The sequence below is a fragment of the Humulus lupulus genome, chromosome 3 (assembly GCF_963169125.1).
Source record: "Humulus lupulus chromosome 3, drHumLupu1.1, whole genome shotgun sequence".
NCBI lineage: Eukaryota > Viridiplantae > Streptophyta > Magnoliopsida > Rosales > Cannabaceae > Humulus > Humulus lupulus.
This window is the reverse complement of record NC_084795.1, coordinates 283,094,202-283,166,290: the sequence shown is the minus strand read 5'-3', so window position 1 is coordinate 283,166,290 and position 72,089 is coordinate 283,094,202. Positions and strand designations below refer to the sequence as shown.

Below are 72,089 nucleotides of genomic sequence, written 5' to 3'. Positions count from 1 at the left end.
GTATTTTTCCGCACTTGCTATGTAACTCCTTTTATTTTAAATTATGTTTTGTTTTTAAGACAATGGGATCCCATATCCTACTTGATATTTTATGTAAGTAACTCTTATTTCTACAAGTTTTCTAATAAAGTTATGGTATTTTCGCAATTTAAGTTTTATTAAGGGTTTGTATGTATAGTTTCGTTAATGGTCCAAAAGTCTAAAGTAGTTGGGTCATTACAGTCATAGCTACAAAAATAGGCTTTAATTTCGGTTTTTTCACTTATTATTCTTCGGATCTCGCAGAGATATTAACCGAAGTTAATCCAAGCGAAGTTAAAAGTATCTAAAAACCGAAGTTAAAAGTATTTTTTCATAAAAAAAATATATTTATTTTATTTGTATTATTAATTTGATTTTTTTATAAAATATTTTGATAATCATTTTTTAATTCTAATTTACAATTATTTTAATATTAATAAATATATTTGAACATTCCAATAAACTTAAAATAAAATAAAATTCACAAACTATATAGACTTAATGTACATATTTATACACATTCCAACAAAAATAAAAGCTAAGTATCACATAAAAATCTAAAGTGTTCATATAACTAAACATGTGTAGTTCACCTAAGTAATTGTTTGAAATATTAAAATTTCTTAAGTATTAAATATTTTTCAAAAAATTTAGCATAATTTTCCCTATAAATAGGACTACCCAAACTTGTTGATATTCAATTTACAACTAAAATTTGCAACAGTTCACAGAGCAGAGAAGCATAATTATGTCAAGTTTATCAGAAATTGGAGGAATACCTCATACCGAAAAGCAAACCTTAATCTCCAATTACAATAGAACTTATGTTAATCAATTTTCATCTTGAATGCTTGCCTTGAATTTTGACGGTATCCATAAGCCGCCTAGTTCAAAGTAATCTTATCTAGTCAAGATGCATGATAAGGTTACAACAAACTACTGATTTATGGTTATCACCACAGCACACAAATTCCCGATATCCTATTCAAAACCTATCGCCACACCTAAAAAGTTTAAATTATGACTCTATAAATAAATACTACATATTTAAAAACATGTTCAATTAATAAATTCTAAAAAAATGGGCAGAGTTTCCTTTGTTTCTGTAACATATCCAAATTTCATAAGTACCTATTAATTCAACACAAACAAACATAATAATCAATATGCATAATTTCATTCTTATACCACTGTAGTGCACAAATTTTTCAGAACCTACTTCACTAATTTTCAAACTTAATTTCCACTAAATTCAATATGGTTTAACTATAATTCTATAAATATGTACAATAGTAATAAATAAAAATAAAATTCTCACTCACCTTAAAATTAATCTTCAAGCTAGTAACCACCAATGAAAATCTAAATTACCTCCAAAACAATAACTGTCCTGTTTACCGAGTTTTTTGGAAACTAGAATTATAAAAGATAAAAGAGCTTAAGAAGAAAGGATTATAAATAATCACACAAGGGGTTTTACGTGGTTGGGGCATTAAAGAGCCTTAGTCCTCGAGTCTGTTGTATTAGAGCTTTAGGAGCTTTAGTAATGGAGTTTTCTGAGTTCGAGCAGAGTGTATGCTTACAAGAGAAAAATCTGATCCTTTCCACAGTGCACAACTGTTCATATTTATAGGCAGTTGAGTGCTCTGGGTTTGGGCCGGACTAATCCGGGCCCAATAAGGGCCCATTGGGCCGGCCTGAGCGTAACCACGCTATAAGACTGAAAACAGTACGAAACTTCAGTCTGGTTCGCGTGGGCTTCTAAAGAGATCTGGGGAACAAAATCCGTCAGAATAGTGGCAATACGGTTATGAAATAACGGCGTACATTCCGTATGTAACATCTTCTGCAGGTTAGTTATGGGGACAGAATTTAGTATTTCTCGGGGCGATGTCAATATCGGGGACAACTTATCACGCCCAACCTGGTCGTCTGGTCCAAGTTCATTTACTAACATCCATCTTCATTTATCAAGACTCTGGTCCATTTACTAGGATCCATGTTCATCTACTATCGTTCCAGTCCATTTTTAGACTTGGGGGAAACAATATCTTTATCGCACCTCGGACAACACCCTACGAGGGGTCCGGGAAGATGAAACATGCCAACTTCGTAGTCTCGGCTTTCATTCCGGGATAACATTTGGGCTGTCGGGATTCATCCCTTCCTCGTCTATTGGGCCTGATCTGGGCCTTATGTCCCTCCAAGGTGTCCCATGGGCTCAATATGCAGAGCCGCGAATGATGGGAGGAAATGGGGATAACATTTACCCCCAAGCCTTTATCTGTGCTTGCGTAGTGAAGGCTTGCTTCCTTTCCCGGATCAATTCTCGATATCCCAGTTCGTTCCCCAAGAGACAGGTTCGTTTTCGAGGGGGGATCGATTGCTGGAAACTTGTATAAGAAGCCTGTGTGAGCATCCCTGATCAAATCCTAGAGGCCCAGTCCATTTACTAACATCCCAGTCCATTTACCAGGACCCTGGTTGGTTTACCAGAGTCCAGGTTCATTTACTTCAAGGTCGTTTGGGTGACCCTCGACCTTTCAACATCATCATGCCATATGCACGTGTTTCTCCATAATTGGGGCGTCAAGGGTACTCGTGTCTGACAGGTCTGGAGACATTCTCTTGGTTATCGTGTCGCCAACCAAACGTCAGCGTAAATTCTGAAGCGTCCCGTCTGTATGGATGTTCCTTTAATATTTCAGCATTACTAGGGACCATTGGGTGGGATAAATTTTGAAAATTCTTTCCTCTGGATCGTTAGATCTGGATGGCATAGATCGTGACTTGGGGAACCCGCGATTTGATACTCGAATGGGCTAATTAAAGCCTCCGCGTAATCCGAGACTGTCGGATGTAGGAAAACATCCTGAACCATTGGATAAAAAACATGCTTTTGACACTTATAAATACCCCCCAAATTTTCATTTGCAAGTTTTATTCATTCTGAACAATTGAAACCACAAAGAGACTGTTTTATGTCTGAGCTTACCGACGAGATTCTCCGTCATCTTCTTCGTTTTCGTCGTCGCCTCTTTCCGACGCGTCTCATTTTTGTGCCCTCATCTGAAAGCATCACCTCGGCTCGACCAGTAGACGAACTTCTGTGCCGTCTTCGCCTATTCAAGACCGTGATTTTTCCGTCCCTGTCGCCGGAAACACTGCACCCTTCACAATCAGCACTTTACGGTAAGTTTCCTGAACCTTTTATTTCTATTTTCTCGCGCTTATTATTTTACGGTATCACATTTGTGGATATAGGGCTGTTAGAGCCAAGGCCACCATTTAGGGTGGCTGTAGACGTATTAGGCTAGTAGAGCAGACTGTTTGGGTCGTCTTGGATCCTTTCAGGTTTGGGTTGTCCCTAAACAAGCGGTAATAGGCCGACTTGGGAAAACTTTAGAAAAACTTCTCTTATTTGTTCTCGATCAGGATTCTGGGGATCTTTGGTGTTTACGGATCTGATTCGGAGGGGACTCTTCCAAGCAGTTCGTAGGAGAGCCCCCGTGCCTTAACCAACCTTTTTGGGTTTCGGTGCTAACTGCTTGGTTATTTTCTTCTTTTTCTTTTGTTCCCAGATCACCAGTCATGAGCCTTAGCGTTAAGCTCCACCTAGAATAATATGTCCAGTCAGCCCCCTTCATCCTAGAAGGACACAAACCCCCCAGTGGCAACACATGGGAGATGGACGGGGAGAATAATTTATTCTGGAACTACCGGATACTGGACGTTTTGGAGAGGCATTTGGGAGTGGATTCAACTCCTAGAATCTTTTATAACCGCCTAGCCAGGAAGGAGGAAAAGGCCCACACCATCATAGGTGAGTTCGGGGCCTGGAGCATAGGCAACATCAGCGCGAGAGCCACTCTCCCTCTCCATGATTATTTTGCGCGATTCTTGATGTTCGCGGGGATCACGCTTTTCCAGTTCCTGCTCCAAGCTTACAAAATTCTTGCGGGATGGCCCATTTCCTGCGTGAAGATGGAGTTCACAGAGCCCACCCCAGCAGAGGTGTTGTATTTCTATAAGCTGGAGCCACAACTTAATGCTAAGGATAAGACTCGGGAAGAATTCTACAAACTGAAGCCTCGCGGTAATTATCCTACTCCTACTAGCTCCTGGAAGCATCCCCCTGTGTCAGGCATTATTGGTTTATGACATTCAGATTCCTTTTGGATAAGGACCCCATGTTGGTGCTGGACTTCCAGCAAGTGGGTAAGTAGTCTTTTCTCTTAATCATGTTCGTTCTTTTCATTCGTTTTGTTGTCTGCTTTCAACTTACAGTCCTGGATGACAGGACCATATGCCCAGACCCCACTCACCCAGTCAATCCTTGATCGGAAGAGGTACTACGCCACTTTAAGCGCGGAAGATCTGAACGTAGGAGACTACGTAAATATCGCGAACCTGTGAGTGATTGGGATGTTGGCGGCCAACCAGAAAATTGTGGCCCCTGCCTCCGGGGGCTATAATGTGAGAAAGATTCGGCCTTGAGAGAGGAGCTAGCTCTCACCCATATCTAGGAAATGGAGGCTGTGGCCCAGGCGGATGCGGTGAAGAAGAAAAGGGATCAGGCCCAACAAACGGAGAGGGCCGCCTTTGAGGAGCTGGATTGTGATAGTCAGAATCCTGTGATCCGCAGGAGGAAAGACCGGGTAAAAGCAATTCAATCCCACACCGCTTGAGGAAGGTCAATCGTGATGATTCTAAGACTGTGTAGGTATGGGACTACACAGTTGAAGAGAGCTTAAATGGATTGATGGGTACTACCTATGCCAACAAGATGCATCTTCTTTTCGATAGCCCATCACTTGAGAACTCCAAAGTTAAACGTGCTTGACCTGGTGCAATCTTATGATGGGTGACCTCCTGGGAAGTTTTCCCAAGAAGTGTGCGAGTAAGGACAAAGCATGCTGGAAAAAGTCGTGTTGGTTTGTAGGGTCAGTCGTTATTCCAGGAAGCAGCCATAGTGACATGGGGCGTTACAAATGGTATCAGAGCCTTGACCCAACCAAAAGTGTGGCCGACAGGGACATCAGACCCCTAAGGGTGGGTGATTGTGGTAGTCAAAATCCCGTGATCCACAGGAGGAAAGATCGAGTAAAAGCTGTTCAATCCCACACCGCCTGGGGAAGGTCAATCGTGATGATTCTAAGACTGTGTAGGTATGGAAATACACAGTTGAAGATGGCTTAAATGGATTGATGGGTACTACGTTTTCCAACAAGATGCATATTATTTTCGGTAGCCAATCACTTGAGAACTCCAAAGTTAAGCGTGCTTGACCTGGTGCAATCTTATGATGGGTGACAGACAAAGCATGCTGGAAAGACTCATGTTGGTTTGTAGTGCTAGTCGTCACTCCAGGAAGTAGCCATAGTGACGTGGGGCGTTACATGGATGCACTCTTTGGAGAGGCCAAACTGAACACGGGGGCTTCTGAGGCCAGTACGTCGGGACAAGGTAATTATCCTTTATTTTTAACTTATGCTCCCCATTTTGGGGACTCAGTTAGGGATAGGTAGATTTACTGAGGCCACTTGTTCGGGGCCGCTAGAGAAATGGGACCTTCGCCTCCCATTATCTTAGACCCGGGGACCCTTATGTACTCGCCCGAGTTTCTCCAATATGGTAACTTCTTGGACCTGGACGATATGGGGGACCGCATCCATTCCTTCGCTTTAGGAGAGTTGAGTCGAGCTCAAGTTCTAGATAAGGGTTCGTCTCAGAGGACCTTAGACTAGCTTTTGATTACCTTTTATCCTACTTGATAATTTTGCTGACTTTCCTTTTGTTTGTCTTTTTCAGAAGATTCCGACATGTCCAATCCTGTGGCCAAGATGAAGCAGGCCATGGAGGCCCAGGCGGCCAAGGCCAAGCGTCGGCAAATAAAACCGCCAAAGGTCTGCCCCAGAACAATGTGCTGGACTTGGTTCTTGGGGGCTCGATGCCGAAGCTGGATGTTGTCGGGGAAGCTTCAGCCGCGATCCCTCTCACGATGGTACATACTGAAGTCGTCTCGTCTTCTCCTGATTGTCATCAAGTCATTGACTTGGAGTAGGAGCCCATAACGAGTCGGGGGTTGGAGAAAAGGGTTGCGGAATCAGCTGCTGATAGGTCTGCGAACCGGGCCAAAAGGGCTAAGACCAAGGACCTTTCCTTGGCTGAGGAGAACTCTTCCGGGGAAAGCCAGCTTTCCACCCAGGAACTCCTGGAGGCTCCCATGCTTTCCGTCAATCCGGCTCTTCCCGAGGAGGGTGACATGATCCTCCAAGAGGAGAGATCAAAGATGGTATCCCGGGCCTGGGAAGATGGTCGGGACAGAAGGGAGGAGGTCTACTGGGCCTCGATGATCCGGCGCAAGGTGGAGTTCGCCGAGCGTCCGGTTGCTTTCAGTGCCCCTCAGCCGATCGTGGATCGACTCGTTGCTGAGACCGAATTTTCCCCCAAACTGGGGTAGGACACGGCCCCATTTGCTGCAGATCTGATGGAGCCGGTTGGGTCTACCATGTCCAACTTTCAACTGAAATGGTATGCCTCCTTGGTTAGTCGGGATGCCTTGTTCATCTCCCAAGCTATCCGTCACCAGGCCACTATAATGCCCAAAATCCATAATGAGGTTTAATGGTTGGATTAGAAGGCTGGGAGGGCCATAATTGATTTATTATTCCATTAAATGATTATGTGCATGTGTTATGTGAATTATATTATAATATGATGTTAAACACATGCATGTGGGTCCACATTTCATTACAAGGGCATTTTGGTAATTTAGCCAATTGAGGGCGTAATTGTGTATTTTCATGCATGTTGGTGAACTATTGTTGAGGCCACATTATAATGTGGATTTGTTGGAGCCATTCGGCATGAGACGATCTTTGAGTGCAAGTTAGCGGTTTGGTCATAACGAGATTAAGTTCGGGGCTCGGGGTGAGTCTCGGGGTAATTTTGTGATTAGAACATTACCGGGAATTAAAGGGTAATGAGATATGAATTATTGGTGTTTGAGAATATTGGGAATAAGGGAAATTGGAGAGCGTTAATTATGATTAACGAAATAGACGGAAATAGACAATTTTACCCTTGAGAGCCTTTAAAGGATTTTTAATAGCCTAGGGGCAATTGGTTGAAAAATCATTCCAATACATAAATAAAATATAATTATTAATTTTTTTTACTTATATTAAATTTTATTTCATTCTATTCTATTGCTATTCTTTGTTTTTATTTCTCTTAACTATAGGTGTGGAATGATATTATACATGCTTAGCTTATTTTTATTTGGTGAAGAAAAAGAGTACCAATAAAAAGAAATAATTATAGATTTTAAATAAGTAAACGATAGATCGTAGACAAAAAAAATGATAATTCCTTCTAAATAATTAAAATGATTAAATTTTTAAATATTATTATTATTTTAAATTGTAAAAAAAATTACACTTTTATTTCCTTCCTATTATACCAAACAACCCTACTAAAAATATCAAATTTATCATCCTTTATTTTTTTATAGCTCATATTTAATCCAATTAATTTATTTTTTCTATTTTTCTTACCGAAGAAAACCTAAAAGAGTTTTAAGTTAAAAATAAGTACGCAACAAATTCATGCATAGAAATTCAAGTCAGCTCAATAAATGCTTCAAGTGGGGCCATTATAGTAGTTTTGTCTTTTTATTGCACAAAGTTGTTGGAAAACTCATTGCATGATCTTTATTTATTTTCATGCAATTTATATATTATCAAACAAACATGCAAATTCCTAGAACATGCTCCTATGAAATTGATACAAATACAAAGTAAAGTAAAAACTTACATTACGCAGCGGAACTGGAACAACTCCATCCTTCAATCTCTCTAACCCTTGATTCCATTCTGTAGCAGAGTATTATCAAGAGATTGAACAAGATCAGCAACACAGTCTTCCTCACCAAGCCTTTGATCAACCTAGAACTAGTGTGGGCTGGCTCTCAACACATGAGATAGAGATCTAGAAAAGAAGAAGAGATTGTGGCTAAGAAAGGATTAGAGTGTCTAGGTTTTCACTTACCCAAATCAACTGAGACTGACTTGCTACTGAAAACCCTAGATATCATATTCCTTATATAGGCAACTTAATGAGATTTATTTAAATTTAAATTAATTAAAAATAATAAACAAAACTAAAAGCCTTGGGCTGCCATAAATGAACTTGGGCCCAATCTCTTTATTTTGAATTTAAATCCCAACTAGGCCTAAATTCAAAACCTTTTATTTATTTATTTTTTAATTAATTAATTAAATCATTATTCAAATTAACTAATTATAATTTGAAACTTGATTTAATATTATTTATTTATATTTATACCAATTTATCAATATTAATAAATTTACCCAAATATTATCTTTTATTCTCTAAATCTCATTTCTCTGTAAATTTTCCAAAATTGACCTAGTCAACTTTAAAAATCCTAATTGATAATTAAATCAATTAATTGAGACATTCTAGATGATTTACTCAAATGTGATGCGGGGACCATGGATCCATGAAATCAAGCTCCAACAAGTTACCGTGAATTTATTTACGAATAATTTCACTACCTTATTAATTCCTCGTGACTCCACTATAGACTCGGAATTGAACTCTTGAATTCATAGAACGTATTTTCAAAACCATAAATACGTTATCCATTGTTATAACCATTACAATCAGTCAATCCTCTATCGATGACTTACTAACGAGCTGGGTGAAAATTATCGTTGTACCCCTCATCAGTATTTTATCCTTAACTCCCACTAAGTTCCTTATAAATGATATTTCCGTGAACTTAATCACAGAAATGAGATCTCAATCATTTAACCTTTTGAACAAAGCAATTAAGGAAATCATCTTTTCACTTCTCATAAAGAAGTTATAGATTTCGTATCTATGAATAATACTCCCACTCAATTACACTAATAAATCTCCAAGATGTAAGTATGGGCTAGACCGTAGGGTAAGCTGGTAACGAACAAGTCAAAAGATTTAAATAATATAATTAGCAGAATATTATCACTTAGAATTAAGATCGGCTTAATATATGGTCAACGTTGTGACATTGATTAGATTTGATAACAACGATACTTATTTATCAATCAATAATCAATATCGGTCCTAGTCCGATGTAACTAAATACATCCGATCTTATCTACTTGGTCGATGCCTTGGACAAGACATCACACCCTGAATGTGTAAGTAGATCATATCGTAGATTGCCTAATCAGTGAAAATCCAATGCACTAATCTAATCTTAGGACTCGTTCTTTTGAACATATAATTACAACTATAATCCACTGTGACCTAGTCACTATAATTGTAACTATCCATATGTTCGGGATTTTATAAATGTTTGTATTATTTCAATAATCATGTAATAAAACAAGCAAGCAACACGGTTGTCAAACTAAATGATTTCTACTACTTTTATTGATAATATGAAATCATGCTACATGTCCGACATGGTTTTATAAGGGCATAAAACCCAACAAAAGTTCCATTCATTTTTAGATGAAATATACTTATAATGGTGATAAGTTACTAATTGGTCACTTTTTTTTATTAAAAGCTTTATTTTTAGATCATACTATTTCAGTACATTTGGTTACTTCCAAAACTTATTTGTAGACATCTTAATATACAAATTATTTATTTTAGGTTATATTATGGTATCTTATTATTTAAGATACATTTTGGTAATCTTCAATCTTATTTCAGAAACTAATGAGTTGGCATTTATTATATTAAGTTCTCATATAGTTTATTAATAAAAATTAATTTAGTATACTACACAATTACTTTTTGTAAATCCTATAACTGGCATTTTTATAGAAATATCTTTTTTTCTTAAAAGAGTAAATGGTTGATTTAATTGTTTCCTTTTATTATAATTTTCGGAAATATTTGTTTTCCTTTTATTATAATTTTCGGAAATATTTGTTTTCCTTTCTTATATTTTTCGGCCTTAATTGGAAAATATTTGGTTTCCTTTATTCCAATTTTCGGAATCTCTCTTTCCTTTTGTGTAATTGTTGGTCAATAATATGCTTCCTTATTTAGCATATATTGTCTCTTTTTGGTTATAAAGGAAACAAAGGTCATTGCAAATATTCTGTACTTACCCAAAGTTATTATTGGATTATTTGCTGATGTATTTTCGTGCAGCTCAAGGATTACAATCAGGAAACTGGTTTTTAATATCATTAATTATTGTTTCCTTTTTGAGCTTGTTTTGATCCAACACAGGTCTGAGCTGTCCCATCCGATATCGCATCTGTTGGATCAGAATCTTCTAAATAAGGCAACTCTTTGACAATCAAGAATATCTTCTGCGATTCTTGGCTTTATTAGAAGAATTCTTTTTCTGCCTTTGTGAGCACGAAAAAGACTCTATAAATAGGGCTCTAAAGGCAGTGAGTAAAATGAACTCTTTGGGGCATTATTCGTGAGCTTTATTGTAATATTTGAGAGTTCTTCTTTGTATTCAAGATCATAAGTATTCACGTGATCTTGTTGAATTATGTGTGTTTAGTTTTAAGTGGTGAGCTTATATCATGTTCATGAGTGAATACACATTGTAATTTGAACACAGCGTTTGTAGTCTTCGGGAGAAGATCTTTTACAAAGCCTTGCGTCGGGAGGATGCAAGCACTCGCTGACCATTGAAGGGAGTTCAAGTGGTTGAGCGTTTCAATCAAAATCAGATTAGTGAAGAGAAGTACAACAAGTTGCGGCAAATCTCAAGAGGGAGTCTTGTTTTGTTTAAGTCAATGTTTTTGTACTTGTGATTATTTATTAATTGGTTTTATTCTCTGGGCGTGGCCCCAAGGATTAGGTTATCCGAAAGGATTTCTGAACCTTGTAAAAATTCGCTGTGTTCTTTATTGTTTTTGCACTGTCTTTTTATTGTGTTCAGTTTCTGTCGTGACAAGTTTGGTTTATGTCCCGACAGAACTGTAATCTGTGTAAACAGTTAATTACCATTCCGCACTTTAATTAATTTACTTGGTTTAATTAATTTGGTAATTACTAAAAACGGAATTTCACTTTTAAATAAAAACTTTTAATAGACTTTTTTAGTCACTCATGTAATTTACAAATCTTATTATTTAAGATATTTTTACGTTACATTCAAGTCTATTTTAGGAACTAATTAGTCATCATATAGTATAAAAAATTACTCTTATAATTCCAAGTTGCCATGAATAGCTTAATAGATAGTGATATCAATTGGTCATTTTTTCATAACATAAACTTGAAGTTACTCCTAAAAAGTTATTTTTCATACATAACATAAACTAATTAACTAAATTTTGAAATTAGGCTCACTTCTTTTTGTTTATATGTGCAGGAAAATAGCTTTAGTGGCGGGAAAGGTTCTTGGAAGCTTGGGGAATGTGTATTGAGGCGGAATATATTCAAAGAGCCGAGAGTTTCGATTCTAGGATGAAGTCTTTACTTATGGTTTTATGTGTATTTTTCCGCACTTATTTATGTAATCTCTTTTAATTACAATTTTGTTATGTTTTCCTTTTAAAACAATGGGATCTCATATCCTACTTTAACTTTTATGTAAGTTTAACATTTATTTTATAAAGTTATGATCTTTTCACTTGTAAGTTCTATTAAGGATTAGGGTCTATGAGTAGTTTTAATTAATGATTCAAAGTCTAGAATAGTAGGATCATTACATAATTTGACAACCAAAAGTTTATTTTTGTAACTAACATTTACATATATATATATTTATAAATTTATTTAACATGATTGTTACAAAGATTTATAAAATTAAGTTGTGAATTTAGTACATGTTTTTAACAAAAAAAATATTGATAATTAAATAATACTTTAACATGTAAAGATAATACAATCGTCCAAAAAATACTAAAAAAAAAAATGATAAAGACATGTTTCTATTAGATTCATAATATCATACTCTATGTGAGGCTTTGTTTGGATCATTTATTATGTATTATAAGATGGGAAAAATATGAAATTCAAAAGATTCCATTTTTTCATATTTGGATTGAATAAATAAATTAAGAATTTTTTTCTAGAAAAATTAAAATTTAAATGTAATATAATTTTTTAAAATTTACAACAATTATAAATATCTACAAAAAATAAAATATTAAAAAAAAATCTCTAATCAAATTTGTAGAAAATATTTTCCTCTATTTTTTTTCTCATAATTTTTTTTTCTAAAACCCATCGTCCAAATAAGACCTAATACATAAGATAAAAAAACAACAACCAAATAATGAAAATAGAGAAAGAGATTGAACATATAAAAAGGAGACAATTAATCCACTACTAAATCTTCTTATATGTCTAATTTAGTCTTCCGTCAATTAAATATATTAATATGGTTTAGTACCTGCAACACTATCTTTATAACTTAAGTCAAATCAAATCATGAAGCCCACATATTGGAATTTTTCTAACATATTATTGTTGACTCCAATTTTGTAACTTTGTTATGCAAAGGGTTTCCACAAATTCATAAAAAGAAATTGAAGAAAGTTATGTCAAGAAAGCAACCAACTTGTGATCTATATATACGAGCTTCAACATCAAGTGAAGCCCATGACGCCCATTTAATTTCAAAATTTCTAATGAATTATTTCTCTCTACTAAAGATTACAATGCTATGATTGGTGTAACATGCTGGCCGACCTTGAGAGCATGTTACAAACTAGGTTGGTGCTTGGTCAGATGCGCACGCGATAGTGCATGTTGATGCCTAGTTTGTGCGGTAATGGTATTTTTGTAAATAACTTCAATATTGCTCAGAAATGAATGAGACTTGGTAGTTCCCATATTGAAGGGGCAGTGAACGCAATGGTGCAATCGGATTTGAGAGATTAAAAAAATTGACGAGTCGAGAGCTAAATATGTCTCCAAAGAAAAAATTATATATGCTTTTGGTAGAAGGCCAAAAGCTTAAAAGACTCTTTGCTAGACTACTAAAATACTCCTTACTAACAGAAGCGGATATTACAATCTTCGTAGGATCAAACTTTACTTTCTCTATCATTACTTGTTTAAGATTACATCTTTATAACTACAAATTTTTTATAATATTTATAAAATATTCAAGCAGGAAAAACAAACTTTTATTGAAAGTTTAAATCTTCATTTATAGATGGCAAAGATTATTACAAAATATCTTATTATAAAACAAACACAACTTTCAACATCACCGCTTTTCTCTCTTTCTTGCTTTAACTTACTATTCCAAATGTTTATACAAACCTGTATGCATTTCAAGGGATCACAATTTTCGCTATGAATAATCCAGCTATAAATCCACATCCATATCCTATCGCCACAACTTGCCAACCAAATTGAAAAAGATAACTCAACTCTTCTTGCTGTTCATCTTTAACTAGTGGTGGTTTCAATGCTTCAGAGTTTCCACACAAGTTTGGCAATGGAATGCCACATAATCCCATGTTTCCCTCAAAGGAACTACTCTCAAAGGTAGTTAATTGGTTTTGCTGTGGTATAGACCCTGAGAGGTGGTTGTATGAAACATTGAAGTATTGAAGAAAAAAGAGTTGGGCTAGTTCAGAAGGGATTTTCCCCGAAAGCTCATTTTGAGAAAGGTCTAAGGATTCAAGCTTGGCTAGTTTTCCCAATGAAGAGGGTATGTTACCATTGAGACTGTTTTTGGATAAATCAAGGGCATACAATCCCTTTAGGTTTCCAATGACTTCAAGAATTTCTCCATTAAATTTATTGTTGGAGAAGTTTATGATCGCAATAATATTTTGGATCCCATCAAACTGCCTATACATGCCTTTTATTGATAGTATAGTTTGGAAATAAAAAGCTGGCTTACCCATGTAGTCAAGGTATTCTTGGAAATAAAAAATTGGCTTAACCACGTTGTCAAAGTATGCTGAGAAATTGATGGATAGTGATGTCAAATAACCAAAGTTTTCAACACTTGTACTAGTCATGGCATTCCAACTCTGGATGTATTTGAGCGGCAATTTACCAATGAAGTTATTATAAGATATATCAATTACACGTAACTTAGGGAAATGAAGTTTTGTTCGATGCTCCCTTATAACTCCATGGAATTGATTAGCTCGCAGGTTTAGAATTATCAACTCTGGAAGAGTCCCTAACCAATAAGGGAACACATCATTGAGCTTATTGCTTTCGACATTGAGGTGTCCCAGCATCTTACAATTTGTAAGTGATTGCGATAACTTCCCTTCAAAGAAATTATAACTTAAATCAATAAGCTTCAGTTGGTTTCCCTTTGTAAAGTTGGGAATGTTGCCAGAAAAAGAGTTATCTGTAAGACTTAATACAGATAATGACTTGCTAAGCTTACCGAAACAATTGGGAAGTTTACCCCTCAGCTTATTATGGGACAAGTCAAGCATGATAAGAGAACTAAGTTTGCAAATTGTAGGTGAAAGTTTCCCTGATAGGCAGTTTGTAGAAAGAGATAAAATTGTCAATGTTTCTCTGTTTATATTTAGCAACCATTCTGGTATTCCACCACCAATATGGTTACCTTCAAGAGTTAATGACTCCATTCTTTTTTGATGCCTAAGAAATTCAGGAAACTTTCTTAACTTGCAATACATCAAATCTAGTTCTGTCAATTGTGGAAATGTTTCATTTATATGAGGGAGTGACAATTTGAGATCTGATAGCGAAATGGCATTGAGGTTTTTGAGGCCTTTGAACATGTCAAATTCTACAGTGCCTGTCCAATTATTATAAGCTATGAAAAGCAATTCCAAGTTCACGAGTTTCAAGAATATTGACATAGGAAATGGGCCACTAAAATGATTTGAGTGAAGATATAAATAGTTGAGTTGGGTAAGGTTTGACAGATAAGAAGAGATTTGTCCAGAAAATTTATTTTCAGAAAGGTCTAGAAGAAATAGATGCTTCAGCTTACCTATAGAACTTGGAATCGCTCCAGAATACTTGCAACCTCTAACATCGAACCAACTCAAAGAAGCAAGTTTCTCAAAAGGTAGTTCACCAGAAAAGTGAGTGCCTGACAACCTCAATACTTTAAGAGAACTTCTCTCGTTAAGTACTGCAGGCAATCTTCCTCTAAGATCTTTATTAAACCGCACACTGAGAACTTGTAATTTTGGCAGTTGAAAAATATTGACTGGAAATTCACCTTTCAATTCGCAATCCCGCAAGGCTAGGATTGTCAAAGAAGTTAAATTCGCCAACGACTTAGGCAGTGTCGACGATATGTAAACATTACTGAGACAAAGCTCCTCAAGGCATGTCAAGTTTGAAATAAAGCTCTCCAAATTGGGATTCTTCAGTTCCAATAGATTTTCTCCAGAAAATGGATCAACATTAACGCACAAATAAAGAGCAGACAATTTGGAAAGTTCTGAAACTTCTGAGGGAATTTGACCAGAGATGACAGAGTCAAATAGCCAGAGACTGGTGAGCATAGAAAGTCGCTTGACAGCAGTGGGTATTTGAGAGTAATTGAAATGGTTGTCTGAAAGATTGAGCCTCTGGAGGTGAAGCAAGTTGAAGAGGGTGCTGTTTGAGTCGATGGTGCCATAGAGAAAGCTGCTGCTGAGATCAAGTCCGATCACATGGCCCGTCTTCTCATCACACTCAACACCATCCCACAAGCAGCAATTACTTGTCTCAGCTTCGTGTGTCCATGAGGAAACCTTTGGATATGAAGAAGTATTACGACGAGAAGCAAACTTGCTGATAATGAAGCTTTCTTTAAACTGCAACAAGGAAGTCCTTTCGTCATCATGGCAAGATGGCTGCGAGAAAGAGAAACACAACAGTAAATTCAGAAAGACAAGAATATATATGAGATTATAAAGAAAGCTAGAGAAAATGAAGCAAGGCAATGATGATCCCATCATATATATAAATATAATATCTGTAATTGTAATTTTATATGTTTCACACTTCCACAGCTGCGAATTTAGCTCAGCTATATATAGGAAGAAATGCATTTGCCATTATACCTATGGGCTGTCAGAATATGACAATTGGCAAGGAGAAACTTTCACTGATTTTATTTATTGATTTTTTTTTGAAAAAATCTTTTGTTATTGTGTGGATGATAAATTCCCAGTGTTATATGTCACATATGTCCTTTGTCACGTTGATCCAGTCAAGTTGTATACATATGTATATGTGTGTATCCTAATGAGGTGAGTTGCAAAGACAAGTAGTATTGAATGTGATATATCCTAATGAGTTGAGTAGCAGAACAGTTCAACTATGTCTCAACTCTCAAGTGGCTCTTCAAGAATTTTCAACTAATCAATTTGACCACTGCCAGTCCTTATATCCGATATGTCCAATATGAAGAAAAACACTTTTGTTATATGTCAAATATGTCCTTATATCCATTAATTAGAATGAAAAGTATATTAATTCGAGTGAAGTCAAGTCTTGAACAATTTAAAATTTCCACAAAAAAGAACCATGTTATAAATTTTATTATTGCTTTTGTAATAATATTTTAACATTTAATTATGAATAAATTGCATAAATATTACTTCATTCTTTAATTAATAAAAATATTATACCTTCATTAATAAAAGTTAATTTTTAACAAAATAAATAAATATAACTTAAGCAGACATGCAATTATTTATATTTTTAAAATTAAAATTTTATTGTCCATAGTTTTCACCTAATATATATGTATATATACTAGGTAAAAGTAGCATGTAATATACATTTACTTTGTTTTAAAGTTGTAAACATGCTTATTCAAACATTTATTTATTTTTATTATATTATAATTTTAATAAAAATTGGTTCAATTTTTTTTAAATATATATATAATAGAATGAATTAAAATTCTATATAGTATATATAAATGTTTATATCAATAATTTCTACATATATGACATTTAAATATAACATTGACATAGATATATATTTACATGGTTACATGACACATATATAAATTACAATAATATTTAAAAAGAAATTAATAATAGAAATAACATAAGAATAGAAAAAGTCATAGTGTAGAATAGTATACGTGAATTAACTATTTTTAGTTTCTATATTATCTCACAATGTCGTTTGGTGAATTTAATGAAGAAAAAGAGCTTCATCCCTTGATAAAAAATAAACTATCACACAAATTTATAAGATTAAAAAAATGATATGTATGACTTTATTATTTCTAAATAAATATGATTTAAAAATATCATATTTTAATTAATTAATTAATTAATTTTTGTTTAAGTTTATGTTTGTTATAGTTTTTTAATTTCGCAATGATAACAAGAGATTATATATCATATGTTTAATATAATATTAATATTATATGATTATTAAAACATATGGTTTAATTAAATTTGTTATAAAACGTATGGTTTTATATAATTATGTTTAATTAAATTTTAATAAATAAATAAAAACACACTATTAAACGTATGTGTGCCTAATTATGTTAATCTATAAGTTTAATTAAATTTTATTTAAGTTATAAAACGTATGGTTTTATTATTTTTAAATCATTATTATTGTAAAAATTTTCAGATATATCCTATTTTAATTTGTTTAATTATTTACTATTTATTTTAGTTTAATAAATATTTACAATTTACCGTTAAATATAAAAATATTATGTAAAAAATAACAGAAAAAAATAAAAAACTGTTGAAACAAAAAATTTCTATTATCTACGTACTTTTTATATAAAAGATATATATCGATAATTTCGTCCATCAAATCTAAATATTATATAGAAGCGTATGTTTGAATTTACCTGGGCTAGACCTAGAGGTAGATTAACTTTCTTTGAAAGATTTGTTTATGTATAGAATACTGAGAATGAGATTACACATATGAAATAGAAAACATAATCCATTAGTAGATCTTCTTATATTTTTAATTTATTCTTTCACCAAATTAAAAATATTTAATGGTTTAATATCCAAAAGTTCAACTTTGAAGCTTAAGTCAAATCACATCTAGAAGCCCACATATTGGAATTTTTCAAACATATTATTAATAATTTCGATTTCTCAACTTTGTTATGTAAAGAGTTTCCACAAATTCATGAAGACCCCACATTCAATTTTTCCAAACAAGAAAATAAATTGAAGAAAGTTATGTTAAGAAAGTATCTAGCTTTTTAGCTATATATATGTGTGATTTTTTGAACTAAAATCACAAATAATTCACCAAATTAACAATTTAGAAGAAAAACAAAACTATTATGTGTAACAACTGTGTTGTTATATTAAATTTGTTTTCATCAAAAATGGGTTTAGAAATCTATTTGAACCATTCACTACTACAAAATATACTTTATAGGTCACTATATTAGGACACACATTTATATGCGAGCCCTTAACAATGTTTGTTGACTTATTAGGATACTCATTAAGAGTCCCTAAATTATACATTTTAGGACACACAATGCATATCATAATTACTCATGTGAGTCCTAAAAGTGTATGGATAAATTTGAGTCAATAAAGACTTTTAAGGGCACACTTGAAGTGTCCTAAAAATTTTAAGAGCCCTCAAAGTGGGCCCTAAAATATGTTATTAACTAAATTACTCCCCATTCACTTACCCTTTTTATATTTGGGGGTTAGGGTTCCATATTCTTATCAAAGTATCTGAATAAATTTGAGTCAATAAAGATTTTTAAAGTCACATTTTGAAAGTGTGTCCTAAATTTTTTATAAGGGCCCTCAAAGGGGAAGCAAGGCCTCGAGGATCTCATCATATATATATATAAATATTTGTAATTGTTATTTTATATGTTTCACACTTTCAGATGAGTGAAGAACTAAAACTTAAGCTATGTTATATATCTTTGGCTTCTTTGAAAGATACAAAGGGCGAGAGTAGATACCTCCAAAAACCTGCTTTGTTTGTTATTTTGTTTAACTCTAGACCTTCTTATTTTGAGGGGGAGTTAAGTCTTAGTTTATTTATATATTTGTTATAAGTTAATGTAATGACCCACTACTCTAGACTATTTGGACCATTAATGAAACTATACATAAAACTTACATTTTTACGAAAATACCATAATTTTATTGAGTAACTTGTAAAATCAGAGTTACTTACAATTAAATAGAATACTAAGAAGGATTTTGGGATCCCATTGTCTTTAAAACAAAACATGATTTAAATGAAAAGACATTACATAAATAATACGGAAAATACATGTAAAACCATAAAAAACATAAACAAGACTACATCCTCGAATCGAATAACGCTCGGCTCCTTGACTCCATCCACCATCGATACACATCCTCTAAGCGTCACGAATCTTTCCGTCTCTAAAGCTTATTTCCTGCACATAAACAGAAAGGAATGAGCCTAATGCCCAGCAAGGAAAAATCTAACACATAGTCATACACATCAATTTCATAATAACGTAAAGACATATCATAACACATAATACACTTATTATAATGGCCATTATTACTTGGGGTCCCATAGACTAAACAAGCTTATGCCCATGAGATTAGTGGGGTCCTACCAGCTAAATAGGCTTATGCCCACAATCTTTTTGGGGTCTTGTTAGTCAAATAGGGCATAAGCCCAAGCCTACAAACAAACACATTTATAACATATTCATAACATATCATAACATAACACATAAGATAACATAAACATATAGATTCTAGCCTATTTTCCTTACCAAAGTTACCGGGATATAATGGACTGAGTTGGGACTTTTGGAACACTCCTAAAACCATAATGAACAAGAGTGAGTTGAAAGAAGGAAAGAGATGAAAATGTATAGGAAGACTAAACCATTGAGAATTATGCTTACCACAACTTATGTGCTTAAGAACTTGGATTCCCTAACCAAAATAGAGATTAAGGTTAGAGATTGAGTAGAAGACTATGAGAAAGAAAATAACATAATACAGAGATGAACTAGAGTTTTGGTTACCTCAAAGACTTGCAAGATTAATCTAACCACAACCGAAATACTAAAGAATCTCACTTCCCAAAGTGTTTGATAAGCTTATGATTTTCCCAAACCAGGTGTTTAAACTCTCACACTCACTTAACACTAGCAGCTTCTGAACTTAGAGTAAAAGGTGAAGAAATGGCTGGGTACTAGGTCCTATTTATAGAGTTTGGGAATGAAAGTATCTTGATTTTACTTGAATAAAAATAATGGCTTTTTAGGTGAAAATCATTTGAATAATCGTTCAGCAGAGGCTGAAGACTCGTTCAAAAGATGCTGGACTGTTGAAGGAGTTTGAATGGCTGAAAGGAAATGAATTCAAAAGAGTTTGAATTCATGCTGGAGGAGGCGATATATCGCCCCCTGTAGGCGATATATCGCCTGGGCCAGTATGCCCGAGGCGACCGTGCATCGTTTCGTGTTTTCCGTATCTACGTGCTGCGATATATCGGCACACGCTGAATATTTAAACACGAAATTACACATTTTTAGCTAAGTTTGAATGGAGTAAACAGCCTTGACTAAGCCCTCAACGTACTCAAAGCTGCTGACTGACCCTATAACATTCAAACTTTACTCCTTATTAAATTTATTCCTCAAAAATACTTAATCCTTAATCACCATTCATAACATGTGCTTAAAATCCTATTGGTTGATGTCTAAACCTTATAATATAATAAATATAATTCTTAATATCAGTCACATTAATCAAATCTTAGGTTATACTTAATATTCTTAAACTATAGGTTAAACTTAGAAAATCTACAAGTACTACTATGAGTGTCCAAATAATTCCCGGTCTGAACCAAAAATCCACAATAACAAAGATAATACTAAACATACTATAATACTACTAAATAACTAGCTAAGTAAAGTTCTTGGACTCTACAGTTAATGCATGTTTGTAGGGGGAGTTTTTTCTCTTTACTTGTCACTAACATTTGTGTTGCCGGTTTTTTAATTAATTTTGTCTATCAAACTGCCAAAGGGGGAGATTGTAAAATCCTACTAATAAATGCTAAAAAATTTAACTCACAAATCTTAAAATAAATTAATACAATTATAAAAATATAAACATTGAGAAAAATAAGACTTCTATTATCATTTTAATTTATTAATAATTGACAAATTAAAATTTATTATGATTATTAATGTCAAAATATTGGGTTTTTTATCGTGTCGTGCTTTAGAGCTAGTTTGTTCGTGCTTTCGTGTCGTGCCTTCGGGCTTACCGTGCCGTGTTGTGCTCAAGACCATGTCGTGCCGTGCCGTGCCATGCCAATTTTCAATTCGTGTCGTGCCTGGCCCAGGCCCATATTTTTTCGTGTCGTGTCATGCTCGTGCTTCCCGGGCTCGTGCCGTGCTAGAAAGCTCGTCCCGTATTTACAACTCTACTTAAGTTCATGACTTATTAGTTACTTATCTGGTTTAAGTTTGTGACTTACTAGTTACTTATCTGGTTTAAGTTCGTGACTTATGAGTTACTTATCTGGTTTAAGTTTCGTGACTTATTAGTTACTTATCTGGTTTAAGTTCGTGACTTATTAGTTACTTATCTAGTTTAAGTTCGTGACTTATTAGTTACTTATCTAGTTGGAGTTCGTGACTTATTAGTTACTTATCTGATTTAAGTTCGTGACATATTAGTTACTTATCTAGTTGGAGTCGTGACTTATTAGTTACTTATCTGATTGAGCTGAAAGCCCCAACATGATTATTAAAATCATCTATTGATATTGTATATATGCAGTAATAAATTTTCTAGTTGAGCCTTGACTCACGAGTGCTATGTGGTGCAGGTAAAGGGAAAGAAAAGGTCACCCAGGCTTGAGTGGAGAGCTTAGGCGGTGATGTGTACATATGCGACCGCTTGACCACCACGGCTAAGGTGTTTCTCAGAAGAACTAGGGGTTAACCCTATTTTTGCCGCTTAGGTCGGCAGATTGTAACTCTTACACTGTAATGACCATTTTGGATTGTAAATAACTTTGTAAACGTTTTTATGAGCCCATGTACAGATTTATGTTTTAAATAAAACATATCCATTCCTTTTGATCAAGATTTTTTTCACCTTAACCTATTAATGACGTCTAGATGCACGTTTGTAATCAAATGACTTGTTTAGCGAGTTAAGCACTGTTTAAAGTCCACAATAACAGTCTTGGAGTAACCAGGGTGTTACAACATCTTTATAACTACAAAAATTTTATAATATTTATAAAATATTCAAGCAGGAAAAACAAACTCTTATTGAAAGTTTAAATCTTTATTTATAGATAGCAAAGATTATTACAAAACATCTTATTATAAAACACAACTTTCAACATCACTACTTTTGTCTCCTTCTTGCTTTAACTTAATTACCATACCAAACATTTACACAAAGTAGTATGCATTTCGAGGGATCACAATTTTCTCTATGAATAATCCAGCTAAAAATCCACATCCATATCCTATCACCACAACTTTCCAACCAAATTGAAAAAGATAACTCCACTCTTCTTGTTGTTCATCTTCAATTAGTGGTGGTTTCAATGCTTCAGAGTTTCCACACAAGTTTGGCAATGGAATGCCACATAATCCCATGTTTCCCTCAAAGGAACTACTCTCAAAGGTACTTAATTGGTTTTGATGTGGTATAGACCCTGAGAGGTGGTTGTATGAAACATTGAAGTATTGAAGAAAAAAGAGTTGGGCTAGTTCAGAAGGGATTTGCCCCGAAAGCTCATTTTGAGAAAGGTCTAAGGATTCAAGCTTGGCTAGTTTTCCTAGTGAAGAAGGTATGCTACCATTGAGACTATTTTTGGATAAATGAAGGGCATACAATCCCTTTAGGTTTCCAATGACTTCAAGAATTTCTCCATTAAATTTATTGTTGGAGAAGTTTATGATTGCAATAATATTTTGGATCCCATCAAACTGCCTATACATGCCTTTTATTGATAGTATAGTTTGGAAATAATAAACTGGCTTATCCACGGGGTTAATGTTTGTTGATAAATTGATGGATAATGATGTCAAATAACCAAAGTTTTCAACACTTGTACTAGTCATGGCATTCCAACTCTGGATGTATTTGAGCGGTAATTTACCAATGAAGTTATTATAAGATATATCAATTATACGTAACTTAGGGAAATGAAGTTTTGTTCGAGGCTCCCTTATAACTCCATGGAATTGATTAGCTCGCATGTTTAGAATTATCAGCTTTGGAAGAGTCCCTAACCAATAAGGGAACACATCATTGAACTTATTGCTTTCGACATTGAGTTGTCCAAGCATCTTACAATTTGTAAGTGATTGCGATAACTTCCCTTCAAAGAGATTATAACTTAAATCAATAAGCTTCAGCTGGTTTCCCTCGGTAAATTTTGGAATATTGCCAGAAAAAGAGTTGTTTGTGAGACTTAATAAAGATAATGATTTACTAAACCTACCGAAACAATTGGGAAGTTTACCCCTCAACTTATTATGGGACAAGTCAAGCTTGATAAGATAACTAAGTTTGCAAATTGTAGGTGAAAGTTCCCCTTTCAGGGAATTTGTAGAAAGAGAAAAAGTTCTCAATGTTTTTTTGTTTATATTTAGCAACCACTCTGGTATTTGACCACCAATATGGTTATCATGAAGATATAATGTCTCTATTCTTTTTTGATGCCTAAGAAATTCAGGAAACTTTTTTAAATTGCAATACCCCAAATCTAGTTCTCTCAATTGTGGAAATGTTTCATTTATACGAGGTAGTGAGAGTCTAAGATGCGATAGCGAAAGGATATTGAGATTTTTGAGGTCTTTGAACATGTCAAATTCTAAGGTGCCTGTCCAATTATTATGAGCTATGGAAAGTGATTCTAAGTTCACGAATTTCGAGAATATTGGCATAGGAAATGGGCCACTAAAATGATTAAATTGAAGGTATAAATGGATGAGTTGGGTGAGGTTTGACAAATGCGAAGAGATTTGTCCAGAAAAATTATTGTAAGAAAGGTCTAGAAAAGTGAGTTGTTTCAACTTACCTATGGAATTGGGAATCACTCCAGAAAAGTTGCAACCTCCAACTTCCAACCTATTCAACGAAGCAAGTTTCTCAAAAGGTAGTTCACTAGAAAAGCGAGTGTGTGACAACAACAGCATTTTAAGAGAACTTCTCTCGTTAAGTACCACAGGCAATCTTCCACTAAGATCTTTATTAAACCGAACACTGAGATCTTGTAATTTTGGCAGTTGAAAAATATCGACTGGAAATTCACCTTTCAGTTCGCAATCCCTCAAGTATAGGATTGTCAAAGAAGTTAAATTCGCCAACGACTTAGGCAGTGTCGACGATATGTAAACTTGACTGAGACAAAGCTCCTCAAGGCTTGTCAAGTTTGAAATAAAGCTCTCCAAATTGGGATTCTTCAGTTCCAATAGATTTTCTCCAGAAAATGGATCAAGATTACTGCACAAATAAAGAGCAGACAATTTGGAAAGTTCTGAAACTTCTAAGGGAATTTGACCAGAGAAGACAGAGTCAACTAGCGAGAGACTGGTGAGCATAGAAAGCCGCTTGACAGCAGTGGGTATTTGAGAGTAATTGAAATGGTTGTCTGAAAGATTGAGCCTTTGGAGGTGAAGCAAGTTGAAGAGGGTGCTGTTTGAGTCGATGGTGCCATAGAGAAAGCTGCTGCTGAGATCAAGTCCGATCACATGGCCCGTCTTCTCATCACACTCAACACCATCCCACAAGCAGCAATTTCTTGTCTCATCTTCGTGTGTCCATGAGGAAACCTTTGGATATGAAGAAGTATTAAGACGAAAAGCAGACTTTCTGATAATGAAGCTTTCTTTAAACTGCAACAAAGAAGTCCTTTCGTCATCATGGCAAGATGGCTGCGAGAAAGAGAAACACAACAGTAAATTCAGAAAGACAAGAATATATATAAGATTATAAAGAAAGCTAGAGAAAATGAAGCAAGGCATTGATGATCCCATCATATATATAAATATAATATCTGTAAGTGTTATTTTATATGTTTCACACTTTCAGAGCGAGACTTTAGCTCAGCTATATATAGGGAGAAATGCTTTTGCCATTATACCTATGGGCTCAGAATATGACAATTTGAAAGGAGAAACTATCCCTGATTTTTTTTTTTAAAAAAAAAAAATGCTTTCGTTATTGTGTGGATGATAAATTCCCAGTGTTATATGTCACATATGTCCTTTGTCACGCTGATCCACTCAAGTTGCATATGTATCCTAATGAGGTGAGAAGCAAAGACAAGTAGTCTTGAATGTGAAATATCCTAATGAGTTGAACTATGTCTCAACTCTCAAGTGGCTCTTCAAGAATTTTAAACTCATCAATTTGACCACTGCCATGTGTTATACTATTTTAATATAGTGATTGTAAAATGAGGAATATTTTCTTTTAATTAAAGTTAAAGAACATTAATTATATTGTATGCTACAAAATAATTAAAACCGCATCATTTAGATTTTTTTATTTTTACTTATTTTTTGAAAAAAATGATCTTATTATGTCTAATGTAATAAGTCAAATATGTCTTTATGTCCATTAATTAGAATGAAAAGTATATTAATTCCGGTCAAGTCGTCTGCCGTATCAGTAGGGAAGTCAAGTCTTGAACAATTTAAAATTTCCATAAAAAAGAACCATGTTATATACTTTATTAATGCTATTTTAATAATATTTTAACATTTATTTATGAATAAATTGCATAAATATTACTTCATACTTTAATTAATAAAAGTTAGTTTTTGACAAAATAAATAAATAAATAAATATAACTTAAGCAAACATGCAATTATTTTATTTTCATAGTTTTCACCTTGCTTTTGTTTTAAAATTGTAACCATGCTTATTCAAACATTTATTATATATTTTCTAATTATCATATAAATTATAAATAAATAAACAATATCATAGAAATAAATAAAAAATGTTTAATATAATATATGAGATAAATGTATAAAAAAATTTAGGGCAAACACTATCTATAATTTTAATAAAAATTGGTTCAATTTTATTTTAAGTATATATAATGAAATATATAAATATTTATATTAATAATTTCTACATAAATGACATCTAAACACAACATTGACATAAATATATATATATATATATATTTACATGGTTACTTGACACATATATAAATTACAATAATATTTAAAATAAATTAATAATAGAAATAACATAAGAATAAAAAAACTCATAGTGTAGAATAATATACATGCATCAACTATTTTTAGTTTCTAATGTATCTCACAATGTCCTTTGGTAAATTTGATGAAGAAAAAGAGCTTCAATAATTTGATAAAAAACAAACTATCACACAAATTTATGAGATTAAAAAAAATGATATATATGACTTTATTATTTTTAAATAAATATGATTTAATTTTTTAAATTATCATAAAATATCTTTAAAATATCATATTTAAATTAACTAATTAATTAATTTTTGTTTCAGTTTATGTTTGTTCTAGTTTTTTAATCTCGTAGTGATAACAAGAGATTATATGTTATATGCTTAATATAATATTAATATATATGATTATTAAAACATATAGTTTACTTAAATTTGTTATAAAACATATAATTTTATATAATAATGTTTAATTAAATTTTAATAAATAAATAAAGACACACTATTAAACGTATTTGTGTTTAATTATGTTTTTTTTCTAAGTTTAATTAAAATTTACTTAAGTTATAAAACGTATGGTTTTATTATTTTTAAATAATTATTATTGTAAAATATCTCAAAAATATCATATTTTAATTTGTTTAATTATCTATTTAAGTTTAATAAATATTTACATTTTATCGTTAAATATGAGAATATACTGTTAAATATAAAAATATTATATTAAAGATAACGGAAAAAAATAAAAATCCGTTAAAACAAAAAATTTATGTTATCTACACAGTTTTTAAATATAATATATATATCGATAATATTGTCCATCAAATTCAAATATTATATAGAAGCGTATGTCTTAATTTACACGGGCCATACCTATAGGTAGATTAGCTTTCTTTAAAAGATTTGTTTATTTATAGAATATGGAGAATGAGATTACACATGAAATGGAAACCATAATCCATTGCTATATCTTCTTATATTTTTTTATTTATTCTTCCACCAAATTAAAAATATTTAATGGTTTAATATTCAAAGGTCCAACTTGGAAGCTTAAGTCAAATCACATTATGAAGCCCACATATTGAAAATTTTCAGACATATTATTAATGATTCCAATTTCTCAACTTTGTTATGTAAAGAATTTCCACAAATTCATAAAACCCCCCACATTCAATTTTTCCAAACAAGAAAAAAAATTGAAGAAAGTTATGACATGAAAGCAACCAGCTTTTCAGCTATATATATATATATATAAAAAAAAAAATCATTATGTCTAATAATTGTGTTGTCATATTCAATTTATTTTCATAAAAAACAAACTTAGAAGTCTATTTGAACCATTCACTACTACAAAATGCATTTTATAGGTCACCATATTAGGACACACATTTATATGCGAGCCCTTAAAAATATTTGTGGACTTATTATAACACTTATTAAGAGTCTTTAAAGTATACATTTTAGGACGCACAATGAATGTCATAATTACTCATGCGAGTCCTAAAAGTATATGAATAAATTTGAGTCAATAAAGATTTTTAAAGGCACACTTTGAGTGTCCTAAAAATTTTATAAGGGGAGTGGAAGCAAGGCCTCGAGGATCCCATCATATATCTCTTTTATATAATAAGTATGTAGATAACAGAAATTATTTGTTTTAACGGTTTTTTATTTTTTTCCATTAATTTTAGCGAAATATTCTTATATTTAATAGTAGATTGTAAACCTGAGTTAAATTTAAATAAATAATTAATTAAACAAATTAAAACAAGATATATTTTAGATATTTTACAATAATAATTATTTAAAAATAATAAACTATATATTTTATAACTTAAATAAAATTTAATTGAACTTAAACTTAATATTATATTAAACATATAATATATAATATTTTGTTATCACTGTCAAATTCAAAAACTAGAAAAAACATAATCTTAAATAAAAATAAATAAAGTAACAATTTAAAATATGATATTTTTAAGATATTTTATGATTATTTAAATAATTAAATCATATTTATTTCAAATTAATAAAGGCATACATATCATTTGTTTATCTCATAAATTTGTGTGATAATTTAATTTTTATCAAGTGATTGAGCTTTTTTTTTTTACCAAATTCACCAAAGGATATTGCGAGATACATTAGAAACTAAAAATAGTTGATGCATGTATACTGACTTTTTCTATTATTATTTTATTTCTTTTATTTTAAATATTATTGTAATTTATATATATGTCATGTAAATATATATCTATGTTAATATTGTGTTTAGATGTTATATATAGAGATTATTAATATAAATATTTATATATATTATAGAACTATAATTCATTATATTATATATATATTTTAAAAACTGTGAATCAATTTTTATCAAGATAATATAATAGACAATGCTTACCATTTTAAAAATATACAAACGTACACTGACTAATATATATATAAATATCTGTAATTGTTATTTGATATGCTTCATCTATAGGAAGAAAAGCTTTTGTCATTATACTATGGACTGTGATGAGAATATAACAATTTGAATGTCATCTACCGTATGGGTAGGGAAGTCAAGTCTTGAACAATTTAAAATTTCCACAAAGTTGTTGGAAGTTGATAATCTTTCATACTCTGATTATTCTTTATTAAAGTGAAGAAGAGAGATGTTAATTAATAGACGTAATTAACCAGCAAGCGTTGTGCTTAAGAAATTTATTACATCTGATAAGATGATCTGAATATTGATCAAAACTTCTCACACTCGTTGTTTTTGGACTTCTATGAGAAATAAGTTTTTTCAAAATAAGTTAAAGTACATGAATATGAGAAAGTTACTATAAAGAAGAATTTCAGTATTATCTACACTACAATGGAAAACTACATAACTAATTCTTGTACATTTACAATGGAAAACTACATATAACTAATTAACGGTAGCATGTTTCTAGGCAAACATGGTGAACATAAAATCTGATTAGCCACCAACTCGGGATATGATTAAATTTGAAATTTGTCGCTTGAGTTTTCTATTATTGGAGCATGGTGTCTCACATAGAATAAATGTAAGAATATTGAGTCATTAATAAGAAGATGAGTAATTCCACTAATCACACCAATTGATTTTTAGATATAACTTCATGATTCTTGTCATAGTATCATGAATCAAATCCGCATAGTGCAAAAAGACATTTGAAATCCAAAAAAATAAACGAGCTCAAAAAAAGTCACTTGTGATCAGGTGATTCAAGATTGGTGAGCGAAAATTTGGCACCATTTTGATGGGGATATTGGAGTATGGTGTCCTACATAAAATAAGTGTAAGAATATTGAGTCATTAATAAGAACAATAGTAACTCCACTATTCACCAATTGATTTTTAAATAGAATCTCATGATTCTTGTTACCTATCAATTAGTTACTAATAAGATTAATTATATTTAAGAATTTTCTTTTTAATTTCTGGTAATTAAGTAATTTTATTTCTGACTTTTTTTTGAAAAAAAAATTATACAAGAAAAAGTATTGCTAATTAATACTAAAACAATAAAAGAGAAAAATGAATATGTCATTGGGAAGAACCAAAACAGAGAAAGGAAACAAAAAAAAAAGTGAGGATTTCTAGTGAAGCTTGTTATGTAAAGGTTTTCTAATTATATGCATTGAGCCAAATAAATTGAATAAATAATGCTTGAGCATGTATGATCATATTATTATCCAAAATACTAAAAAAAAAGAACAGTCCTAAACAAGTTTCTTTAAGATTCACATTGAATAATCCTTATTCATATATTTTGTAAAAAAAAAATCTAATACATATTAACTAAATTCAATGTTGATTCAAAGAGAAAATAATAATGAATTTCGAAATGCTTCTAAATTTATGGCTAAATTAAGATTAGCGAATAATGATCTTCTAGATCAATATATTAATTTCGTATAAGCTAAATGTACAATTCTATTGAATGAGTATAATTAATGTGCTCAATGATTTTTTTAGTGTTATTTATAATTATTTGAATCTAAAACTTATATTAAAAAAAATCGAGAGACCCAAAATTTTATATATTCTACATTTTATTACATATGTGAGCTCACATATTTGAATTTTTTTTTTATGATTCCAGCTTTGTTATGTAAAGGGTTTCTACAAATTCATGAAATTCCCATATTCAATTTCCCAAACAAGTGTGTCAACCAACACTTCAGCCATGAGCAACAAGTGAAGGTTGTGAAGCCCATAAACGTTCAAGATTTCTAGTGAACTTTTTCTCTCTACCAACGATTTAGTACTATGATTGGCACCTATTAGAGAATAGAATCCTACATGGAAAGTATGTAAGATCATCATACCATTTATAAGAGCATGAGAAATTCCACTCATCACCAATTGATTTTGGGATGGAACCTCATGTTTTTTACCTTGCACCACATCCTACTTCTAGACTACTTTCCAAATTCTAATATGGTATCATCAGCCAAAGAAAACTCTAACGAGTAAAAAATGATCCAAATAAAAAACCGGTCCAAAAGAAGAGAGTCAAAAAGAGTCATTGTGATTCGAGGATAGTGAGCCGAAAAAGAGCCAAATGAGTCAAAGAACCACTTACGATCGAGTCGTCCAAGATTAGTGAGCGAAAATAGCCACTATCTTGAGGGGGATGTTAGAGAATAGAATCCTACATGGAAAGTATGTGTGATCATCATACCATTTATAAGAGCATGAGTTACTCCACTCATCACCAATTGGTTTTGAGATGGAACCTCATGTTTCTTACCATGCACCACATCCTACTTCTAGACCACTTTCCAAATTCTAACATGATATCATGAGCAAAAAAAAATTCTAACGTGTAAAACACGATCCAAATCCAAAACCGGTCCAAAATAAGATAGCCAAAAAGAGTCATTGTGATTCGGGGATAGTGAGTCGAAAAGAGCCAAAAGAGCCACTTACGATTGAGCCATCCAAGATTGGTGAGCAAAAATAGCCACTATCTTAAGGGGATGTTAGATAATAAAATCTCAAATGGAAAGTATGTGAGATCATCATACCATTTATAAGAGCATGAGTTACTCTACTCATCACCAATTGGTTTTGAGATGGAACATCATGCTTCTTACCATACACCATATCTTACTTCAAGACCACTTTCCAAATTCTAACAACACCTCTTATGATGTTAATATCTGCATTTGGAGCTTTTCTCTTGATGTTGTCATTGCACTCAACAGGGATAACCTTGTCTTAATCTCCATGAAGCACACAAATCTTCACCTTGACCTCACTCAAAACTCTCAAATACCTTTCCATTAACTTATTTCCTCCATATAAGACATTGTGCATGGAATGCCAAGCCGAGTGGTGTGTGTCTAGCCAAGTTCATAATCATGAAATGTAGGTCCCTGGAAAGAAAAGAGCTATAACCAAACCAAGAATAATTTTAAGTTTATTATGTTTTTTTTTTGGTGAGTATTAGACTTAGTCATATATATATATATATATATATATGTGTGTGTGTGTGTGTCTTACTCTCTCCTTAGAAGTAGCTTCAATAGTTTCTCCCATGCCTTGTGGAATAGACATACAAGTAAGAAAATAGTTCGACCAATGTGCTCGTGCCATGAAATAACAATAATGGTGGCCATATTTTCCTTTTAGCAAGCTCTTCAAGCACCCTTCTGGATCCAAATTCTGAAGGAAAGATAGGCTGATATTCGAAAACACCATATAGATTAAAACCAATTCTCGATGTTGTTTACTTCCCTAGTCAAATCCACTAACAATGATGAAAGTTACACACACGGATTATAACAATCTCACTTGTATTCTCAGTACAAAAAATCAACTCTCAGCAGGCTTGACCCTAAGCACAGGCTAACCATACCTCTACCTGGGAACTCTACCTGGGAACTCTAGTTAAAAAAGTCTCAAACTTTAGAAAAATTATAATTTTTTTCCCTATATAAAAGGCCTCTAAATTACTTAGAAAAATACCATTTTATATATGATTATTTAAAAATATCATATTTTGTATTTAGTCCCTAAAACATCAGGTCGACCCTACTCTCAATAGTCATACAAAACAGAGATATTCGCTCCTCCAGATCACTCCTCTCTTAGCCTGTAACACCTCAGAGAACCAATAAGCCAACTAACATAACTGACATTGTAGGAATTGGTTCAGTCAGCTATGCTGACCTGTTCATTTCAGTTACTAACAGCTTCACTGTTTTACTCTTCTTAGTAATGTTAGTTAAGTATAGTTGTCTATATATAGACATTACATTGTACAGGTTATTTTAATGTCAATTTACATTGTATTAGCTCTGTAATCTTGTAAGAAAACTGATATAGAAGGCTTTCAAGATTGTAATGTAGACTTATATTTAGCAATAAAGAAAGTGGCTATTTCATTCAAATTCTCTTCTTCTTCTCACCTCTGCTCTTTAATTTTCTCTGTCTAAAGTTCTATCAGATTGAGCTAATAATAACTGTGACAGTTCAGCTGCCATAGAGGGTTTTGTGGACTCTGACTATGCTGGCTACCTTGATACCAGGAAGTCACTCACAGGGTATATATTTACTGCATTTGGTACAGCTATCAGCTGGAAAGCAATCCTGCAAAAGGTAGTGGCTCTATCCACTACAGAGGCAGAGTATATTGCACTAACAGATGTTGTAAAGGAAGCACTTTGGCTGAGAGGAATAGCTCGAGAGCTCAAGCTTCAAGACCATATTATCACAGTTCCTTGTAATTACCAGAGTGCGATACACTTGTCCAAAAATCAAGTCTATCATGAGAGAACTAAACATGTGGACATCAAGCTACATTTTGTTAGAGAAATCATCTCAGAAGGAGTTGTATCTGTTCAGAAAGTTGCTACTGATGATAACCCATCTGACATGATCACTAAAGTGTTACCAAGCAGGAAGTTCTTTTACTGTTTGGACTTGATTCAACTTAAGTGATCCCTTGTCCACTGTTTTGTCAAAAATAGCAGCCACATTGTTGAATTTTTTCTAATGTCATAGCTACTAAACCAAGGTGGAGATTTGTAGGAATTGGTTCAGTCAGCTATGCTGACCTGTTCATTTCAGTTACTAACAGCTTAACTGTTTTACTCTTCTTAGTAATGTTAGTTAAGTATAGTTGTCTATAAATTGATATTACATTGTAGAGGTTATTTTAATGTCAATTTACATTGTATTAGCTTTGTAATCTTGTAAACAAACTGATATAGAAGGCTTTCAAGATTGTAATGTGGATTGATATTCAGCAATAAAGAAAGTGGCTATTTCATTCAAATTCTCTTCTTCTTCTCACCTCTGTTCTTTAATTTTCTCTGTCTAAAGTTCTATCAGATTGATCTTAAGCTATTTGATCAACTGTATTTGATTAAGGATTCACAACAGACATGAACCAAAATATTAATTGTAATAACAATTCTCTACCAAAAGAAAGCAAGATTTTGTTGGCTAAAGAAGTTTGTGCAAGTAATCATACTAAATAATATGTATGACACTAAACTTACAGGAGCTACAATGCTATTGCAATGTTGCACCCCGTGGAGTATGCAACCAAGTGGAAAGAATCCAGCTGAAATGGACTGATCACTGATTTCTCTATCATTTCCATGTGATCCTTTATAGTATAGAAACAAACAACCCAATTATGCAACAACAAACAACCTATAGCTACGGTTTACTGGTTTGGTTTTGGATACATGTTGAAACATTGTTTCTGTCCACCATGAAGAAGAAGAAAGAAAGCCATGCAAGAATACCACATTCTCTACTACTGTCTTTCCACCACTTTCCTCATGGATGGCTGTCAAATAAGAAAGTCAAACAAAATCAATTTTACATCATGTTTGTCAAACCCTGCAATCTACTTTGCATTAATTTGAACTATCTGACCTTACAATATTCAAGAACTAGAAAATTGTAGTAATTTCTATGTAGGTATCTAGCAAAAACTTGAACCTCACATCTTGAAGAACAAACTACATGTCTGATTACTGCTACTAATTCTTCTAATCATCTCAAATCTTTCTTTCTTGAAACTAGTTTCTGAGTCTAACCCTACAATATTGGAGAACTAGAAAGTTGTAGCAATTGCAATGCAGGTATGTAGAATGGACTCGAACCTTACATGTCATAAAACAAACCTTGTGTCTGATCATTTGAGCTACCACTTTTGGGTCTATCTCATGTAGTTTACGCTTTAGGGATGTTTGGTACAAGGTTTGAGTTTGTGGGAAATGTGAAACTAGGTATTTAAAGGGGTTAAGATTACCTCGAATCAAACTAAACTAAAAAATGAGATCACTTGGAAACACAAACCCCCATGTCATTCAAAATAAATTTAAGACATTCACATTTCCCAAAACCCCATACTAAACACCCCAATAAGACCAATAGTTTGGAGTTAAGAAGTGGTATGATTAAAATGTGAATAGTTTTAAGTTGAATTTTAATATATACTAAAAATGCAAGTTTAGAATAAAAGAATATAACTTTCCAAGCCAACAAAACAAACAATCGGATAAAAATAGGAACTTTTGTAGATTAAAAGTTACCTTGTTGAGAAGGCTGTCTAATTCAAACATAAAGATTATGGTCACCACCACCATTAACATTACTTATCCATGAAAGACAGGACTCACATCCACAATGAGACCACCTGGAACTGAAACCCATTTGTCTACTATCACTTTTCTCTGAACCATTCTTCCATTTTCTCGAGAATCTAAGAAAACCCATTTTCCGAAAAATGTTTTCCCTCTCAAACAGAGTCTCAGAGAGCTCACCACCATCTTCCATGGCATTGCCCCTCCCCTGCTTTTGATCCTCTCTGCTTAGGCAGTAGCACATTGTGATCTGCCCTTTGAACAACTCATCAATGCATCTGTGAACTAAACAGAGGACAGTGTCAAGAAAATCTAGGACTAGAAAGACCAGAAAACTGAAAGCAGAGACTAGTTTCTTTGTGGCCATTTTCCTGAGAAAATTGCTGGAGGCATGGAGGGAAAATTCCAAAATGCGAAGTTGGAGGGGTAAAGAAGAATGAAAAGGAGTGCTGAAAATCATGTGATGGAAAATAGACTAACGTTAATGGAGATTCTTCACTATACTAAGTTACAAAGAAAAACGTGTTTATAATATCTCATTTTCTGCAGTGTTTAGATGTCCTTTTTTAAAATGAAAGGATATGAAAGGTGAGTTTTAAATGGCAAGGTAAAACAGATGTGACAGTTTTATTAAACAAAACAAATTTATTTTAGAGAGGACTAAAGCTACTTTTTAAAAAAAATTAATATCACGTCAATTAGTATAATATTCTGGTGCACGTATCATATTCATATCTTAATGAGAATTTTTCAAAAATATAACATTTATACTATCAATATGCAAAAATATGTCATTTTTCTTTCCATTCTTCTTCTTCTCCTTTTTTCATTTATATATTTTTTTCATATTTTTTCAGTTTTCTTTCTTTCTTTTTTTTTTCTTTTTATTTTTATTTTTTCTTCAGTTTTGTATTAATTATTTTCTCCTTCTATTTTTTTTCTTTTTTTCACACATATAAGCTTTTTTTTCTTCTTCTATTTTTTCTTTTCATTTTTTCTACCAATTTTTTCATTCATATTTTTTTCTTTTCATTTTTTTATTATTTTTCTTCTTCTTCTTCTTTTTCTTTTAATTTTATTTATTCATATGTTTTTTTTTTCCGTTATCATTTCTTTTATTTTTTTCATTTTTATATTTATTCTTTTCTCATTCCATTTTTTTTCATTTTTTTCACACATATATTTTAACATTAAATAATTATTTTACTATTTTTTTTATTTATTATTGTAATTTTTTTATAGTTTTTTCCACTATGTGTAAAAAAAATTTAAATTAATTTTTTCAGTATTTTCTTTTTACTGTAACACTTATAGGGATGCCAAAATTTGGAAAGAAAACTAATAAAAATATGAAAACTTGAATGAGTAACTGGTTACCTTCACGTTCTGGTGTGTGTATATTTATTGGTTATTTATGGTAACTAGTTACCTATGTTACTAAAATCATAGTTACTTTTTCTTCCTTTTTAAATGAAGTGTTCTTCCTCTTTTTCCTTCAAATTTGATATTTCTTTTCATATTCAATATGAGTAACTCGTCACCCCTCTTATGGTAACTAGTTACCCCTCTTATGGAAGAAAGTTAATCCTCTCAGGAGAACTGGTTACCCTTCCTGATACATGTTATTTAACCTAGCTCTAGGATTTTTTTTACATAACTGTCAAAAATCGATCAAGTAACTGGTTACCTTATCCAGGATTTGAAAAAAGAAACGTACAATCTAAAAAAAGAGAGAAAAAATGTTTATGACAAATAAAAAATAATTTTAAAAACAATTCATAATACAAATTTTTTTTTGCAAAACAACCAAAAAAATTTAATATAAAATTAATAATAAAAAAACAATATAAAAAAACAAATAAGCTAAAAAAATAATAATCAAATTACAAACATACCCTTCCAAATTAATAAAACTTGATTAAGAGTAAAATTATGGCATAAACCAACTTTTATATAAAAATATGAGAAAATAAACCCATATAGGTAAAAAATCTTAAAAAAAACAACCATAGATTAACTTTTTTTGAAAAAAAAAACTATATTTTTGCACACTATTAAAAATCTCATATAAAATATAATTCCCTCTATCTTAATTTACAAAATAACATTTCTTTGTGGTTATTTGACACCAAATAGTTCGTCCACAGGTGAGAATAATGAGCCCAAGCCCACTGAGTCCATTTGGTCCTCTTCATCTTGGACTGGGCCCTAGTCCATCTAGCCATGTTTACAACACGTTAGTTATAAATAACAAAATCATTTTCTAATCTATAGTATTAGAAAAAAGTAGCTTTTAGTGTATTTTCATTTATTTTTTTAATTTTATCTAAATTTTAGAGTTAGATTTTGTTGGTTATTTTCATCAGTGTGAAATACTTTGCATGTCTAGTGGTAGATTTGAATTTTACGAATCCACTAAAATGAATTTTATTAGGTTTGATTAGATATTTTTCTTGGGTTTAAGTGAAATTCACCTAAAAATGTCATCTTTAAATACTCTAGAATGTGAAGCACTCCAAATATATAAATATATGTTAAAATAAAATTTTAAACTAATACTTTACTTAGGCAAATGACTTCATTTTTCTTTAAGTTAAAATGATAAATTGATGTTATTAAAAAAAAACATTAATATGTGAAGTCTTTTATATCATTATTAGAGTTTATGATAAAAGATGCAATAATATTACCAATAAAACTACAGCATTTTAGTGTTTTAAATTAATAAAGAAAAAAATGTCAATAAACATTTTTTATTCATAATTTACTTTCTATTATATTTTAATTTCGTTATTTTTTTTCAAAAATAAAAAATTATCTAAATTTCAGATTTGTTAAATTTACTTTTGTCTTTTAGTGTTGATAATAAAAACAAAAAATGAAAAAAAAAAATGTCATTGGGAAGAACCAAAATAGAGAAAGAAAGAAGAAAGTGAGGACTTCTGGTGAACTTTGTTGATTCCAATTTTTGACCTTTATTAAGTAAAGGATTTCCAAAATTTCATGAAAACCCTAATTTCAATTTACTTTTCAACTATGAGAAGCAAGTGATGCCCATACAAGTTCAAGATTTCTTGTGAACTCTTTCTCTCTACCAAAGATTACAGTCCTATGATTGGCACCTCTTATGATGTTAATCTCTGCATTTAGAGCCATTCTCTTGATGTTGTCACTACACTCAACAGGAGCAGTCCTGTCATGGTCTCCATGAACCACACAAATCTTCACTTTGGCATCACTCAAAACTCTCAAGTACCTTTCCATTGACTTGTTTCCTCCACATAACACATTGTGCATGGAATGCCAAGCCGAGTGGTGTGTGTGTCTAGCCAAGTCCATAATCATAAAATGTAGGTTCCTGAAAATGGGAAAAAAAATCATAATCAAATAACCAAGAATAGGGTTTATACATTTTCGGAGCCTGTGTTTTGTCTCATTTTCTGTTTAGACTCTCTGTTTTGATAAATTATTTTTTGTATCATGTGTTTTGTAAAATTTTTCAAATAGAAGTCTAAACCCGATTTTAGTCAAAGTTTTCTTAATTGAAATCACAAATAATTTACCAAACTAACAATTCAGAATAAAAATAAAATCATTCTGCTTAAAAACTGTGGTCTATTTGAACTATTTTATAAAATATAGGGTCTAAAAATAAATTTTTTAAAACATAAGGTCCAAACAGATAATCATAAAAAATTCATAGTCTAAAAAAGTATAAACCCGAACAAGAATAATACGAAGTTTGGTGATCTTACTTTTTTCTTAGAAGCAGCTTCAATAGTTTCTCCCATGCCTTGTGGAATCGGCATACAAGAAAGCAAACAGTTCGACCAATGTGCTCGTACCATGACATAACAGCTGACCCAAACAACAATGGTGGCCATATTTTCCTCTTAGCAAGCTCTTCAAGCACCCTTTTCGCTCCAAATTCTGAAGGAAAAACAGGCTGATGAAAACACTAAAACGATTAAAAATGGTTTGGAGTAGTCTCGAAAGGAAACTCAATGTTGTGTACACCCTAGTCAAATCCACTAACAATGATGAATCGAGAAACCATGTTTGTTGAGTCCCTAAAAACCTCATCAAGAAAGCCAACTAACATAACTGACAAGAACCAAACTTACAGGAGCTACAAGAGTGATTGACTTTATGGACTTGGAATGCTTTGCAGCCAGTGCTATTGCAATGTTGCACCCCATGGAGTGTGCAACCAAGTGGAAAGAATCCAACTGAAATGGGCTAATCACTGATTTCTCTATCATTTCCAAGTGATCTTTTAGAGTATAGAAACAGTCTCTTGGCTTTGGACTCATTCCGAAACCCAATAGGTCAACAGCAAAGAGCCTATAGCTACGGTTTACTGGTTTGGATAGATTTTGAAACACTGATTCTGTCCATAGTGAAGAAGAAGAAAGAAAGCCATGCAAGAATATCACATTCTCAACTACTGTCTTTTCACAACTTTTCTCATCGATGGTTTCTGTCAAACAAGAAAGACAAACAACATTAATTTTACATCTTGGGAACTAGAGCATTTTCAAAAGTTCTACTTGATATTCAATTCGATCTAACTCTATAGTTTAAAGCCAACAGTTTGAAGTTAAAACGTGAATAGTTTAAAGTTGACCTTAATTAGCAAACCAAACAAATTCAAACCAACAATATGGGGTCAAAATAGGAACTTTTCTAAAGCAAAAATTACCTTGTTGAGAAGGCTGTCTAATGCGAACATGAAGATTATGATCACCACCATTACTCATCCATGAAAGACAAGACTCGCATCCACAATCAGACCACCTGGAACCACCCATTTGGAAATTGACACTTTCCTCTGAACTGTTCTTCCATTTTCTCGAGAATCCAAGAAAACCAGTTTCCCGGAAAACGTTTTTCCTCCCAAACAGAGTCTCGGAGAGCTCACCTTCGACTGTGGCATTTTCCTGTGTTTGTTCCCTGTTTCGGCAGTAACACATTGAGACCTGACCTTCCAAAAACTCATCAATGCCTCTGTAAACAAAACAGAGAACAGTGTCGAGAAAATCAAGGACGAGAAAGACCAGAAAACTGAAGGCAGAGACTAGTTTTGTGGTGGGGTTCAGCGGCCATTTTCCCGAGAAAATTGGAGGCAGCATGGAGAGAAAGCTGGAGAGAATGTGATGTGAGAAAATGGGTTGTTCGTAGATAAGAAGATTAATGGCTAGGATTGTTGAGGTTTGAAGATCATGTGATGGAAAATGGAGTAACGTTGAAGAATCTCGATCGAGATTCTTCTTTCTACTAACTTCCAAAGAATAACGTGTTATAATTCAATATAATATAAATAGCAAGAATAAAAAAGTATTATTTTTTTTTGCTCAACAGAAAAAGGAAAAAGTCAAAATAGTGTTTTCTTGTATTTTCATTTTATCATTAAAAAAATAAATAAATAAAAGCGTTTGACTATATCTTCAGTTTCAGAAAGGTGATTTTTAAAGGGAAATTTGATAAATCATGCTTACATTAGCTTAATATTTAAAATTTGAACCAAAGTTAACCACCATATGATACAAATGCTCATCTTTCATTTAATACCAAAAATACCCTCATACATTTCCTCTCTATTCTCCCTCTTCCTCTCTACCTTTCATTTAATAGCTTAATAATTAAAATTTGAACAAAAGTTAACCACCATTTAGAATGTTGTTTAGATGTTGGATCTGTAGTTTGTTGGTATTTTTTGCTGTTTTTTTTAGTGAAAATCGTGTTCTGTGAAAACCTGCATTTTTTTTTGTTCCTTGAGTTTTTTTCGAAATGCCCGATAGTGTCCGATAGAGGCCCGATTCGGGCACGATAGTTATTGAGTTTCAAGGTTAGGGATAAAGGTCCGATGACAACCCGATGGTTGCCCGATAGTCAAGGTTAGGGATGGTGGTACGACGGTATTACGATAGTGGGTACGATAGTGTGCAATACTGTAGTTATTTCCATAATGGGTACGATGATGGTACGATATTAGCACGATAGGTGTACGATAGAATTTGTTAAGTAGTTACTATAACATCGTAATTTTAGAATTTGTAGTGGGACGATATAGGTACGATGGTAGTACGATAATAGTTAGTTTCAAATTGTTAACTTACTTTGTCAATGGTACGATGATGGTACGACAGTGGGACGCTAGTGGGTACGATGGTGTATAATACTGTAGTTTTTGCCATAAATGTACGATGATGGTACGACATTAGCACGATAGGGCAACTATCGGGTAACCAAAACTATCGAGCAACCATCGGGTTTCCATCGGACCTTCATCCCTAACCTTGAAACTCAACAACTATCGTGCCCGAATCGGGCCTCTATCGGACACTATCGGGCATTTCGAAAAAAACTCAAGGAACCCAAAAAAAAACGCAGATTTTCACAGAATACGATTTTCACCCAAAAAACTACAAAAAAATACCAACAAACTACAAATCCAACATCGAAACAGCATTCTAAATAGTGGTTAACTTTGGTTCAAATTTTAATTATTAAGCTATTAAATGAAAGGTAGAGAGAAAGATGGAGAATAGAGAGGAAAGGTATGGGGGTATTTTTGGTATTAAATGAAAGATGAGCATTTGTTTCATATGGTAGTTAACTTTGGTTCAAATTTTAAATATTAAGCTAATGTAAGCATGATTTATCAAATTTCCCTTTTTAAATGGCAAAGCATGTAAAGCACTCCAAATAATTGTATTTTTTAAAATAATTTCTTAAACTAATACTTTCATAGGCAAGTGACTTTATTTTTTATTTTAATCTATATATCATATCATTATTAAATTTAGATATTATAAATTGAATTGAAATGTAATAAAATATCATTATTATAATAATATTTAATACTAAACTAAATATTTATTAATTATATTATAAAATATTATTATAATAATATATAACATATAACATTTAATCTTAAGTTATATAAAATTGTGCTAGATTAAATATTTAGTAATTATATTAATATAAATTCAAATATTACTATAATAATATTTAATACAAAACTAAATATTTGTTAATTATATTAATATAAATTTACATGTTATAAAATATTATTATTACAATAATATATAATACATAATAAATACATTATATATAAGTGTCGTGTGTGTACAAATAATATTGATTGTATAGCAAGAGATGGAGTTTTGACTGCAGGATATCATTTCTTTGATAGGAAACCTATCATCATGAAACGATGGGATCCGGATTCTAAATTCACCAAGGAAACAGTGTTGACAGTCCCAATCTGGGCTCAATTGAGAAATCTAGAGCTTAAGTATTGGGGGGAGCGAACTATGGCCAAAATTGTAAGCACAATTGGGAAGATGGTGCACCAAGATAGAGCAACAGGGAATCGAGAGAAATTACAGTTTGCTAGGGTGCTTATTGAAATGAACTTGAATAAAGATCTGCCTGCTCAAATTAAATTTGAAGATGAAAAAGGGGATTATGTGTATGTTGAGGTATACTATGAATGGAAACCTGAGTTATGCTCTCAGTGCCAAGGGATTGGTCATGTTAAAGAAGATTGTAGGAAAAGGGTGAATAAAACAGGGGCATCTCAGATTTGGCAACCGAAAACTGCCAATCTGCATAAATCAGATCCAATAAGGAAGGATGAGAAAATAACCCAGGGGAAAATCGAAAGGAAGGAGGACACAAATGGTTTTTACCAAGTTAGAGTGAAGAAAGTGCAGGTTGAAAAAGACAAAGAAGTTAATGTGAGCAATTCTTTTAAGTGTTAGATCAGCTATCTGCAGCAGAAAAGCATGTAGGAGAAGTGTTACAGGAGATGAGGTCCAATATTAATGGAGGGGGAGATCCTCCATTAATCAATGGATATATTGTTTGTTTGGAATGTTAGGGGACTCAACAAAACCAGCAAGCAAAATGATGTCATGAGAATGATATCCAATAAATGAATTGGTTTTGTAAGTCTAGGGTTAAGGTTTCTAAAATGGGGACTTTATACCTTAATATGTTTCAAGGTTGGTGTTTCACTTGCAACTTAGTTAACCACCCTAATGGTCGAATTATTGTAGCATGGAATCTGAATAGTTTTACTGTTGATATTCGGGGAAGCTCAAGTCAATGAATGCATTTCCTGGTTACTGTTAATAATGGGGATTATTTTGCAGTTACTGTAGTTTATGCTTTAAATGACATGAATGGAAGAGAGAGACTTTGGACGGAAATGAAGAACATAGGTAGTGCAACTATCTGTCCTTGGATGATAATGGGGGATTGCAATTCAGTTTTATCCCCTTCAGATCGCTTACATTACCGTGGAAATGGATCTAAAATGATTCCATTTCAAAGTTGTGTGGAGCAGTGCGGTTTGGTAGATGTGAAGTTTTCAGGGAATTTCTTTACTTGGAATAACAAGCAAGAAGGCCGAGCCCGAGTCTATGCCAAGCTTGACAGAGTAATGGTTAATGATCAGTGGTTGGAGAAGTTTCCTAATGTTGAGGCTATATTCTTTCCAGAAGGGGATTTTGATCATAGCTCGTTTTTGGTGAATTTATCTTCAGAGTTGGAGACCCGAAAACCATTCAGGTATTTCAATTTCTGGAGTAGATATACATATTTTTTTGAGAAGGTGACAATGAGTTAGAATGAGGACGTTAAAGGGACTCCTATGTACTGTTTCATTAGCAAGTTAAAACGGCTTAGGGGAGTTTTAGCTAAGATTAATAAGGAAGGGAAAGGAGATGTGTTTGTTCAGGATGCTGAGAAATATCACAAGATGATGGAGATTCAGGAAAGAATTAAAGAAGCTCCTGGTAATACTCAGTTGATGAATGAGGAAATCAATTGTAGAATTGAGTACCAACATGCTCATAAAAATATGATTCAATTTTTGAAATAGAAGGCGAAAATGGAATGGTTAAAACATGGGGATGAAAATACGAAAGTTTTTCATAGTTGTATCTGAAGTAGGAGGATTCATAACTCTCTTCATTTTATATGGGATATGAAGGACAAGTGGTTTGACACTCAAGAAGGCATTACTCAGGCTTTTCAAGATTACTATGCTGATTTGTTGGGTTCTGTTTCAGCTGGGAGGAAATCAGTTTTAGATAAGGTGGTGCAGCCAGGAAAGTTAGTTACTGCTCAACAGACAGAGTTTTAACAGCAGGCTTACACCAAAGATGATGTTAAAGCTGCTCTTTTTTCCATTCCAGATGAGAAGGCACCAGGGCCTGATGGGTACAGTAGTGCCTTTTTTAAGCACACTTGGGATATAACGGGTTAGGATGTTGTTAAGGCTGTACTTTCTTTTCTTCATTCGGGTAAGCTTCTTAAGGAAATCAATACACTAATTTAACACTTATTCCTAAATCTAGGTGCCCAAAGAATGTCAGTGAATATAGACCAATTGCCTGCTGTAATGTGGTTTATAAAATTGCTACCAAACTTATCTATTCAAGACTTAGAGAGATATTACCTTCAATTATCTCTGAAAATCAGAGTGGGTTTGTTCAAGGCAGAAACATAGCCCATAATATCATGATATGCCAAGATTTGGTGAGGGGTTATGGAAGGAAAAGTACTAGCTCGTCTTGTATGATTAAAGTTGACCTTCAGAAAGCTTATGACACCTTGGATTGGAGTTTTTTTTGCAAGAAATGATGATGGCTCTTAAATTTCCTTTACAGTTTATCAAGTTGGTGATGGTTTGTGTTACTACTCCCAGATTTTCCTTCATGATCAATGGGGCTCAAATAGGTTGTTTGAAATCTCGGAGAGGTTTAAGACAAGGGGATCCTTTGTCTCATTTTCTAGTTGTTATTGGTATGGAGTATTTGTCAAGAATAATGATTTCAGTTGGCCAACATAAGGATTTCAAGTATCACCCAAGGTGCGAATATCTGAAACTCAATCATCTTTGCTTTGCAGATGACTTGCTTCTGTTTAGTGAAGGAACTTTTAAAGCTATCTATGTTTTACTTAGAGGTTTCCAGCTGTTTACTGATAGTTCTAGTTTGCAAGCTAACAAAAAGAAGTCAGCCATTTTTGGTGTTGGGTTGCAAGAAGGGGACTGGAATAGGCTTACTGGCATGACGTGGTTTGTTCGCAGCAATCTTCCTTTTAAATACTTAGGAATGGCCATTAGCAATACTAGGATATCTAAAGCTGATTGTGAATGTTTGGTTGATAAAATGGTGAAAAGGATTAGGAGCTGGAGTTCGAGGAATCTGTCTTTTGCAGGGAGATGTATTCTTATAAATTATGTCCTCCTATCTATCAACATTTTCTGGTCTCAATTGGTTATTCTGCCTCGAGTGGTGATTACAAGAATCAACCAAATTTGTAGAGTTTTTTTATGGAAAGGTACAGATTATATGGAAGAGCCGGGAAGAGTATCGTGGATTGAGATTGGGAAATCTAAACAAAAGGGAGGACTCAGTTTTACAGATATTAGCATATGGAACATCTGTGCTCTTGGGAGATATGTTTGGGCTATAGCAAAGAAGGAAGATAATCTTTGGGTGAAGTGGGTACATTCGGTGTACATTAAAGAGACAGACTGGTGGGATTACACGGCTCCTCTAAATAGTAGTTGGTACTGGAAAAGAGTGGTCAAAACGAAGAATGAGTTAAAGGAAATTTTTCTTCACAGTACAAATAGTTGGCCAATCTACAACATTGCTCAAATGTATAAGCTGCTGAAGGACAAAACAGATACAAGATGGAAATTTTCCTTCATTTGTGACAGACTTGGGATTCCTAAACATAAATTTGAGACATGATTGGTGTTAAAAAAAAGGCTGCCGACTAGAGATAGACTTCTCAGGTTTGGTTTTGTGCAGGATCCTTGTTGTGTTATTTGTGGCCAGATGGAAGAGTCTCATAAGCATTTATTTTTTAAATGTGAGTTTAGTAAACATTGTCTGACTCATGTTCTGAGATGGTTAAATATTGGATCCAATAGATATGAGATAGGTGGACTTTTGAACTGGATTAAAAGAAATGGTCAGACTAAGTGTCGAAGGAAAGTATATTGTTGTGCTCTTGTTGCTAGTGTTTACCACATATGGAAAGTTAGAAATGAAGCACTTTCGACCCGTTTGGTGCCAATGGTTAGCACTGTTGTGAGGAAAATTAAATCTAATGTTTGTATCAGGTTTTTTTGTCTAAAAGAAGGAAAGTTAAATAATGAGGATTTAGATTAGGGTGGGACAGTTATATTTGTAATTAATTGATTGATGTTTGTAGTTGTTCAGTGCATAATAAAATTCTTTCTCTGATTTATCAAAAAAAGACAGTAATAACATCATCAGAGAAAAATGATAATAACAATTAAAAACGACAACAAACAACATCGCAAGAGAAAAACGACAGTATTTATTGACAATGACATTAATTATAAAAAACAACACCACACGATAAAAGCGACACTACTTCATTAAAACGACAATAAACAAAGAAAACAACATTTATTTTAGAAAATTGATTGAAAATTATTTTATTTTAATTCATTGTTTGCTGTGTCGTTTAATTTGCCTCAAATATTATCGTTTTCTTTAATCGTTGTCGTTTTGCTAAAGTCTTCCCATGGAGTTTTGTGAAAAGTAGACTACTCACTCAGTATACATATTATATTTATTAGAAAAGGGAATAAAATGCATGTGTAATTAATATATTATTTAATTATCAGTTTATTTATTATCTATTCAATTGATTAATTAGCAAGTATATTTAGAAGATAGAGTTAGCTAAATATATGTGAGAAGGAATTTAATTACTTTTTCTAATACTTATACTATTACAAGAAATAGGTACACAAAAAGAAAGATAAAACAAAAACAAAGTTAACAATCAAAATGACAAAAATAAATATAAAAAAAAATAAGTTCGTTAAAATAAGGATTTTCTTCTGTTTATTCGTTTATATATATTTATATATATAATATATATATCTAGAGAGAGAGATTCACAAGCCCGTGCATAGTTTTCTGAAAAGCAATCTAGTACATAGGAAAATATGACAAAAGGTGGGTTCTATTTGGCATATTATTGTATCTGTATTTTTTTTTATTAGTGGGTTTTATATATAGGAAAATATGACAAAAATGCTCAAATGTTTAACAAAACTTGTAATTTAGTACCTTTCTTACTTTCCAAAAATATGGGAAAAAATAAATTACTTTCTATATTTATGGGCATAAAAGTTATGCTACAAAATATGATAATTCTAGCAAAAAAAAAAAATTTAAATATGGGAATCCCACAAAATACTATGAACAAAATACCATAAAAAAATACACACATTCTCTCTCTTATTTTCTTCTTTCTCTCCATCTTTCACGTATTCTTCACTTGCTCTCTCAATTTTTCTCACAACAATGGCAGTCGACCATTTTCTCTTACAACAATAGAAGCTCTCTCACACCGGCAAATGAACGATGTATCTCCGATCACTGTCGATGTCATCTCTGATTCGTATTCTTCTTCGTTTTCACGTTCTTCTTCATCATCATCATCATCATCATCATCATCATCATCATCTTCTTCTTCTTCTTCTTCTTCTTCTTCTTCTTCTTCTTTACGTTCTTCTACGTCTTCTTTGTTGCTTCAGGTCTATTTTTTCTTTTCTTTTCAGATCTGGGTTTCTTTTACAAATCTGGTTTTTTTTTCTAAATCTGTCTAAGTAACCAGTTACTGTCACGATTCTCTTTTGTTTTCAGATCTGAGTTTTTTGTAAACTTAGCTGTAACCAGTTACCTTATTTAATTTCATTCTTCATGGTTGTTTTTAAATCTGATTTTGTTTTTTATATATGATTTTTTTTATAAAACTACCTAAGTAACCAGTTACTGTCACGATTTTATTTTATTTTGAGATCTGAGTTTTTTTGTGGACCTAGGTGTAACCATTACCTTATTTAATCTCCTTCTTCATGTGTTATTTTTAAATCTGATTTTATTTTTCAGATTTGGTTTTCTTTATAAAACTACCTAAGTAACCAGTTACCTCCTTCGATCTTCTTCTTCTTCTTGGTTATTTTCATATCTAATTTTGTTTTTCAGATGTAGTTGTTTTTTATTTTATTTTAAAGATTTGGCTAAGTAACTAGTTACCAATTAATTGTTATTTTAATAGGGGTAACCAGTTACTACCTTCTTCTTCTACTACTACTTCTCAGATTAATTTTTTATTTTCTAAGTTTTTTTTTTCTAGGTTTGGCTCAATATCTAGTTATCAATCAGTTATTTTAATAGGGGTCACTGGCTACCTTCTTCTTCTTCTTCTTCTTCTTCTTCTTCTTCTTCTTCTTCTTCTTCTTTACTGGCTGTAGTCTGATCTATTTTTTTCTTCTTCCAAATCTGCCAGTAACCAGTTACAATTCACTCGAGTACTTGTCATGACATTTAAAATTGATAGTAGTAACCGGTTATTGGCACATTACTAACAAATCTAAATTTATTTTTATAGTTGTAATCAGTTATTATTTAAAATTAAATTAAATGACATATACATCTCCAACAATAATCCAAAACATACATATGTATAATGACATAACCCAGACATCATCATCATCACCACAATTAGTGAAAGTCATTCTCATCACCTCATCCATATATATATATATAAATGAGTACTATTTTATAATCTTATATATATACATATGTATATACATATAAAAATAATAATAGCAATAATATATGTATATATAATGGAAAAAATTATATGGTTTTATGTATAGGATTAATTGTATATATATGTGTATATATATTATTAACTTAAATATGATTAGAAAAATATAGTAATAAAAATATCCCGTAGTTAAAAAAAATCAATATTGAAATTTTATATCAAGTATATGGTATATTTTAATAAAATAACAAAAATATGGGAAAAATTCAATAAAAATATAAATATTAAATTATGTCATACCAAACTTAAGGGAAAAAAAAAAGCCATACTTATCAAAATTTTACAAAAAAATCACATATTTCATGTAATTTCTTCTAAAATTTTTCATGTTTACATCAGTACCAACTCTAACATAACCGTATATTGCTGACTGGATATACAAATAGTATATTATTATAATTGGTTCACCTATATATTTTTTAAAATAAATTTAAATTGATTTTTTTTAATATTTAAATTAAAACAATATTAAAAAAAATTAAAAATAAAGTAAAATTACTTTCCTCTCACCCACTCTCTCTCCCTCTTCATTCTAATATTATACATTTTAATCTTTGGGTTCACCCGAGTTTCGTTTGGACCTTAGATTTTAGTAAGTAAAACTTTTATGAGGGAAAATAAAAAAGAAAAAATGAAGGAAAATATTTTCCACTAATTTGATTGGAGATTTTTTTTGAAATATTTTTTTTAGATATTTATAATTATTGTAAATTTAAAAAAATTATACTACATTTAAATTTTAATTTTTCTAGAAAAAGAATTCTTAATTTATTGATTCAATCAAAACATGAGAAAATTGAATCATTTGGATTTTATTTTTTCCTTTTTAAAATTCAAGGTCCAAACAAGCCCTAAAATAATTTGTTCATAAAAATCGAGAGGCCCTTGAAAAATCTTAAGATGAAGAGTAGAAGGTGGGATCACGTTGTTAGAGGAAGAACGTTAAGGGTGGATCTGGGTGACGAGGATGGGTTGGGACTGCCGTGATGGCGGGGCTTTGAAGCCAGGAAGCTTGAAGGTAGCTCGGTCGTAAGCTTTGGCAGGATCAATGGTGATACCGTAAGGGTGCGGGAGTTGGTAGCTTCGGCCATGGAAGAAAAGGGTGGTTGATGATGGTTTGGAGTTTGGGATGTGGGAGAAGAGAGAAAGCTCCATTGTTGTCATAGATGGGAGGGAGAGTCATAGGTTGTCGAGCAAGAAAAAAGAAGATCGGATAAGGAGAGACAAAGTGAAAAGGGAGAGAAAAAAAATTATAAAAAATAATTGGTTTTCAATTTTTTTTCGTTTGGTTATTTTATATTTTTTATTAATTAAAATATATATTTTTATGATAAAATTATTTTAAATATTTTTTTATAAAAATTATGAGATGGACCAATCATAATACAACACATGTACACCTAGTAGGCACCGTTAGAGCAAGTATCGACGGAAACACGCACAACCTGACATTGAGTACTTTTCTAGAAAAAAAAAATTAGATACTAAATTACAAATTTTGTTAAATATTGGGTACTTTTGTCAATTTTTTCCCTTTTATATATACGGAAAGATTTTTTTAATTCAACCTCTTTTATTTCGAGTGTAGTTCAAGTATATGTAGAATATTATATTGACAATTGATAATGAGTTTACTGGGTTGGAGTTTTTGATTGATGTTTGTAATTGATTCTTTGTATCAATAATATTAGTCTTTTGTTAAAGAAAAATGAATTTGATTTATAAAAAAACTATATATATAAATCCCCAAGAAATTTATTATTACCTCCGACTATTGATCAAAACTTCTCACGGAAAAATATGATTCCCTTCTCCCAAACTAAACTATGGTCATTGTATAGAATCTCGTCCCTCAATCTTATTATAGCAACTATTGAAAATGTGTCCATTATATTGTATTCTGTTCATTTTTTTTTAAGTAGCCAATAAACTCAACTTTTGCTAACTTTAGTTAGTTTAATTAATAAACTCTCTTACTATACTATGCATGTGGACATATCATTTAAAAAATGAACCAAATGTAACAAAAATAACATATTTTCAATTAATTTTATAGTTCTGTTTCACTCACTGTATTTGGACTTGTATATATATATGACAATTTTTTTTATATGGGTTTCACTTTAAACTCTACCGATAGGGCTTTCAGTGTTTCTCGATCCGTGAACAGTTTTTTGTGCGAATTTTTTTTATGACTGTGTATATTGTACCTATTTAGAGCATCTGCAAATTTTCAGAAAATTTCGAATAGTTTACAGTACCAAAAATTATGTTTAAATATGTTGTTTTCTACGCGCATAAAAAAAATTAGTCGCGCGTGCAACAACATGTTTAAACCTAGTTTTCGGTACTGTAAACTATTTAGAATTTTTTGAAAATTTGCAGGATGCTCTAAATAGGTACAATATACACGGGCATAAAAAAAATCGCACCGAAAACTGTTCACGAGTTGTAAATAATGAGAGCCCTACCTGTAGGGCTTAAAGTAATTTCCCTGGAAAAGAATTCCACTATATATATATATATGATGGTGTGTATATGTTGTGAACGAGTTGTAGAGAGCTAATTAGGGACCAAATTTCTCTTAATATAACCAAGCTCTAATCAAGCTCAATGGCTATTATACATGCCTAATGAACCGATTTTAATTAAAAAGTAGAATAATTAATAAGTTTGGTTAGTCTTTTTTTTTTTAATTATTTCTTACTTTTTTCAACAAATACGTTAAAGTTATCCACGATGATTATTTGTTTGTATATGTAAATAGTAATCGAAATTATCGCCCCAAACATGTGCAATTATTCGATAAGCGTTTTTATTTTTTAATTTATTTTATACAAAGAGAATTTTTGCAATTTTAAATTTTAATAAGCTAGCTGAGCTAATTTCTTGTTTATAAAATAATAACAATTTTGTTGAACATTTCTTTCGTAACAAGTACAACTGGGGGAGTCTCGTATGTATATATATTTTTTTAGAATAATGCTAACACACGACACATACGTAATGTGGAAAAAAATATATAATGCACTCTTTCTTTTTTTTAAATTAATAATGCACACTTATTGCTACACATTATTAATATATATATATATTTTACAATAATCCAAAAATATGAGTCCAACTATATATTATTTTTGACTTCTTGTCTGTTTAATATAGGACAAATCCACGTTATAACGAGTGGAGGACGTTAACACCAACTTATTTATTTATATTATTTTTTTTAAATGTTTCATAAAATATCCTTATAAATTTATCCTTTATTTTTAATTTTTAGTTCTACACACGCCTTACTTCATATCCATATTATATATATGTATATATATATATATAAATTTATAAATAATAGACAAGCTTTGAAAGGCTGGTAACACATCACAATTTCAATTCAAATTTTGTTCTTATTATAATTATATGGATAAAAATATAGGTTGGACATATGAGTGATTAATGTACTATAATGTCCCTTTTCATAATTGGATTAACTGGTTTACTTAATTTTACGCTAGTTTAAAGATTTGAGAATTAAAATAAATATTAGAGTCGTAATTATTTTGATATATTTGATAATTACGTAATTTCTTGCCTAGAACAGGAATTCGTGTTTTTTTTCCCTTTTTTTCTAGATAAAAAATGAGAAAATGAATGCAGACTTTTGAAAATTTTATTAATTGCTCAATGGTTACATGAATAGAAAAGGTCTTCTACTATTTATACAAGATAATGACAGCAAGGCATAAAGAATATTGTAGAATATACAGCTGTAAGAATTCTAGGAAAACAGATTCTTTGTAACAAACTTGTACGACCACTACACAGCACCAAGGTGGTCCTTCTCATTCTCCAATTCTGTTACAGAAGAATTGTCCTCCTCTTCTTCCAATTCGGTTACAGAGGAATTTTCCTCCTCTTCTTCTAATTCTGTTACAGGGGAATTGTTGATTTTAACACGCCCCCTCAAGCTATGCTGTGGAGAAGGGGAAACAACTAGCTTGTTTTTAAGATAATGGTACTGCTGTATACTCAGAGACTTGGTGAGAATGTCTGCGATTTTTTCTTTTGTTGGAATGTATCTCACCTTTATTTCTTTGTTCAGGACCTTGTCACGAATGAAGTGCACATCGATTTCAATGTGCTTTGTTCTTGAGTGAAAAACAGGATTGGAAGCAAGTTGTCGTGCTCCAGCATTGTCACACCACATGATTGCAGGATTTTCACACTTAATCCCGACTTCTTTGAGTAACGATTGAAGCCATATCACTTCTGTACACGCTTGAGCTAGTGCTTTGTATTCCGCTTCAGTACTGGAACGTGCCACTGCCTTTTGTTTTCGAGAACTCCAACTGACCAAATTATCTCCAAAATAGATGCAATAACCTGTTGTAGACTTCCTGTCATCCAGTGAACTAGCCCAATCAGAGTCACAGAATCCTTCAATGGATAAATTTGCAGCTGGCGCAAAGATGATACCTTCTCCAATTGAGCCAGCAAGATACCGTAATATTTTCTTACAAGCACTCCAATGATTTTGAGTTGGTGCTTGAAGAAATTGGCTCAATTTGTTGACTGAATAGGCAATATCGGGTCAGCTTAGTGTAAGATATTGCAGTCCCTTTATGATACTTCGGTAAAGAGTTTGATGTTCAAAAGGAGCACTGTCTTGTAAACTTAATTTGTTGGTCTGATTCATGGGAGTAAGACACGGCTTGGCAGCAAGCATATTCATTTTCTGCAATAAATCTGTAGTGTATTTGGCTTGAGATAGATGTAATCCATGATGCCCCCGTGTTATCTCAAAGCCAAGAAAATATGTGACGGAACCAAGAAACTTGAGAGCAAAGAGGGACTGAAGCTTAGAGATAATAGCAGTGACTTGAGTGGCATTGTTCCCTGTGAGAAGTATGTCATCGACATACACTAAAACAAAAAGGAGAGCATCACCGTGATTGTAGAAGAAGAGAGATGAATCAGCCACATAATTTTGAAAACCAAGAGCAAGAAGAGACCCTTTTAACTTATCAAACCAAGCACGTGGTGCTTGTTTCAAGCCGTATATTGCCTTTTGCAGTTTGCACACAGCATTTGGATGTTGAGAGTCGACAAAGCCAGCGGGTTGTTCCATATATACTTCCTCTTGAAGAGTGCCATTGAGAAAGGCGTTGTTTATATCTATTTGTTGTATATCCCAGCGGAGTGTGACTGCCAAAGAAAGAATAACACGAATAGTAGTTGGTTTAACAACTGGACTAAAAGTTTCAAAGAAATCGATACCAGGTTGTTGTTGAAATCCTTTGGCAACAAGACGTGCTTTGAATCGATGAATCGAACCATCTGAGTTATATTTGATTCGATAAACCCACTTGTTGTCAACAATGTGCATATGTGGCTGCCGTGGGACAAGGATCCATGTGTTATTTTTTATGAGAGCTTTATTTTCTTCATTCATGGCAGAGAGCCATTGTGGTGATTTCAAAGCTTGATCAAGAGATTCAGGAAGATTTTCATGACCTGTATTAAGTAAGGCAGTGGCGGTGTAGCTTTTGGGCTTGAAAATTCCAGCTTTGGATCGAGTGACCATTTGATGAGTGGAATGGTGAGTTGGCCGAGAGACATGTATGGGAGTTGGAGAAGAATGATGTTTAGGTGAAGTGTTTGATTTTTGTGGGGATATATCAATGGGCAGGTTGATTTCAATGGGAACAGTGGAATAAGAGGATTGAGTGTTTAGAGTCTTACTTTGATTGCTGGATGAAGCTGACTTTGTTGTAGCAGGAGAAGAAGCTAGATCAGGGAGCACAGAGTAATGATCTCTTTCAGTTTCAACAATTTCTTCATGATGTTCCTGCACTAAGGAAGAGACAAGAGGCAACCATTGACTATATGAAACTTGACTGGGACAAGTATTGACTTCAGAATTTTTGAAGTGTGATGTACTAAAACCTGATGCAAAGGGAAAATCAAATTCATTAAATGTAACACTTTGTACAATATATATACAACCTAAAGAATGCAAGCATTTATAGCCTTTATGGTTTGGACTGTAACCAAGGAAGACACATTTAGTGGAGCGAAAATCTAGCTTGTGTTTGTTGTAGGCACGGAGATGTGGAAATGCAGCACAACCAAAGACCTTGAGGAAGCTTAGATTCGACTTAACTTTGAATAGAGTTTCAACAGGGGATTTGTGGTTCAAGGTTGGAGTGGAAAGATGATTTATGAGAAATGTGGCTGTACTAAAGGATTCCCACCAGTAATGTAGAGGCATAGATGCTTGGACTAAAAGTGTGAGACCCAGTTCAACGATGTGGCGATGCTTGCGCTCAGATTTTCCATTTTGTGGGTGTGTATGAGGACAGGGATGTCTAAAATGAATTCCTAAAGAAGCAAGAAAAGGTGCAAGACTCCTATACTCACCACCCCAATCTGAGTGAAGGGTTTTGATTTGGTAGTCAAATTTTCTTTCAACGAACTTTTGAAAATTAATGAAGGTTTCTTTAACATCAGACTTAAGTTTCAGTGGGTAAATCCAAGTAAAATTACTAAATTCATCTATGAAGTGAACATAATACCGATACCCATCTTTGGACAAAGTAGGAGAGGGTCCCCATTCGTCTAAGTGTATAATTTCAAGAGGTTTCTTGGCTGTTTTAATGGAAGATTTTTACTGCTTATGCTTGGATTTACCTATATGACAGGCATCACAGAAAGTTAATGGACTTTGGAAAGAAACGTTTGTATTACTCAACATTTGTTTCATTACAGGTATGCTTGGGTGACCAAGCCTCATGTGCCACAAATTAAGATTACTATTGTTAGAAGACTGAACAAACATGGACTGAGCAGTATGCTCAATTGATTTAGACCGACTCATAAATTGGGACTCTGAGTTGAGACTCTTCTTGGAATTTAAACTGGTAGAAAAACAGAAATTGGTAGTGCTTGACTTGAAACATGATGAGAATGGTTTAAGCTGATAGAGGCCATTACTGAGTGTTCGCCGAGCTAGCTCCTTCCTCGTAGCAAGGTCATTAACAACAAAACAATCAGAGTAAAACTTAACAAACACAGAATTATCTTTGGTTAGCTGAGATATTGAAATCAAATTTTTGGTCATATGAGGAACACAAAAAACATTTTTTAACACAAGAGAGGATGAAGTTTCAGGAATGCTTAGAACATTGTTTCCAATCTCAGTGATAGTTAAGGGCTGCCCATTACCAATAAGCAGTTGAGTGGTACCTTTGTGCTCATGTTTGTTCTGCAGATTGTGAGTGTCAGGGGTAATATGATTTGTGGCTCCACTGTCTACATACCAGGAGTTATCATGACTATTCTCAGTTGAGTTCGTTGAAAAATATGCTTGCTGACCTTGCCCAGAATTCTGTTGCTGAGTCGAAGTGCTATTGGGATTGTGTTGATTAAAACCAGGGGCTGCACCTTGAAAATTAATATCAAAGCGATGGTAGCACTTTGCAACAACATGACCCACACGATGACACAACTGACAAACAGGACGATTTCCTCTGCCCCCGCGTCCACCACGGCCACGACCACGCAAGGAGAAGCTGCGATTCGGAGACCCATTGGGATGCGAAGGGCCACCAACAGTTGCAGACCGTCGAAACTGTGCAGCAAGATTAGCACTGGGAGAGATTACATCACCACTCATGGGAGTGTTAAGTTGCTCCAATCTCATTTCTTGACTCTACAATAAAAACTGGACTTCTTGAAGGGTTAAAGGGTTTGGCCGAGAGGTAAGAGTAATGACTACAGGGTCATAGTCATGACCCAAACCACCTAGAATATATAAGATCAACTCCTCATCAGAAATAAGTTGTCCTGCAGCAGAGAGATTTTCAGCTAAGCTTGTCATTTTTAACATATAGTCATGAACAGATAAGTTTCCTTTCTTAAGAGATTGGAGTTGATAGCGAATTTGGAGGGTGCGAGCCTTTGACTGAGTAGTAAAGAGGAGTTCAAGGGTATGCCAAACCTCATAAGAAGTGGTACAACTGACTATGTGACCAAACATTGTCTCTGAAATGGAGTTGAGCAGCCAGCTTAGGATAGATTGATATGTACGTCGCCAGAGAGCATAGCCAACATTGAGTTGGTGAGTTTCACCCGGAACCGTGCCTCCAACGGTGTTGTCAATGAACTGAGGTGGGCATTTCTTGGTGCCGAGAATGAAGCCTTCCAAATCGTGAGCACGAAGAGCTGGTAATACTTGAGACTTCCAAAAAGAGTAATTACTTCGATCCAACTTCAAGGTAAGAGGTGCCAAACTTTGAAATATAGAGGCAGGTGGAACAACGACTGTAGAACTGGGTGGAACCGGAGCAGCAGTAGCTGAGACTGGTGGAGTATTTTGAGGGCCACTAGTGGTGGATGATGAATCGTCAGGAGAGGCCATTGACAGATGTCATACGGCTCTGATACCAAGATAAAAAAGGAGAAAATGAATGCAGACTTTTGAAAATTTTATTAATTGCTCAACGGTTACATGAATAGGAAAGGTCTTCTATTATTTATACAAGATAATGACAGCAAGGCATAAAGAATATTGTAGAATATACAGCTGTAAGAATTCTAGGAAAAGCAGATTCTTTGTAACAAACTTGTATGACCACTACACGGCACTAAGGTGGTCCTTCTCATTCTCCACGCCTATATATTAAGATTAATTTCGACGAGCAAGAATTGAAAAAAGAACAAGAACAAAACGAGACCATCAAGCAACCAGAGAAGTGTATTTCTGAAATTAGGATTATGATTGGGTGTATTTCTGTTACAGGGGAATTGCTGATTTTAACATTTCTTAATTAGAAAAGCACCACTCATACGACGATACATTATACAATTTATTATATATATATATAGCAGGTGTTGTATATATAATATGTACTATATCTTTTGTGTTATAGTTTAAAAGTGTTAAATTTTAGAAAAATACAATTTAAAGTGACATATTTTGTGAATTTGAAGGAAAATGTCAGCATATTCCTCTTGAAATTATTTATTTTAGAAAATATACGTACTTACCAATGAATATATATTACTATTCAAATTAAGGATTATTTATATATATATATACACAAGATATATATTAAAGTGCTTTCACACCATATTCTAACATTTTAAATAAATAAAAATAACAAAAAGTGATATTTAAAGGATTAATAGTGTGATATTTTTGGTTTTCTTATTCTTCGTTGTCATCTTCAATTATACATTATTAATTTTCTTTTTCAAAAAGTGCATGCTATTTTTTAATGTATAATTTCATTCTCATATGAGTAAACAAATAAAAAAAAAATCAAATTACAGATATATATCAATTATAGCGAAATAAAATTATTAAATCGATCGACTAGACTAATTCAGAAAAATAAATTATTAAATTACAGATATATGAGTTGACTTTTCCACTTGATCTATTATTAGATCCTATATGTAGATATCTTGATTTTAGAACTTCATATATGGAAGGAAATCCCACAAAATCTATTAAATTATATAAATCTACAAGTAGAACAAAATCTCTATAGAAATATAACTATCGGAACAAAATATTTAAAAGAAAATTATTAGAAGATAGAAAAAAGAGTCAATACAATTTTGGATTCCTGTATTTTAATTTAATTCCGCAATAGATATTCTCTGTTTTAAAAAATACATTTTTGGACACTATATTTTTGTCAAATAATTAAAAATGATCCCACAAATCTGAATTCAGTCAAATCTTTTTGTCCTTAACCATTATTTACGGAGTCAATCAACTTAAAAATTTGTGAATTTGTAACATACATCAATTTTTATGATGTAATATTTGATAATATTTTAACTGGATTCAGATGGATTTTTTTTAACTATTTTACAAAATACACTGCTCAAAAATGTATTTTTTTTAAAAAATGGTATATCGTAAAATTAACGTAAAACATAGGTACCTAAAATGGTATGAATCCTAAAAAAAAAAATATAAGAAAGATAAATTTAAACTAAAACAATGATAGATAGGGGAGGTGCTAGGGTTTGAGAGAGAGAGAGAGTGAGATTAATTAGATGGTGGGTACTTAATATTTACATATACATGTTTATATGTTAAAAAAAATAAATTCGGATCGAACTATTAATTAGTACCTAATTTCGTTTATACCGAAGTTATATTAATGCACCATAATTTTCAAAACAAGGACAAAAATATATAAATCAAATAAACTATATTATTATCTTAAAAAAAAAATTTATTCTTTTATTTATTTATGTTTGGGCTCGGTGTCCTTTTTATTTAAAAAAAAATTGTAATGTTGTAAATCAATTTTTTATCAATTGGTCCCTAACCTTTTTAAATTTTTCTAGTTTGGTCACAAAGGTCATTTTTTTTTATCATTTTGATCCCTAAACATTTTCAAATTGTATTAGCTAGCTCCTCAAATACTTTTTTGTTTTGTTAAAATTTATGTATAAGAGTATATCGGTCTTCACATATTTGGAACACCTAATTTATGCCTAAAGATTAATTCATAAAACTTTTAAAACTATAATTTGCTATTTTTTCCCTCTAACTAATAAATGGGGTAAAATTTTTATTTTTGAATTTTTTAAAAACAAAAATTGAAATTCATTTTTATTTTTTTATTTTCAAAAAATAAAAAAATATGTTTGATAACTATTTTTATTATTTATTTTGAAAAATAAAATAAAAAATGTGTTTGGTAATTTTTATTAACCTAACAGCAATTACTTGAAACTATGATGCTTGAAGAGAAATACACATGGCTGCTTGAAGAAATCGGGAAGAAGAAAGAAAAATAAAATGTTTAAAAAAAATTTGAAAGTTTAAAAAGTATGTTTTCAAAATTTAATTAATTCTATTGTGAATTATAAAAAACAAAAAATGAAAATATTTTTACCGAACACGATTTGTACTTTTATTATACAAAATCTATTCAAATAAATAAAAATAACAAGGTTTGATTTTGAAAATTTAACCATCATTTTTTGTCAAAATTATGTGATCTAAATATCTTAAGGGTGATCCACCCTTATTTTATGTTTTTTATATACATTTTAAAATAAAAAAAGAAACAAAAATAGTATTTGGGGAATCAATTACAATGTAGAAAAATTGAGAACCTAAAAATGATATTAAAAAAATAGGCTTTTTTGGGATCATGGCCCAAGTGTTTCAAATATATCAAATGGGGTCTCAACTTGGATTATTTTTTTTTTTTTTTGAAAAATATCAGATCAACTTGCAGCAAAATACCAAAAAATAAAAAAAATATCATAAATTTATATCAATCTCGTGAATCAGTAGGCGTTAAAAGTTGGTTGCGTTATTATCTTCTTAAGCCCTCTTAATATGGGATATTGTTAATAATCAGACAATTAAGGCCACAAATCAATGTATTATTATATATAAATTAACCAAATTAAACAAAATTAATATAATTATCCCTACTAAACCTATCACCAAAATAATGGTATACCTCTACACTCCACTCATTTTTTTCCCCTACTTTCTTCTTGTGATTGAAAAAAAAAACATCTATATATCTTCATTTGTTTTGACTCAGATTTTTTTTTTCAATAATTCAATGATTACTTTTTCAAGTATATCCAAACACCGAATATGTAATTAAACAATAATTAAGCACGATCACATGCATGAATTTATCACAAAATTCTTCTTCATAAAACCACGTTCGAATGTGGCTCTATCTATAATAACATAGCTAGCTAGCCATTGTTGAATGATTTTTTCTTTGACTTTTTCACGTGACTACTTCGATTGATCTCTTTCTTTATCCTAAAAACCTTTCCCTATATATAAATCAAAACATTCAAAGCCAAACAATTAAACCCTAGCTAAAACTACTACTATACTACTACTACTACTACATAAAATCATGACCAAGATGATGATCCTTATGAGCTTTCTTCTTCTTCTTCTTAGTCCTTGTGTTTTTGCTCAGCTAAGTATTAATTTCTACAGAGTGAGCTGCCCTAATGCTGAGCAGATTGTAAAACAAGTTGTCAGAGAAGAATTTGCAAAAGACTCTTCCATTACTGCTGGACTACTTCGTATGCACTTCCATGATTGCTTTGTTAGAGTAAGATCACTCTCTCTGTCTCAATAAATTTTTATATATTTTATTTTATTAATTTTTAATAAAATAGATAATTCACCGTTGTCGTTTTGTATGTTAGTCTTATTAGTTTTGTTGTCGTTGGCTCGATCACCATTTGATTTTGATTGGGATAATGATATGTCGTTTTGGCTTATCGGAGAGCTATTGTATATGTCGGTCTTATTTCACTAGCTATATTAGGGTATAAAAAAATGTTCAATATATATAAAAATTATTATTATTATTATTATTATTATTATTATTATTATAAGTATCGATCTGTATGAATTTACTGGTCATTGTCAGTAGGGCATACTTGGTGGGCTCTATTATATTAATTGATAATTCGTCCTTACTTATAATTTGGAACTATTGTCTGGCATGTAGTGTTTTTGGACACACGCTAATATAAAATATACAATTTTTTTAAATATATATGATATATATAAAGGGTAATATTAGTATATTTCCTCTTTCTGCCAGGGAAAAGAAAATTATAATCATATAGATAAAAAAAGAGAGAAAAGAAATCAAATTAGGAACACTAACACTATTCGTTTAACTATATAGAAATTAATGTATATATATTATTGAAAATTAGTTTGAAAACCATACACATGTAATTTTTCTGTCTTACAGATATAATTAATTTTTAGATTATTATTGTATGAGAAATGTTAAATGCATTCTATGCTACTCTTTTAAATTAATGACTAACATGTGGATTCCATTAATGATTTAAAAAAATGTTAAAATATATAAAAATTGAATAATATCCACATATCATGCGTGGATGAAGGAGAATGTAAAAGAAAGTGCAATAGAAAGTTTCCTTAGCACATATGTTTCTTACAAATCAAATCGTATAATTACTGAGTGATGGATCGAATAGTTTTGAACGAAATAGAATTTGTCTAGTCATGGAACAAAATTCTAGTTCATAAATAGTTAATACATTTCTCATACTTTTTTTGGTCATTATAATAAATAGGGTTGTGATGCATCCATATTAATCAACTCCACATCGAGCAAGTCCTCAGAAAAAACTGCAGGACCAAATTTGACGGTGCGAGGGTATGAGATCATCGACGAGGCTAAGAGAAGGCTCGAAGCTGCATGCCCTTCAAAAGTCTCATGTGCAGACATTATAACCCTAGCCACTCGGGACTCAGTCGCCCTCGCCGGTGGACCAAACTACGTCGTTCCGACCGGTAGAAGGGACGGACTTGTCTCAAACCCTAACGAAGTCAACTTGCCCGGTCCAGGCCAGTCTGTCACCTCAGCCTTCCAGTCTTTCAAAGCCAAAAAGATGACTCTAAATGAAATGGTGGTTCTTCTCGGTGCACACACAGTTGGATTTGCTCATTGCGGTTTCTTCTCAAACCGGCTTTCGAATTTTCAAGGGACAGGTAAACCTGATCCCACCATGGATTCTGCGTTGGTTACCAAGCTAACACAAGACTGTGCATCTGGGAGTAATCCAAAGACATTTTTGGATCAAAACACTAGTAATGTTTTCGATAATGAGTTCTATCGTCAGATACGTTTGAATAGAGGAGTTCTGAAGATAGATCAGGAGCTTGCTTCAGATGCTACCTCCTCTGGTCTTGTTTCCAATTTGGCTTCGAATCCATTCCAATTCTCTCAGAGTTTCGCGAGTGCCATGGTTAAGATGGGAAGAATCGAAGTTCTTGTGGGGAAAGCTGGTGAGATTAGGAAGAGTTGTGGAGCTTTCAACTCGGCCTAAAATCAAGAACATTAATTCTTCAAGCAATGGAAAAAATTGAGTAAGTCTTCAACAAAGACTACTATATACTCCATAAGAGAATGGTTATTCCAAGTTGTTGTAAACATCATTAAATAATATGATTAATTAATAAATGAGTGATGATTCTATTGCTATTAATAAATGAGTGATGATTAATTAAATTTTTATTAATCTTAAAACTACCCATTAAAGAAATTGAAAAAAAATAACTCTTCTTTCCACTCATATTATTCATTAGTACAAAAAAGAATTATTATTTAATTTTGTGACGGAATGTTAGTTTTAGTTACAACAAAAAAAACTTTTAGGGTAGTTCGCCGGTAATTAGTGAAAATACCCACCACTAATAAATTTGAAATTGCGCACATTTTCTTTTCCCGAGTATTGTATTAGCAGCGGTGTACCTGTAACGCCCCAACTCCTGGGACCGTTACGGTATGCCTTGTAAATAGTGCTAAACTCACTAATCGAGTCATTTGGCCAAAATCGTGAACTAAGTATGATTAGCGGTTTAGGGATTAAAAACCTTGGCTAAGATGTAACGTTTCACTAGAACGTTTAATACATACATTGGGATCCCGAAAATATAATTTCAGAGTTTATTACAGAAATTATTTACAACAGGCCGTTCTAGGCGGCAAAACAGGGTTCAACCCTAGTTCCACTTTAAACCTCGGCCGTGGTGGACGAGCAGCTGCATATGTACACATCATCATCTAAGCACTTCAACTCAAGGATGGACCAGCTTCCTCTTGCCTTTACCTGCACCACGTAGCACCCGTGAGCCAAAGCCCAGCAAGAAAACACAATATAGCATGATATAATATCAACAACGATTATAATAACCGTTCAGGACTATCAGTCCAAGCAAATAGGTGACAATAGCCAAAAGTCACAATAATGAGCATAGCTCCCCTCTAGCCATGTGACGATAGGGTCACCAGGGCTTAATTGATAAGTGAATCTTTCATAAGTTTGATCAGGACAGGTGCATGGTGAATGGTCACCAACATAACCTTCCTCCCGACTTTAGAGTCATGCTATGGACAGCGTCCCCTAGCCATGTGACAAACAGTCACCGAGGTCAAATACCTTGGCTATAAACATCTGATCATAGACCAGGCAAGCGCTTATAAGTTCTTCGACCTTAGGGTCGGTCCCGCATTAATGCCATGGAGCTATTCAATGCGTGTTCATCGACCTTAGGGTCGGTCTAGCATTAATGCCATAGAGCCATTCAATGCGTGATCATCGACCTTAGGGTCAGTCTAGCATTAATGCCATAGATCCATTCAATGCGTGATTCTCGACCTTAGGGTCGGTCTCTGACTAGTCAGTGTCATACACAAGTAAGTCATGCCACCAATCATATATCACATGTTCCATATCCATAAACAAGGTATTCAGCATGCTTACTAAACATGTATTAGTACAATTAGGACCATGCATAAACACAGAGGCACAAGCTCTGAACAATATCATACCCAGTATACAAAGCATATCCTAATCACATGTTTCTCATGCATCATATGCAATATATCCAACAATCCAACATGCACCAATAACAGCCATGCATGTCACGTTCAATAGTCAACCAACATGCATCAAGAATAGCCATGCATGTCACACTTAATAATCAACCGACATGCATCAAGGATAGCCATGCATGTCATACGTAATAATCAACCAACATGCATCAATAATAGTCATGCATGTCATACTCAATAATCAACCAACATGCATCAATAATAGCCATTCATGTCACATATACACAGGGTGCAGTTTTCTTACCTCAGATTCGAGCTAGAATGATTTAAAGAACAACTCTTGAGAACGATCAACTTTTAGTCCTTTAGCGGTCACCTATTCATAACCAAATATAAGATATCATCAATAAAAATGATCAACTTAAGTTCCCAAACCAATATCTAGCCTCTGAGACATCAATCCACACTTAACCAAGTAGTAAGATCAACCCCGAGGCCTATGGTAAGCATCTCTAAGCTAAAAACACAATTTTAGCCAAAAATGCCCTGATGGGCCGCAGCTCACCACAGCCATGCCGCGACTCACCCCTCTGACAGAACCATTTTCTTCACAAAAGCACACGTAGGCCGCGGCTCACCATAGCCGTGCCGCGACCCATTACCAAAACCAGCAAGCGCCAGCTTGCTTTCCCCTACATTTTCCTTCGGAACCAACCCTTCAAACCAGTCACAAACCTCAACCTAATACCAAAATTAACCACTAAACATTATCAACAACTCACCCACATCAAAACCAAAGTTAAACATCAACTAAACTTCCATTAATTCCAACTATTTACCAAGAAATCACAAGCTGAAACTTAAATAAAAAACAGAGTATAACCAGGGATTCCATGGCTGAAACTTACCTCAAACTTGGTTTCGAATCCCCTTTAATTGCTGAATCAAGTTCCTAAGCTCCCACCTTTGATCTCCTAGCTTAACTCCTCAATTTGAGCTCTCAAAATTCAAAGAAAAGTGAAGGGGAAAAACATGTACGGGAGAAGAAGAGGAGATGAAGATGAGACTCTGTTTTGGTTATGTTTTCCACAGCCTTAAAGTCATATAAATCCAATCCAAATGACCTAAATACCCCTATGTAACGCCCTGGATAATCAAGACCGTTACACTGTGTGTTTAAAATAGTGCAAGACTTGCTAACCAAGTCATTCAGACAAAGTGTAAACTCTATACCATTATCAGAGCAAGAATAAAAAGATTTTGGTCACAAACAGGCTATTTTCATTAAAAAATGATGGTTTAATACATGGAGACTCAAAACAGGGTTTAGATGTCTTAGTTACAACAAATTCTAGAAGTTACAAATAGTTCAAGCCACTCTAATGGCAAAATATACATTTTAGGTTTCCGTTCCTGTACAATTTCTCGACCGTGGCAGCCGAGCAGTTGACGATGTACACCTCGCCCCCAGAGCTCTCCAACTCATGGTTGATTCAGCCTACCCTTGCCTTTACCTGCACCACGTAGCACCCGTGAGCCAAGGCCCAGCAAGAAAGCATAATAACATAGCAAGATCAGCAACACTTATCAAATATTTCACAATGCTCAACTAAGAATTTAATATTTCATAACATTTATCCAATCAGTAATAACAGTTTTTCATCCAAACAGTCAACCAACTATATTCATTACACAATATTCACATTCATAACCAATAGATTGTCATGTCCATCAAATAACATTCAGGGTTGGCGCCCTTAGTCGCACCCTCTATTTAACACACTGTCTTCGGCTCATTAGGGCCGCCCCCAGTGTAATACTCACTGACTCCGGCCAACTTAACCGAGCTCAGTGATAAATAAGATGCCTCAGCTACCAGTGGCCGAGCCGCGCCCCAGTGCGCAAATATTGATTCTGACACCCTTAGGCCGGTAATCGCATGTCCCATGGCATAATAACACCATCTCACGACATGATATACAAATGTAGGGAGCTCTTAGTCCCATCGTGTCCACATGATTAATCACATTCACATAACAATGCATACATACATAGGGAGCACTTAGTCCCAACCTAACCACATACTCAGGTGCAGCTTTCTTACCTGTACCCTGAGCTTCCGATGCCCCAAAGCCGCAAGCACGGTCCTCTATCCCGAGCCTCACCAAAGACCTAGTCACAACACAAATGAAACATCCTTTATCACTAACCAATCCAAAACTACTTCCCGGAACCAATCCCACACTCTCGAAATGCCCCAAATCCCTAAAACAATGCACCGGAGACATCCCCCGAACCCCCGGAGCAAAGGCTCAAAATTGCAAAATATCACATTCTGAAAATGGCCTAGCGTCGCGGCGCTGCCCTATAGGGCCGCGGCGCTCAGCAAGTCAGAGAGCTCACCCCTGCCCTGAAACAGCCTTGCGCCGCGACGCGCTAGAACAGCACCGCGGCGCTCCTTCGCGAACCCAGAAATCTGGGCTTTCCTTGCGTTTTTCCCCAGCCTAAACCATTCCAAATCATCCCAAACAAGTACCTAAGCCCAGAAATCAATTCAAAACCCCAAATGAACCCTTTAACAACCTATAAACATCACAAACAACCCCATTCACACAAACACACCCAAGATCCTATCTTGAGTTTCAAATTCCTAAAACTCAAACCATGGATTCCAAAACTATAAATCAAGCCTCTAGAACCTTAAACCACACCAGTTACGAAAATTAAACATAATAAACTCTTACCTTAGTCAAGAACCCAGCTTGAATTCTCCTCAACTCTAGCTTCAAGTCACCTTCCTCTTGATTATCCCAATTCTGAATTCATGCCAAAACCAGCCACTATCTTCTTTCAATTCATGCTTATTCTCTAAAATCTAGACTTGAAACTTACACAAATTATAGAAAAACCCTTACCTCTGAGTAATCTTGATTTATGCTCAATTTAGTTGCCTTGAACCATCAAAGCTCCCCTCCTAGGTCTCCCAACTTCAGCTTTCCTCTTATTCTCTTTTCTTCTAGATTTTCCTCATATTTCAGCATAAATCAACTCCCAACCAAGTGTTATACGTGACCCCCCTTTCCTTTAGCTGAAGTAATCCAAATCCTTGCCTAATGACCACTTTACCCTTCCATCTATATCCCATTCCAACTAAACCTCAAGGCCCTTTTTGTCATTCATACTTCCTTACAATTCTACCACTTCTTTTAATTAAACTTGTTAATCTCTATGGTTACTAACAGTTACACAAGTAACCAAACCTCCAGTTACCAATATCTCACAAGAACTAAATTACAAAATCCCCAAAATACCCTAGGCTCCTCCCGAGCCGGGTATAAAATCCCGTTGTGACTTTTGAGTTATCTATCTCTCTAGGACCGTCTCGGCACGTGCATCGTATTGATATCACCACACCCACGTGGTACAAATTACATCACATAATTATCACACTTATGCCCTCAACGAGCTAAAATTATCACATATCATAATACACATAGTCATGCATCTAAATCATTGAATTCACGCATACTTCCCATTATGCTCTCCAGACACGCTAATCAAGGCCCTTAAGCCTTATTAGTGAATTTGGGTCGTTACACCCTAGGTCACTTAAGGTTCCTAAAGCCACCCCAAGGGCAAAATTGTCCTTTCCAACCTATACCGTTAATTATAATTAACGATTTCCAATTCCCGCTAATCTCAAAATTATCAAATACCAATAAATCATATCTCATTACCCTTTAATTTCCGGTAATGTTCCAATTATCAAAGTGACCCCGAGACTCACCCCGAGCCCCGAACTTAAGCCCGTTATGACTAAACCGAACACCTATATCTCATGATCGTCTCATGCCGAATAGCTCGAACCAATCCACCTTATAATGTGGCTATATTAATTAATCACAACCATGCACCCAAAATACACAATTACGCCCATAGCGGCCAAATTACCAAATTGCCCTCATAATTAACATATGAGCCCATATGCATGCATTCATCACCATATAATAATATAATTCACGTAAACATGCATATAATCATTAAATACCATAATAAATCAATTATGGCCCTCCCGACCTCCTAATCAAGGTCTTAAACCTCATTAGGAAATTTGGGGCATTACAGTACCCGCCGCTAATAATTGGTAAGTCCGCCGCTAATAAAAAAAGTTAATATTTTTAATTAATTTCCACATTATTAGCAGAAGACCCGGTAGTCTGCCGCTAATAACCCATACATTAATGGCGGACCAAGTCCTCCTCTAATATTTCTGTCTCTAAAAATATTTTTTCTTGTAGTGACAGGAATTTCGAGAGAAGAAGTATTTTTGAAGGTATGTCAACTAGTGATAGGTGAAATATTTTAGAGCACTAACTAACATGATCATGCATTAATAATTATGGGTATTACATGCGCAATCTATGTGGGTGTTCTAGAACATTTTTTGGGCTTCTTTGAGAACAAAACTTAAAATTGGGTTGGAAAAGAAATCTAATGCACCTAATTGGGCTTTTCGGGTCAATAGGGCGAGTACACATGAGTTGTATATATGATTGGTCCAATATCACGTGAAATGACACTCTATGGTTGGTTAGCAATATCTCATCATATTTATTAAATTCAAATATATAAGACCCGATATTAGATTGCACCAATAGCGGTATATCACCTATTTGTGTTGTTGGACACCAATTATACCCTTTAGAAATTCTCAATAATATGCGAGAAAGAAAGAGTAATCTCCTTGCTTATATGTATATACACATTATGGAAGGTGTTTATTTTTCCAGTAACTCTTTTTATTTAACTTTATGGAGACAATTTCTCATTTACCACATAATAATCATTTTGTCCAAATTGTGAAATATTCGATTTCAATACACTCATGGAAGATGGAGAATAACACAAATTAACAAAGATCTTTCACTAACTAATAGTGATTAGTCTTTCTTAAAAAAATATACTTCAAAACGTACGTCTAATTAAAATAGTGTTACACACAATTTTTTCCTCTAATATTTAAGAATTAGATTATTGCCATCTCAATACATGAATCACATGCACAAAGTGATTAGTTTTTATTAATTCACCAAGCTCAAGAACAACACCTTATAGGGACGGAGCCACTTTTGGCTATGGGTAGGCTCAAGCCTACACTGAAATATTAAAAAAAAAAGCATAAGCATAAATATGTATATAATATTTAATTATTAAGGAGACCTCACTTTCTAAATTGTCAAACTCATCTTAAGAACATATTAGTACTAGTCCATTAATTAGATTAAGGCAAATGTATATATAAATTATTGTGTTTTAAAATTATAATTAAATTTATATATATTGTCATATTATTAAATTTTGAAAAATATGGTAAAAAGATATTGTAAAAATATAAAAGATTAATTAATTTCTAGTTATATGAATGATGAATTATAAAATTAACTTATGTGGATTTAACGTAAATCTTCAAAATTTTGAAAATAACCAGAATTGAAAACATTAATTTCAAATTATTCTAAAAAAATTGTGATGAAGTTCAACAAGCATACATACTAAAAGTTTTTTTATAAAATATAGAATTCTATTAAGTGTTAGAATATTATTTATTTGGTATATAAAATCAACTAATTGATTTAATATATTAAAGTCAATATTTAATTTATTGACAAAATATTCTAATTAATGGTCAACATTGTTTGTTACCTGATTTTGTTGTTACCCGATTTTTCATATCCCAACTGATTGAGGAAATATCTCTATCTGTGGCAGAGACTCTGATGGTAGGTCTCACTCTATAAATATAGAATACCGGTCCCCAAGCTCGCTGCTCATTCTGACTTTCAGTAACTCCATCTAAAAGAGTTAGTGAGAGCTTGGAAGCCCGTGTACTTGTTCTGACATCTGTTCCTTTTCTTTTGTAGATCTAAAGCTAGATCGAGGTTATCAATAACAATGGCTGGAGGCACTACAAGAAAAAAAGGCTTCAACGAGGACAAATTTCGTCAGTGAAGGGTGCTTCTTTCGTCAGTAGTAGCTATCAATGGCGACATGTCGTTAGTGATAGGTCGTTGGTGATACCTCGTCGGTGAAAGTCAATATCAATGACGACTTTACAAGTCGTTGGTAAAAAAAAGTATCACTGACGACAATATCGTTGGTGATAATTTAACCTTTTTTTTTTTAATGCTTTTAACTATCAATGACGACTATGTCGTTAGTGTTATTTATTTATTTATTTATTTTAAATTATTAATTAATATAAAAATAATTAATTATTTCATTTTTTATAACTAATTAATATAAAAAATAATTTAATTAAAAATAAAACATATAACAAACTAAAAATGTTCATATTAAATTTTAAAAAGTCATACATAGAAATATAAAATACTAAAGTGTTCATAAAACATAAATAAATACATAATCAATAGTCCATAAAACGTATATAAAAATACTAAAAGAAATTTGTAGTAGCATCGTCATCGTCACTAGCATTTCTCGGAATTTGTTGTTGAGGAACATTTGGCATCTGTGGGTAGTAGGGCAGCACCTGCGAACTTGGCATCATCGGCGATGTTTGCTGCCCATGTGGTGTAGGCATCATTGGCGATGTTTGCTGCCCATGTGATGTAGGCATCATCGATGATGTTTGCTGCCCATATTGCTGCCCTTGTGGTATCGGCATCATCTGAAAAGTATGCGGCATCTGAGACATTTGTTGTGTCGGCATCATCTGTGGCGTCCGTGACTGAGAAACTTGAGACGTCTGAGGCGATTGCGTCATCATCTGCATCATTACTTGTGAACTGTGTTTTATGTTATTTTATGATTTTTTTTTTACTTTTATTCTAAATATTATTTAGATAATTCTAAAAGAAACATTCAAATAATTAAACTTATAATATATTTGTTGATTTTAAAAAATAATATTAATCTTTTTTTGAGCACAAAATTTTATTATGTTAAAATTAAATATTAAATCATTTAAATTATTATTTATGATTTATTAAATTAATTGTCTAATTATTTATTTTTATTAAATATTATTTTTTATAGAAAATATGCAATAATATTTTCTTACTTAAATTACTAATTCTGAAATTAATTTTATCAAATTTTTTAAATTATTAATTATTTAAATAATAATCCTTTTTAAAATTAAACTTTTCAATAATTTTTTATCAAATTACTAACTTATTATAAATTATCTAATTAACATAATTTTTTTTAAATGTCTAAATATTCTACTAAAATTTCGGCAGCATAACAACTAATTTTTAACCTATCCAAAAATTTTAAAACCTGCACTAAACATTACAAAAATTTCTAAATACATCACAGATTCACAGAATTTCAAGATACACAATAATTACATATATATATGCAGAAATATTTAAACAACTAATTAATAATTATAAAAAAAATCATATATAATCTGTTTTTTTTTTCAAAACTATAAAAAATTAAATTACATCTGATTTTTTTAAACCTACACTAAAATTAATACTAACATTGATAATAAAACACAGTAATAATTTGCAACAGATAAAAGAAAAAAAATACTAACAGTGATTTATGCGGCGATTCCCCGTTCTCTGTCGGCTCCCTTTATATCTGTAAAATCAAATAAAAATATAAACATACATATATATACATAAAAAAATAAAAAAATTAGTATGCCATGGTGGTGGTGCGTACCGATCTATGCCACGGAGAGGGAGACGACGGCGGGAGAGGGAGAAGCCGGCGGTGAGGGAGAGCACGGCGGCAGAGGGAGATGGCGGCGGTGGTGCGAGTCATGGGAGACGGGAGGGGACGGGACGTGGTGATAGGCGGGAGGGGAGGCGATGGCCGTGGTGATAGGCAGGAGGGGACGGCGGCAGAGGGAGGGGACGGGAGGGGAGGGGACGGCGGCAGAGGGATGGGACGGGAGCGGAGGGGACGGCGGCAGAGGGAGGGGACGGGAGGGGAGGAGAGTTTAGATCTGAAAAACTGATAAAATGTGTTAAGGGGAAATGGGGGCTCGGGGTTGAAGAAGGTGATTTTTAATGATTTTCACCAACGACTATCAATGAGGACAAAGTCGTTGGTGATTGGACATCACTGACAACGTGGCAGAGTATTATTAACGACAAAGTCGTTGGCAATACTTTTTAGAGGGAAAAAGCCCGCCTCTTTAACGGTTCATTTTCAAAAACAGCAGAAAACATCAATGAGGACAATGTCGTCATTGATAAATTTATC

General features: G+C 32.9%; 4 protein-coding genes, 1 long non-coding RNA gene and 1 pseudogene across 5 annotated transcripts; 2 read left to right on the top strand and 4 right to left on the bottom strand.

Annotated features, from left to right (window-relative positions):
• Positions 1-13,304: 13,304 nt before the first annotated feature.
• On the bottom strand, positions 13,305-24,956 carry LOC133825840 (uncharacterized). Its single transcript, XM_062258734.1, has 2 exons — positions 22,388-24,956; positions 13,305-15,821 (listed from the first exon to the last, which is right to left on the bottom strand). Exons 1-2 carry the CDS (start codon positions 24,953-24,955, stop codon positions 13,305-13,307), a joined length of 5,085 nt encoding a protein of 1,694 aa, XP_062114718.1. The 5' UTR covers position 24,956.
• Positions 24,957-29,185: 4,229 nt separating this feature from the next.
• LOC133824769 (uncharacterized) lies at positions 29,186-36,006 on the bottom strand. Its single transcript, XR_009888568.1, has 2 exons — positions 34,714-36,006; positions 29,186-29,435 (listed from the first exon to the last, which is right to left on the bottom strand). It is a non-coding gene; the product is annotated as an uncharacterized LOC133824769 (long non-coding RNA).
• A 1,691-nt stretch (positions 36,007-37,697) lies between these two features.
• Positions 37,698-40,034, bottom strand: LOC133824767 (probable lysophospholipase BODYGUARD 4). Its single transcript, XM_062257746.1, has 4 exons — positions 39,467-40,034; positions 38,889-39,244; positions 38,520-38,710; positions 37,698-38,122 (listed from the first exon to the last, which is right to left on the bottom strand). The coding sequence occupies exons 1-4, from the start codon at positions 39,894-39,896 to the stop codon at positions 37,795-37,797; spliced, it is 1,305 nt and encodes a 434-aa protein (XP_062113730.1). The 5' UTR covers positions 39,897-40,034; the 3' UTR covers positions 37,698-37,794.
• Positions 40,035-44,417: 4,383 nt separating this feature from the next.
• On the top strand, positions 44,418-45,542 carry LOC133825839 (uncharacterized). Its single transcript, XM_062258733.1, has one exon. It carries the CDS (start codon positions 44,418-44,420, stop codon positions 45,540-45,542), a length of 1,125 nt encoding a protein of 374 aa, XP_062114717.1.
• Positions 45,543-56,141: 10,599 nt separating this feature from the next.
• On the bottom strand, positions 56,142-56,287 carry LOC133828407 (small nucleolar RNA Z247; annotated as a pseudogene).
• Positions 56,288-60,312: 4,025 nt separating this feature from the next.
• Positions 60,313-62,522, top strand: LOC133824765 (peroxidase 44-like). Its single transcript, XM_062257744.1, has 2 exons — positions 60,313-60,572; positions 61,582-62,522. Exons 1-2 carry the CDS (start codon positions 60,369-60,371, stop codon positions 62,335-62,337), a joined length of 960 nt encoding a protein of 319 aa, XP_062113728.1. The 5' UTR covers positions 60,313-60,368; the 3' UTR covers positions 62,338-62,522.
• The last annotated feature ends 9,567 nt before the right edge of the window (positions 62,523-72,089 follow it).

What these genes read in the sequence shown, in the direction of transcription:
- LOC133825840 (XM_062258734.1), bottom strand. Translation starts at nt 24,955, where the DNA reads ATGATGGGATCATCAATGCCTTGCTTCATTTTCTCTAGCTTTCTTTAT. An exon ending in GATTATTCATAGAGAAAATT is followed by an intron (nt 15,822 to 22,387) that starts GTGATCCCTCGA and finishes TCTTTCTCGCAG; the next exon opens with CCATCTTGCCATGATGACGA.
- LOC133824767 (XM_062257746.1), bottom strand. Translation starts at nt 39,896, where the DNA reads ATGCTGCCTCCAATTTTCTCGGGAAAATGGCCGCTGAACCCCACCACA. An exon ending in CAATCACTCTTGTAGCTCCT is followed by an intron (nt 38,711 to 38,888) that starts GTAAGTTTGGTT and finishes TGTTTTCATCAG; the next exon opens with CCTGTTTTTCCTTCAGAATT. An exon ending in AAGCTGCTTCTAAGAAAAAA is followed by an intron (nt 38,123 to 38,519) that starts GTAAGATCACCA and finishes TCCCATTTTCAG; the next exon opens with GAACCTACATTTTATGATTA.
- LOC133825839 (XM_062258733.1), top strand. Translation starts at nt 44,418, where the DNA reads ATGATGATGGCTCTTAAATTTCCTTTACAGTTTATCAAGTTGGTGATG.
- LOC133824765 (XM_062257744.1), top strand. Translation starts at nt 60,369, where the DNA reads ATGACCAAGATGATGATCCTTATGAGCTTTCTTCTTCTTCTTCTTAGT. An exon ending in TCCATGATTGCTTTGTTAGA is followed by an intron (nt 60,573 to 61,581) that starts GTAAGATCACTC and finishes TATAATAAATAG; the next exon opens with GGTTGTGATGCATCCATATT.